This window comes from Mytilus edulis, chromosome 13 (assembly GCF_963676685.1).
Source record: "Mytilus edulis chromosome 13, xbMytEdul2.2, whole genome shotgun sequence".
NCBI classification, from domain to species: domain Eukaryota; kingdom Metazoa; phylum Mollusca; class Bivalvia; order Mytilida; family Mytilidae; genus Mytilus; species Mytilus edulis.
The window spans coordinates 29,482,099-29,554,187 of record NC_092356.1 but is presented as its reverse complement, the minus strand read 5'-3'; the positions used below and the strand labels follow the sequence as shown (position 1 = coordinate 29,554,187).

General features: G+C 32.1%; 1 protein-coding gene and 1 long non-coding RNA gene across 5 annotated transcripts in view; one reads left to right on the top strand and one right to left on the bottom strand.

Moving 5' to 3' along the window:
* Positions 1-35,007: 35,007 nt before the first annotated feature.
* LOC139501102 (uncharacterized) lies at positions 35,008-47,635 on the top strand. The gene is made up of 2 exons (XR_011658460.1): positions 35,008-35,121; positions 47,240-47,635. It is a non-coding gene; the product is annotated as an uncharacterized lncRNA (long non-coding RNA).
* A 12,131-nt stretch (positions 47,636-59,766) lies between these two features.
* LOC139500843 (ankyrin-1-like) overlaps positions 59,767-72,089 on the bottom strand; it is a 12,541-nt gene continuing 218 nt past the window's right edge. For 3 of the 4 annotated variants that reach the window (XM_071289719.1, XM_071289720.1, XM_071289722.1), the window contains exons 2-5: positions 67,762-67,980; positions 65,559-65,776; positions 64,777-64,908; positions 60,130-63,014 (exon numbers count right to left, since the gene is read on the bottom strand). In XM_071289719.1, the coding sequence (XP_071145820.1) occupies positions 60,286-62,715 (2,430 nt within the window). In that variant the 5' untranslated portion in view covers positions 62,716-63,014; positions 64,777-64,908; positions 65,559-65,776; positions 67,762-67,980 and the 3' untranslated portion in view covers positions 60,130-60,285. Of the gene's footprint in view, positions 63,015-64,776; positions 64,909-65,558; positions 65,777-67,761; positions 67,981-72,089 lie in introns of all 4 variants that reach the window. The other variant, XM_071289721.1, reaches the window with a different exon arrangement.

The following is a 72,089-nucleotide window of genomic DNA, read 5'->3' as shown; positions in this document are numbered from 1 at the left end:
TTCGGTTCAACTTTCAATGCTTATACAGATTTACTGGCAATACTCCTTTTAAGGTATTTTAAAACGGAAAAATTCAGAAGAACTGCATACTAAAATTTCGAGAGTCTTTTTGATTCTCCGAGAAATATTTTCCAGAAAACCCTTTTTTTGGAAAGAACGGAGCAATAATTAAACAGGAATCCGAGTAATTTTATTTAACTATTTGACACTCGGTACTACTGAACGATATTCGAGTAATCGTTGACATTTGTAATATGTAGCTCAAAATGACGTACGTTAAAATGATTGTTTATGTTTTAGAATACAACAAAAAGCCATAAATCGGCAATTGTCAGGAGTAAATCCAACATGTTTCTGTTTTATATATACCATTAAATGACACCGGATACGATAAATTTTGTTTTTACGATATACTTCCACGCTCTTATATAAACATACTACATGAAAACAGATGCCAGCATATAATAAGAGAAATATGTATCCAGTGACAATCCTCTTAATATCGTTTTCTCAAAACATTTTACCTGAATGTCATTGATGGTAGATCTAGTTCTTATGATGTACTACAAAGAATCGAAAAGCTAAAGAAATAAAGATGGACCATTGTTTTTTATTTGCTTACCATCCAATAACAAACAAAGGGCTTGAAACTTGGACTAAACTGAAAAAGAGGGTACATTGTTTAGACCCAGAAAGTTTAAATGTATAAAGAATGTAGCATGAGAGATGACATCCTGAATTAAATTGTAAATAAACTCATCATAGACACCAGGACTAAATTTTGTATATACGCCAGAAGCGCGTTTCGTCTACAAAAGACTCGATCAGTGACGCTCGAATCCAAACAAGTTAAAAAAGCCAAATAAAGTACAAAGTTGAGAGCATTGAGATACAAAATTCCTAAAAGTGTTGTCAAATACAGCTAAGGTAATCTATGTCTGAGGTAGAAAAGCCTTTTTTTTTTTTTAAAAAGTTCACAATTTTGTAAACAGTTAATATATAAATATAACAATATCAATGATAAGTGGTTGCGTAATTATACAAAAATAGAAACAACACGTTTTCAATACGCCGGGTTGATCACCTTAGTTGGAAAATTAGGCCCATTTTCTTAGCAAGTTGGAATCTCAGATAATTATGAGTCTTGACAAATATTAAGCAGGACGCAAAAAAAGGTGTAAAACCCCTAATTCAAAGCCCCATTGCTTTCTATGTTAAATTCTGCAATTTCAAGCACTAATGGCTTCTTTGTCTTAAGTTCAAATAAATTGGCAGTTATTTCATGTCAAAACTGTACCTTATCCTGACTTGTGCTGCAAAAATCAACATACCTTTAATTGCATATTAGAGCGTACTGGTTCCCTGAATTTTTATAGTACAAAAAACAGGAACTTCTGATCTGAATAACAGGTCAAATCTGCCCTTCTATCAAAATTTCATATTCTTCTTTATAATTTAAATAAATCTCTCAACAAGGGTTCTACAGTGATCCCAAGTCCCAAAGCTTTCATTTGATACCACAAATAACCAAATATACCACCAATTGGCAAAGATACAGCTATGCGTAAGAACTTTTTTGTTAAACATATGTACTACTTTCTTGTATGATCTTTCCGACCGGGCCTGAATTAGTGTTTCTATACCTATAACAGCACTAAACTTGTTATGTTGACTTCTGCTTGGCTTAATTTTCTTCTATGGTCTATTTCTAACATTGAAAAAACACATAAAGCTGTTATCAAAACACTGTATCACTGAATTCAAGCTCTAATTGGACTGGTAGTAACATATGCGTCAAACAAAGAAAACTACATTTGGATACTAATAGTGACACAATTTTACTAGTTTTGATTTGTTAATAACTTCTCAAATAACAGTGTTCTGACCTAAATGTCTTATTTTTATCAGAGATTCTTACTTGAATATAAATACAGTGATCCAAAAATAAAATATAATTGATAATTTTGTCCCCCCTTTTTCTACATGTTAAAAAAGGAGAGTGATTTGATAAAAACCATATTTTTGTGTATAAACATGGATCAACAAGAGTAATATCTATATCTCCAAGCTAGACAACTTGCTAAAATGGTTATGAAATGCATTTCCAGGGAGATTTTGGAATTCCTATATAAGTATACACCAATTTTCCTTGAAATGAATAATTCACTTAGAAATCCAATCAAACATGAACACTCACTAGATAATTGAACCAAAAGCAATATTTATCTATAAACTAGTCATAATATACAAGTTTCATTGCTTCAAGTGTTAGAAAATGCAAAATTAAAATTTCAGGTAAAATCTTAACTATGTGCATGCTGAATGTCCAAAAAAGGGTAAACTACCTTAGTGTAACAATTTGAAAGCTGTAATTTGACACTAGCATATTTGTTACATAAAATAAATAATGTAACATAATTTCTGACATCCCTCATTATCCCTCTCTCTCTCACTCTATCTCTTTTTAGCTTACTCCCTCGCTCATTCGCTCATTCACTCTCTCTCTCTATTTCTCTCCCTCATTCTCTCTCTCATTTATTCTCTCTCATTCATTTTCTCTCTCATTCAATCTATCTCTCATTCACTCTCTCTCTCTCACTCATTTTCTCTCTCTCTCTCTCTCTCTCACTCATTTAATGTCTCTCTCGCTCATTTACCCTCTCTCTCTCTCTCGCTCTCTCGTTCACTCATTCACTGACTCTCTCCAGCTCATTCACCGACTCTTTCCGGCTGATTCACTCATTCCCTCCAGCTCATTCACTCACTCTCTCGTTCTTACTTACCATTAAATATTACCTTTCCTTAGACATCCTACTAGGCAATTTACAACCCAATAGGACTTAGTCCACTTCTATGATGACTGGCAGAAGCAATGCTTATGTTCTACTCCGCTGTGAAACATCACAGTATATCCAGGAGAACACCATTGTCTACCAGTATCAGGGAAAGGGCGACATCTTCACCTTCAGTTAAACTTCATTAGGCGAGGAGCAAGTTTAATTGTTCTTTGACATGAAACTTTAAATATCAACCAAAATGTTGTATGCTTTGGTATTTTTACAAATGATTTCTGGCAGTTTTATCTTACAGAAGGATGTTTATGATGTATTGCTATCATTTGCATGATGGTTTTTCATCATTCTATGTACTTTTCAAATATAATTGTCGAAACATGTTTTATTTGACAAATTATTGAGAAAATTGCAAACATCGATATTAAAGGACGATAACTGCAATTGATATTTTATTCAGATTGCTACCATGTGTCGGTACGTGTTTTGTAGAAACAGTTTTCAACAAGATCCTTGGTTTGTCTCAGAAAGCTAGCACACACTAAGTTTGTTAGACTAGGAAACATGTTAAAATATCACCAAAATTTCGACAAAAAAGTACCAAAGTTTTGTAATCAACCTCAGTTATCGTTCAAAATCCATGGATCACAATTATAACGACTAGATTTTGACCGACTGCAATAACTGATTCCAAAAACACAAAACTGGGTAGAAATTATCATTAATAGGTGTAAAACCACTAATTCATAGCCCCATTACTTTCTATGTTAAATTTTGTAATTTCAAGCATTAATGGCTTCTTTGTCTTATGTTCAAATAAAGTGGCAGTTATTTCATGTCAAAACTGTACCTTATCCTGACTTGTGCTGCAAAAATCAACATACATTTAATTGCATATTAGAGCGTACTGATTCCTTGAAGTTCGATAGTACAAAAACAGGAACTTCTGATCTGAACAACAGGTCAAATGTGCCCTTCTTTCAAAATGTCATATACTTCTTTATAATTTGAATAAATCTCTCAACAAGGGTTCTACAGTGATCCCAAGTCCCAAAGCTTTCATTTGATACCACAAATAACCAAATATACCACCAATTGGCAAAGATACAGCTATGCGTAAGAACTATTTTGTGAAAAATATGTACTACTTTCTTGTATGTTCTTTCCGACCGGGCCTGAATTAGTGTTTCTATACCTTAAGTTATTTTCTTGGGAGACACTGTTGATGGATTTTACTATATGTGGCATATCTGAGCAGCACTCACAGTGAACGACACCACTGGAACGACACCGTCCAGAAGCAACACTTCAATCTGGCTTAATATGTGGGTGAAAGCATTCATATCGGTTAAGGTGTCTTATATTTTCTCAATTGATTTCCAATGTTCAAGAAGAACAACAAAGCTTTTCTTCATAAATGAGTTGCAAATAAAACATGTTAATTCCTTTATCATTACTTTGTTCCTTGAATTAATTCTTTAGATACTCTCCATTTTTAAAATTAGGGCAACAGTAGTATACCACTGTTCGAAAGTTATAAATCGATTGAGAGAAAACAAATCCGGATTACAAACTAAAAATTAGGTATAGTCGCCGTCAGCTGAAATTCGTAGCGGTTATCGGTAAAAATAATCTAAACTATCAATCGCGTTCACTCGAGATATAGTTTTTCACATTCCATTCATAAATCGCAAAAAGAAAAACCACTACTGACCTACCTTTTAAGTGATCGCACTGTAATAATCCTGACCTTCACTTTTTCCAGAATATTTTCCATTGTAATTCCGCCATCTTCGTTTCTATGAGGATCATTTGTTTACATATGACATTCGTCACTGTACGCAGTTTCCTGAAATGTTCCTTTCATTCATGTGATAAGGTTTCCCGCGCTTTATGCAAATTTTATGAAATTGAACTCCACGGAAACACTTCCGGTAAAAACAATGGCTGATTCCACCATTCAAAATCGTCTATGAAAAAGTGAAGGTCAGGATTATTACAGTGCGATCACTTAAAAGGTAGGTCAGTAGTGGTTTTTCTTTTTGCGATTTATGAATGGAATGTGAAAAACTATATCTCGAGTGAACGCGATTGATAGTTTAGATTATTTTTACCGATAACCGCTACGAATTTTAGCTGACGGCGACTATAGATACATCAACTATAAGAAGAAAACAACGAAAGAACAGAAGCACTAAAGTGTAACAAAAAAAACCAAAACGACAATGCAACACACACAGAAACGAACTATATGATAACAACTGCCATTTTTCTGACTTAGTACATGACATTTTAATTAAAAAAAAATGGTGGGTTGAAGCTAGTTTTGCGGCTAGCCAAACCTCCTGCTTTAATGGCATTGTGAACACTATAATGACAACATTACATGACAGGACTACAGTACAAATAAATGCAAGAACATTACGGACAAAGAAAATCGATTTGTTTGTTGTTTTTTCTATGAAACGGAAAAAATGAGTCATACATAGGAAAGTGATTTAATGTCTCTGAATAACTCACGATTTAAATTTTGTATTTACGCCAGACGCGCGTTTCTTTTACAAAAGACTCATCAGTGACGCTCGAAAATTTTTAAATAAAGTACGAAGTTGAAGAGCATTGCGGACCAAAACATTTTTTAAAGTTTTGCCAAATACAGCTAAAGTAATATATTCCTGAGGTAGAAAAGCCGTTAGTATTTTAAAAATTCTTAAAAAAAGTCTTGTAAACAGTCAGTTTATAATTATGACTATGTCAATGATAATTCATGTCACCACAGAAGTGCTGACTACTAGGCTGATGATACCCTCAGGGAATAAACCTGCTGTGGACCCAATGGTTGTAAATAAATTCATCATAGATACCAGGATTGCTCGAATATAACAAGTTAAAAAGGCCAAATAAAGTTCGAGTTTGAAGAGCATTGAGGACCATAAGACCTCTGGGAATAAAAACTCCACAAGCAGTGCCATCGATCCAGTGGTTGTATAAGTAAATTGAATATTCTTAAACTGCATTGCAAATAACAAACTTTACTAAATTCAAATGCATGCGTCATTATTAACAGATATGCTTTAAAAACATTTAAATATTGTTATGAATGTAAAAACTATGTTAAGGTCATCATTTCTTTTCATTTATTACATACATAAGGACTTACCCCCGCTTTTGCATATGTTGTTGTTAAACACGATTCTCATTCAATAATCATTATAGCTGTTTTCTCTTTTGCAGACAGGAAAGTGGTGTTGATTTTCGTATTTAACGACGGGTAACATAAGTGTAGCAAGATCTGCTAACCCTTCCTGGGCACCTGGGGTTCGTGTGCTTAGTTTTTATTTTTTTTTATGTTTTGTTATATATATTGTTGACTGCTTTTTGGGGTCTTCGTTTTTGCATTGGCGTTGTAATGTTTTTACTAATAAATTTGAAATTTCGTTGCTATCTTAAGCCTCTATTTTAGTCTACAAAACATAACAAGAAACAATAACTGTATTTGTTATGAGAAGGATAATCAAAGCTTTTCCAAAACGGATATACAAATATATGTTATCTCTTTGTAAATTTCTATTACATATATTTCCTGGGTAAAAATACCGAAACTTGTGTAAGTATGACATATGATACCTAAACTCGATTGAATATGTGGTAGCATATAAGAGTTTATCCCCTTGTTTGTCTTCAATCAAATGGTTGTCCCTAAGAATGACATATCCAATCACTCTTGGAAAATAATTGTTCAAAAGTAAAGCAAAATGCTGATTAGAAAAGAGAGAACTATTAAAACTCATGAATAGAAAACAGTTTAACAATACTATGGCAAAAAAAACCGAAAAGCGACCAAAAGAAATACAATAATACATAGAACATAAGATATGTACAGACTGAGCAAACATTCTCTATGTACATGTCTTTAACATATATTTTCTGAGTCAAATCATTGTGAACTGATATTAGTATGATCCAAGGTGGAAACTTGAATTATATATTTGACTGTACAGAAGTCAGTTTTTAAATTGAACGATTTTGTAAAACCTGTATCTTTTTTAGGCGAAATCGACCATTGACGTTGTAACTGTTCTGTTATTGTCCATTATTTTTAATTCTATGCACTGGTTTCTCATACTTTTAACCTTCGGCGTATCCAATAAATCTTATACCACAAATTTGCTTCACACGGGTAACGTTCAGCATCATATTTTTATAACAATAACATCAAAACTATACACTGGATTAATTAGAAAATAACTAAATATCGGCACCATACAATCTAATGAAAAGTATTTATAAATACCTTTTTCTGATAATCAAATTTATAAATATACAGTTTCTTGTTATTTTGTTGCTAGTTTTGTTGTTGTTAGTTTTGCGTTCGATAAAAAATCTCCAATTTTTTTTTTTTACAAAAAAAAGTGAATATGCAAAAATATCTATATTCAAGTATACTGAGTCAATCCCTAAAGATTTCAAATAATAATTAATTTCCCCATAGGCGAAAATTATAGCTTTTTTCGAGATTCAGACTTTAGAAAGTAGATATTTTTACGTTACCTTGCTACAATAAAAGTAAAATTATTTGGACAGTATAGTTTTGTCCTAGAAATAAAGGTTGTCGTATCTTTTCTTTACGTAATTTGTACTTTTCTTTCTTGGCTTTCAATTTTGCACTATAAAACACGTGTCTCATCCTAGCGTAAAAAAGACAAACAAGTTCAGTAAGATCTAAGGACAATATATAATTATGCCTTACGTGTTATACGAAGTGCACAAAGTCTCTAACAATACTGACTAACGAGTGCACATATCAACCAATAAGGATTAGACATACTCTTAATTCCGAATACCATGTTAGCTGCATTTTATGGCTGCGCCAATAGTATTTGATGGTTGATTGGAACTCTAAAGACAATCGTGGAAACTAGAGTTATATATGTAGTACTATACTTAAAGCCCTGGTGACACGACCTCCATACAACAGCATTTATATCTAGAATGAAAGTATCTCCTACTCTGTTTATTGTTTTACACTTGCTGTATTGTTATGTAGACAGAGCCATTAAGATTGATAACAATGACATTAATAAAAATAAAACAGAGCTTATTAATTGCTACATTTCCCCCCAGCATTCGTTTAAATAGGGGAATCTGACAACAAATAATCCATTATGAATTAAGATATTGTATTAGAAAGATTATGTAAATCTTTTATTGAAATCAACTCAAGGCGTATGTGAAGAAAAAAATACTGAACTTCGAGGAAAATTCTAAACGGAAAGTCCCTAATCAATTGACAAAATCAAAAGTTCCAACAAATCAAACGAATAGACCATAACTGTCATATTTCTGACTACTTACAGGCATTTTCTTATGTAGAAAATGGTGGAGTAAACCTGGTTTTATAGCTAGCTAAACCTCTCACTTATATAAGACTCTTTTAATAAAATCAAGGGCAGAACAAATAATGGAAGAGGCACAACTGTAGTATTTCATTAAGAAGAAATTCGCTTATTATGAATCTCCTGCATTCTGGGTAATATTTTCAAAAAAGTAAACAAAACGTTGTGATTTGGTTTAAAACGTTCTAAACAATGGAAATTCAACCAATGACGTAACGCTATTTTCATTTTGGTGTACGAACAATAAGATTACCCATAGTTTTTTAGATTTTGAAAAGGTGAATTATGAAAACAGGTCTTCCAGAACGTAGTATGTCGTTGTTTAGTACATTAGAATTGAAAGAATCGACATGCAGTTGAAGAGTTGTCGACTTCAATGGGATGCGACAGTTAAATCGCACATCGACGACACCAATCTTCAATAACAGTAATGTTATGCAATAACTGAAACTTTAGAGAAGAATATTAGAACATATATATTTTGATTCGAGCGTCACTGATGAGTCTTTTGTAGACGAAACGCGCGTGTGGTGTAAATATAAACTTTTAATCTGGTATCTTTGATGAGTTCATTTATAAGTAGTCTTTTCTATATAACTTCCTATATGTTAATACATTCCATCAAATAGTATGAAGAATTAAAGGTCTTGTATTGATTCTATTGAGGAATCATATGGCTTACGAGCATATCAAAATGAATGCATATTGCAAATTAAACAATATAAAGTAACAAAATCATATTTTTAAAAATTTCCTGTTTACAAAATTATGAATTATTCGAAATACTAAGGATTTTCTATTCCCAAACATAGATCACTTTAGCCATATTTGGCATAACGTTTTGGAATTTTGGATCCTAAATGCTCTTCAACTTTGTACTTGTTTGGCTTTACAACTATTTTGATGTGAGCGTCACTGATTAGTCTTATGAAGACGAAACGCTCGTCTGGTGTATTAAATTATAAGTCTGGTACCTTTGATAACCATTTGACGAATAAAGTCAAAACATTTAGATAGCGCTTTGCATTTGGGGAATACTACATACTATTGTAATGTAATTATATAATACGAACTTATGCAGATTTGTTTTATTATTGAATTCAGTCTGACAGCATTTAGGAATTACTAGTTTAAATCTAAATCAATATTTCAGATGCAAAACCACTTTTGGAAATCCCAGAATTTTGTAGACTGAATATGTAAAATTATTATTCTTGACATAACTAGAAATACGCATTTTATGTTAACATGGTGCAGATAGATTTTCTCTTTGAAATAATGAGAAAAAAAAAAGATGTTTTGATTTTGTTTGAATAAAAGAAATGATTTTTCAGTAATTGATGGAATTGCTGTAAAATAATTCGGGATAATGGAGAGGAGGTTCTCAACATAAAAAATTAAATCGCAAAAATTCTGAAAAATATTAGTATGTTCTTGGAAAGTTGCCGTTTCCAATTATACTTTTTGACAGGTAGAATAATTTTAAGTTTTCATTTTTGTCGTTTAATTGATGATTTTATATTTAAAAGGAGGCATAGTGTGATATCTTAGAAATATATTTGCTGTTTTTGTACCAAAATATGTGATGCCCACCTTTATACAGATGATAATTTATAGTATTTCTTACTTTTCAAATAACGTAATTACTTTGTATACAACGATATATTCGTAGAAAGAGAAAGACTGGTTTTTAAGCAATTTTCTGTGAACAAAAGCTTAAAATACTTAGATTTGTTTTGTTTTGTATTATGTATTGTCCTTTTTATCAAAATTATCATTATGCAAAAATAAATGCTGCGTTTACTGCATAAAAGGCATAGTCTAGCATATGAGCAATCTTAAATAGTACAGTTAAACATGTAATACTATACATCAAAGCTTTGGCGACACGACATTCATAAAACATTGTTTCATATCTAGAGGGAAAGAATCTCTTACTTTGTTTATTGTGTTAACACCGTAGACAAAGACAGTAGCTGTATATAACAGTGACACTAATAAAAGTTAAGCAGGCTCATAAATTCATACATTTTTCTCCACATCATCCGTGTAAAAAAGGGAACCTGTCAACAACTAAAACCATTGTGAATTAAGATGTTGTGTAAGAATGAGTCAACGGCGTATGATTAAAAGATTACAAGACGCCTTCTTGGCAAGTAAATTCAGTACAAAATCTCAAATTGACTTTAATGCAAATCTTTGTCTTGAATTAGATTTATAGCAGATTCACTTTAGAAATCAGAAGCTTTCTTACAGCATTCATTAATTTCAATCTTTTGCAACAATATAAACATAGGGCCATGTGGCATTTTTTAGGCATTCACATAGCCTTGTTAACAAACACTGTAGATTCGCACTTAATTCCTGTTCTGACCATGCTGACCCCATTACTTTTCAACCCTGTAGATAAAAAGTAAGTGCATTCCGTATTTCTTATTTTGTTTACTTTTAATGCATATATCTTATAATATTTGTCACAAACATTGTCTACCAATCAGAGAAGCACATTACTAAAGTGTTAAACAGAACGCACTTCCCCAAATGGGCGGTCCCTGGTCACGTTTATTAATTCACTGAGTTTACTCATGCATTATCACTAGGATCAGAGTAATTGTTGGAAGATGCAAATGCCAGTCTTTTCTTTAGTATGAATTACGGAAAACAAACTATTTCAAAAAGACTTGCGTGAAGAATATCTATGCATGTGTATTTATTAATATAAAAAAGAAGATGTGGTATGAATGCCAATAAGTCAACTCTCCATAACAAACCAAATGACACCGAAATTAAAAACGGTCACCGTACGGCCTTCAATAATGAACAAAGCCAATGAGAATCTGTTTATGTAATCGTTTACTGACCTCGTTTTTGATTACTTATGTGCCCATACGTTTCATGAAATAGTTAGATGAATGTGTAGCTCTTGTTTTGTTTCTAATGAGAAATGGTGTTAATTACGAGTATATCAAAATAAATGAGTTGTGCAAATATAATAGTAGAAAATTAAATTAATTATATTTTGACGAACAAATGTTTAAAATTAAGATAGATCCTCGTATTTGGGGAATACAACATTCTATTGTAATCATATTATATGCTACAGACTATTGCTGCCTTATTTCATTATTGAATTTAGTCTTCCATCATTTAGTAATGACTGGTTTAAATCTATATTCATACAGTTCGTGAGATGCACAACAATATAAATGGAAATCCGAGGAATATCAAAACTGAAAATGTAATATGTATATCCCTGACTGGCAAATCATCGTTAACAGTAATGGTTGTTCAAGTGTGACACAGGAATGAATAGTTGTTTAGATTTTTCCAATAAAAAACAATTAACAATAACATTTTGTGACTTCGTTTTTGTCGAGCCTGCAACTTATGTTGCAGAAAGCTCGACATAGGTATAGTGATCCGGCGGCGGTGTTAGCTAACTTCATAAAAGCATTATATTCTAGAAGGTAGAAGACCTGGATGCTTCATACCTTGTATATAGATGCCTCATTTTACGAAGTTTCTGTCAGTCACATGTCCAATGTCCTTGACCTCATTTACATGGTTCGGTGACTTCTTGAAAAAAAGTTAAGAGTTTTTGTAATATTAAATTCTCTCTCATGGATCAGTGAACAAGATTAAGTTTTGGTGGTCAAGTCCATATCTCAGATACTATAAGCAATATGTCTAGTATATTCGGTGTATAGAAGGACTGTAAGGTGTACGTGTCCAACTGGCGTCTTCTGACCTTGACCTCATTTTCATGGTTTAGTGGTTATAGTTAAGTTTTTGTGTTTTTGTCTGTTTTTCATATACTGTATGCAATAGGTCTACTATATTTGGTGTATGGAATGATTGTAAGGTGTACATGTTTAGCTGGTAGGTGTCATCCATTCTGACCTTTACCTCATTTCATGGTTCAGTGGTCAAAGTTAAGTTTTTGAGTTTTGGTCTTATTATCTAACACTATATGCAATTAGACAACTCTATTTGGTGTACGGAAATATTTTATGATCTATATGTCAGTCGCTCAGATTTAATTTGACCTTGACCTCAGTTTCACGGTTCATTGTTCAGTGTTAAGCTCTTATGTTTTGGTCTGTTTTTCTTAAACTATAAGCAATAGGTCAAATACATTTGTTGTATGGAAAAATTGTTAGCTGTACATTTCTGTCTGCCATGGTTCATCTGACCTTGACCTCATTTTCATGGTTCATTTGTAAATTTTTAGTTTTCTGTGTTAATGGTAAGTTTATGTGACAGTTGTAATAAAGCTTCATATTTAGGACTATTAACATAATATCAATGATTAGTCAAGAAGGCGAGACATTTCAGTGTGTGCACTCTTGTTAATTACTGATACACATTTTGTATTCGAGTAAAAGTGCATTTACCACTGTTCAAAAATGGTCTGTAAAGTGAGTAGAGAACCAGTTTTAGCTAAATATATATTTCCTGATGATAATTGGGTAAGTCATGGTTAAAACCATTAAAAACTGAAATGGATTCTTAAAATTGTAGATACTGAAGCGAAGAATCATTTTTCAATCTTTAATGTGTATTTTAAGTTGGGACATTTATGAAAAACATTTTTTTTCGTAAAGGAGTCTTTTGTGTAAAGAGTTCTTGTTTTTTCAGTTAATGTAGAATGTGGAATTGAAAGAGTGCACAGATTGGCAACACCTCAGTAATATGACAAAATCGTGAATGTGCCTGCTCCAAATGAGTAATGATGATATACAAAATCAATATCATAATGGTTCTTGGAACTTTAGCATTTCCATCTAAACTTTAATACAAAAGAGATCATTTCAATATCCCAATATAAACTTTCCCTTCCTGAGTGGCAGCTATGATGTTGATAGGTAGAATAAGGAGGTTGCTTAGATTTGATATCTCTATTATACGTTTGTTGGTCGTCTCAGTTTGATAAAAAAAAAAGTGCACGGCACAGCTCACACAAAATTGAGAATGTATTATTTTATTTTCCAGATAACGATAAAGACTTGTTTTTTTTTTTACACAAGAATGACTAGCGACATGTGATTCTGACTGTACAAAAGCTAATGAAATAAATTCGTATAAACGAGTTCGTATGTAACCGAAACAACTTTATAAATAGGTCATATTATACATTCACCATTTACGCAACTGTCTTAATAGAGCTTTCTTACAAATTGACGAAAGGTACGAACGAACGTAAAGGGAGCACGTATTTCATTTCTACAATAACAGTTAAAAGAGTCTTTGTTTTATCCAGTTAAACAGCATTCTTTTCTAAATCAAGTTTATTTAAAAAAAAAATAATACCGCAAACAATACACGATTTTAATATAATCAAACAGAGAAAAATAGTGTCAAATACACTAAGTTAACGTTCGATACGTTACTTACGTAAACCACGAGTACACACATTTCCGCGGGATGTTTTTAAGCACGAGTTTCACGATTAACATTTCAATGGCATTATTGAAGTACGTTAGTCTAAATTTAACGACAAGATTCTCATTTATTTTTATTTGTTACAGTACACTTTCAGCAAATTGTCAAAGTGGAATATCGAGATTTGATAAAAAATGATGCTACAATGTTTTTGAAAAAGCAATGTTGAATAAATCTAGAAAAAAAGACTGTAAATCAAGAAAAATAAATCTACAATTTTGCACCATATAGATATTGTGGATTTTATAATGACGATTAAAAGTACACATGTTTGGAAGATAGACGCGAAGTTGTCACTTTTCGTCCAGTGGCTAATCACATGATTTCAGAATGTTCAGGACTATAGGCAAAACGCAGTTATACGCTAAAATAACCATTTTTGTCGTCTGACTACTCTATATTTAGAATATTCTGTAGTGTTATCGCCTCCGACCTGGTGGTATTAATCATCGTATTCTAACCTATCGTACGTCCCGAAATCCTAAATATATCTCAAGAAAAATCCAATTTAATAAGTGTCGTTGCATGCACGATAATTTTCCGAATTTCCACGAATATTATTTAAATATGTCAAAATAAAGGATCCCTAAAACGAGTCTTACGTATGATGCGTCAATCATACGTACCTTTCGTCAATTTGTAGGAAAGCTCTAATGAACCTTATAACAATACCCAAACCTTTTCATCCTCTCAATAAGTCAAAGATGCAAATGCAATTGCTGCAGATACAATATTAAATAAAGTATATCACAAACTAGACATAATAAGAATACGACAATCAAAGTCAATTTTCCTCAGCACACAGTACATAAAATTTTTCGAATAAATTCTAATGTACGTCTTCATCTTGTCCATGTGTTTGTCCAAAAAGTGTTTAAATTGATTTTCTAGCATTTCTCATCAAGGTAATAAATAGTTGGTTTGCTCTTTTATAAGTCGCCCTTAAGGTGTATTGTTTCTTTCTATGTATTGTTTTAAAAACTTAATTGGGCAATTGTTGAGAATCTATAAAGCTTTCGGTATAAATCATTATAAATCCAGGAAAACCTAAATATTCAAATATATTTCATTGCAAAAGAAATATGCTTTTGTTGATGTCAATTTTTAAAAATATGTCCTTGGATCAGTTCCCAAGGTTAAAATCATTAAAGATTATATGCTTTGTGTAAAAGACAATCAAAGTGCATTTGTACGGTTTGAAATACATGTGACATTTGAACAAGTTTTAACTTACGATTTTAGTTTTTCCCAAAATGTTACAAACTCAATCATAGAATTAATTCTTATGACGCTTAATTTGAGTGAGAAAGAATTTAACTCATAATTAGTTTCACGAAGTGACTATTTTAAAATTTAAATTAAAAAAGATATAAAATGATAGCTTCATGTGTGTATTTTAAGATATTTACACAATTTTGCGTTTTTCTGAGTTTTACAAAAATTTAAATGCTTTAAGCTGGGGTCATGCGGGGTTCACACATTGCCGATTATTACTCCCGTTTGAGATCAGACAGCGATACGACACGAAAAGTGAAAAAGTCGGATTAGTATCCTCAATTATCTGGAATGTCCTATTATTGTCTGAACGCAGTCGTTTAAGTTCGTAACAGATTCCTACTGGTCGGGAAGGGTCCGAATAGTTCGGCAAAGCACCCCGACAGTTAGGTGCGTCCCGTAACATTCGGGGAAACTCAGCCGATTTTGTCTAGTCGTATTACAATCGTGCCTATGTCGTGACAGATTCTGCTGTATCGGATCGAATTCCTAACAATGTTCTGTGTATTCGGGACGGTGTCCTGTGGAACGGGAATGATCTGGAGAAATTTGTTCGAACGGATAACTTCCGTCAGCGTCGGTTCACTGTCTTGTCACTATCTGATCTCTGTCGGATTACATTCGGTAGAATCGGGACGCAGTCGTGACAGACTCGGTCGAATTTTACCTGGCGAAAGATAAAAATCGGATTAGAAGCGGATTTAGAACGGGATTATCGGGATAAATTCGCTTGGAAACGGTTGAATATCGGCGCTTCCTGAACAATATCTGATTGTTGTCGTGATCAAAATTTTAAAGTTTGAATTTACATCCACGATTCATAGGATCTTGATCAGACTTTTGATAAATTTTAATCGGGAATGGTCCTGTCAAGGACGGCAGTAAAAATCGTGAATGTGTGACCCCAGCTTCACACATTCACGATTTTTACTGCCGTCCTTGACAGGACCATTACCGATTAAAATTTATCAAAAGTCTGATCAAGATCCTATGAATCGTGGATGTAATTTCAAACTTTAAAAATTTAATCACGACAACAATCAGATATTGTTCAGGAAGCGCCGATATTCAACCGTTTCCAAGCGAATTTATCCCGATAATCCCGTTCTAAATCCGCTTCTAATCCGATTTTTATCTTTCGCCAGGTAAAATTCGACCGAGTCTGTCACGACTGCGTCCCGATTCTACCGAATGTAATCCGACAGAGATCAGATAGTGACAAGACAGTGAACCGACGCTGACGGAAGTTATCCGTTCGAACAAATTTCTCTAGATCATTCCCGTTCCACAGGACACCGTCCCGAATACACAGAACATTGTTAGGAATTCGATCCGATACAGCAGAATCTGTCACGACATAGGCACGATTGTAATACGACTAGACAAAATCGGCTGAGTTTCCCCGAATGTTACGGGACGCACCTAACTGTCGGGGTGCTTTGCCGAACTATTCGGACCCTTACCGACCAGTAGGAATCTGTTACGAACTTAAACGACTGCGTTCAGACAATAATAGGACATTCCAGATAATTGAGGATACTAATCCGACTTTTTAACTTTTCGTGTCGTATCGCTGTCTGATCTCAAACGGGAGTAATAATCGGCAATGTGTGAACCCCGCATTAATATAGTACAAAAATTTAAATGCTTTAAGATAGTACAAAAATGTAAATGCTTTACATTTGTAAGATAGTACAAAAATTAAATATTTGTAGACTTTAAAACATATTTTGTGGATATATAAATATCTAATAAATAAGACCGACACCTTTGACCAAAACCAGATTTTAATTTGGAGGAAAAGTATGGTTTGCCTTTTAGCTACAAATTCATTTATAGTGTTGATTTTATTATGATCTACGAGAAAGCACGTAACAAGATAGGCTAATTATAGCGTAATTTATCTTTTATATTAGATAACAATCAAGTGGAATTTATTTTAATTGCGAAAAATTACAAGCCTGACGTCCGCCGGAGGTGACGTTATTCTTGGTGAATTCAAAGAGGGACGAAAGATACCAGAGGGACAGTCAAACTCAGAAATCTAAAATAAACTGACAACGCCATGGCTAAAAATGAAAATGACCAACAGACAAACAATAGTACGCATGAAACAACATAAAAAACTGAAGATAAACAACACGAATCCCACCAAACACTAGGGGTGATCTCAGGTGCTCCGGAAGGGTAAGCAGATCCTGCTCCACATGTGGCACCCGTCGAGTTGTTTATGTGATAGCAAATCCGGTAAATAGCCTAATTCGGTAGGTCACATTCATGAAAGGGAAGGGGATTGTAGTTACGACGTAAGGAACATATCCGATATCATTTGTGAAACGGTTATTCCATAACGATCAACCAACTCGCGATGGCGTCCGTAAAATTAACGAAGGGATGATTTCAATTTCACCATTTGAAACTCTTGGATTAATAGCTTCCTTGTGAGCAGCAAACGTGATTGAAGAGTTAATTCACTTGAAAAACATGAACCAATTGCCTTCGTTGTACCAACAATGTAAAAGCGTAACAACCTTTTAATTTTATGGATATACGTTACATTGGTGTATTGTCTAGACGCTTTACTATTTACAGTTGATAAGATTTGAACAACTTTCGGCTTTTTGGACCTGAGATAAATAGTTTCATTAAAAATGTGTCATTCTCTATTCATTAGTGAAAATAAATGTTTAGTAAGACAATTTCAATTAAACTTGCAAAGAAAAAATGTTTATATAAAAGGATTATATATATAACAATACTGAGTCAATACGCCATTACAATCTCTGTTAGACATAGTAAAACATGTAATATAAAGTTATATATTTAAAACTATACATCAGAGCTTTGGTGACACGACTTCCATAGAAAAAAACTGCCTTTATATCTAAAGGGAAAGCTTTTCCTACCCGATTTATTGTTTTACACTATTGACAAAGACGGCACATTTTATCATTCGTTTCAACTCGGCCGATTCCGTACCCTCATAGAAGGATAGAGGGAGAGTAGCGGATTCTACCGAGGATTGCCGAATGTACATTTTATAACAATGACACAAAATAGGGGAAAAGTGCTATTGAAGTTTCGTAGAGATTTGGTGTGTGACAAAGTGATGCTACAACCAACTTCTCTTGATATTCTGCTTTCCTTGGGAGAATCATCAGTGATGTTATGAGACTTGCACCAGAAGGCAAAGTTTGTTGCGTCTTTGAATTAGATTGATTGATTAATTGTTGGTTGCTTAACGTCCAGTGGCAAAAATTGCATGCATGTTCAGGACGAGAACAAGTTAACAATAAAAACAATAGATAGGTCTTGTCATAATAGAAGCCATTCGGGATGATGGTCGGGAAAATTTGGACTGACACTGGAAAATGATGGTATATTGGATTGGGACAGAAATTTTGCATTGCAACATGCCACCTCCAGACCTAACTATAGATATTGTGACACCTTATAATTCAAACACAGTGGGGTCAAGGGATATGAAATATAGAGTTTAGCTCTGAACTCAATATAGGGGATGCCATATCTGCTGTAGGAAAATTGAAGTCTATGTTAAGACTTTAAGAATTATACCAAGGTGTGTTTGAAAATATCAAGGATACATTAAAAGAAGAACAATTACTCAAAAAGCTGTGTTTGCTTTTAACAACTTTGTCCTGCGCCGAACTTGTTCTTGTAAAAAAAAGGGAAGGGTGTTGTAATGCTAATACGCGTACTGAATCCGCATATGATGACTAAGAGATTGATTCATGTCCCTATTTAATGAAGACTTGAGCTATTGTGAGTCGCTTTAAAAAGTTATATAAGGGTCATGACTGATTTTGAATTACAACATTAGCAAATTGGCATTACATTGTATAATTTTTCATCCTTCCCTTAAAAATTTGATGAGTAAACTTTTGTTACCAGGATTATCCCACTAAGACAATGTTCATGCACCAAACTGGCTTTGATTTACACTCAACCAAACCCCTAATCAATGCAAGTAGCACTTATGGTATTTTGACGAACAAATGTTTAAAAATTAAGATAGCTATTCGCATTTTGGGAATTATACATACTATCGTAATGATATTATATGTTAACGATTTATGTCGTCTTATTAATTGTTGATTGGAAATTGCCCGCTTTATTTGGTTATTATGGTTTTAATCAATAGTCCGACTAAATTCATCATTTAAGCAACAATGTAATTAAGTCATAAAACAATACTCTCCTTGTTATCCCTCGATAAGATAAATATACAATGACGCAGATACACTTGCTTGTAAAACATATCGGACTTAAACAAATATAATGAGTCACTATTGTTGGCACATTGTACATTGAAATATTCTAACAAATGTAAATCAATGTCTTAGTATTTCAATGTGTATTTTTTTTAAATCACCTTTCTTACATTTCTTGTTTGACGCCCCCCCCCCCCCTTTTCCAAAAAAAAAACCCAACAAAAAACAAACCAAAATTTTTTCAGTTCGTCTTTACGGCTTTATATCTCTTTCTTGATGTTTTATACTTAATTTTGCCAGTGTTGAGAAGGTACTTGATGTACTTCTAGTTAGAGTATGCCTTGATCTGCTACTTAGATGGAAAAACCTATACATTTCAATGACATTGTATTGAGATGCAAATATGCTTTTGCTTTTGCAAAAAACGCATTGTATGGCTTGAAATAACTTTGACGTTTCGATAAGTTTGAACATACAAATGTGACTTTTTTTTATGTTATAATTTTTTTAAACCCCCAAAACATTGCACAATTACACAGTATGAGAGCTTTATCTGTATAATTTGAAGTACTAATTCAGTAACAACATATTGCATATTTCAAAACTGGCACCCAAATTGAAATGCCCAAATATAGCTAAAAACTGCAATATGTTTAACCTTTTAAAAGAAGATTATTAGTAATTATCTAAAAAGTAAATTTAACAAAAGAACCAAACACCAAGGAAAATGGAAAAAAGAAAGTCCCTTATAAAATGGCAAAATAAAAAGCGCAAACACATCAAACGAATGGAGAAAAATTGGCATATTCCTGGCTTATTGCATTTCCGTATGTAGAATTGTATGGATTAAACATTGTTTTATTGCTAGCTAAACCTCTCATTTGTATGAAAGTCTCTAAAGAATGAATAAGACGAATTTGTTTTACCTAAATTCTATTGGGAGTATATATCTATTGTTATGTTTTGTCATTCAGCTTCAAATGAATTCATAATGTTGATTAAGGATGTCCTTCGAAACGGATCTTACAATAAAACCTAAACACATTTCCTTTCTTCAACAACATGGTATAGGAAAGCCTAATGACATTTGTATTTTATGGATTAGTGTAAAATTGATATAAAAAGTGTTTTGTTGTCTAGACGTTTTAGTATTTAACGTTGATTAGATTTTAACCATATTCGGGATATGACCCTCAGATGAATAGATTTATAGGAAAACAGGTCGTTCTCCTTATATATAAGTGATGATAACAGTTCAGTTTGATGAAACATATATTGAAAATATCGTGATTCAGGGTAACGTTTCTTGTGTTAAACTAATTTTGCACAACATTTTATATACGTTTTTTCCTGTTACAAAACTTTGAATTTTTCGAAAAACTAAGGAATCCATGTTCTTATCCCAGGAAAAGATTACCTTAGCCGTATTCGGCACAACTTTTTGGAATTTTGGGTCCTCAATGCTCTTCAACTTTGTACTTGCTTGGCTTTATAACTATTTTGATCTGAGCGTCACTGATGAGTCTTATGAAGACGAAACGCGCGTCTGGTGTACTTAATTATTATCCTGGTACCTTTGATAAATTTTATATCGTTATAGCAGAATTTTAATCAGTACTTAAACATGAAATAATATAATTTCAGGCATTAGTTTTCGATTTTCTGAATATGTTCGAATAGTCATAGTGATAGTAATAGTTTGCATTCAAAACTTTTATATAGACGGATTGTGTCCCATTCCTTATTGTGAGGTTAATACTGAGCGTAGATTAGCATCTAGGGGGATAAGCGCATACATGTAGCAGTAGACTCTTAGTCTGTCAACACATCTGGTGTCGTTTTTTATGCTCCATTTATGGGCATTTTTTTTGCTGGTCTGTGCGTCCGTTCAACCATTCGTTCGTCCGTCTGTCCAGCTTCAGGTTAAAGTTTTTGGTCGAGATAGTTTTTGAGGAAATTGAAGTCCAATCAACTTGAAACTATGTACACATGTTCCCTATGATATAATCTTTCTAATTGTAATGCCAAATTAGAGATTTTACACGGTCCACTGACCATAGAAAATGATAGTATGGATGGGGCATCCGTCACTGTGGACACATTTTTTCTTCTTCTTGGGTTAATACAGTTCCCTCTGATCATGATTTGGTCATAATCTTGATTTTTTTCTGGGATTTGTTCATCATATTAAAGAGGTTCATCTTATTTGAATTCAAAATAATTTTAAACTGATTTAATAGTTGTTTGAGGAGAACATTTGTATAAATTCATTTTCAGACTGGCCGTTAGTTTTCTCGTTTGAATTGAAGTACATTTGATATCACGGAGCCTTTAATAGCTGTATGGAGTTTGCGTATTGTTGAAGGACGTGACCTTTAGTTGGTAACATTTGTCGTCACATGGTGAGCAGAGGATAACAATCATATACATGTTATGGTTGACAATTCGTCTCATTTGTACAACTCTCTAACGGAAAATGACAATAAGGATAAATGAAATATAACATTCACCTGTAATTTTTCCCGTAAAACAATCGGCGCAAAGGAAATAAAAAATCGGCGCAAATGAAATGCAGATCGGCGCAAATGCAAAACGCCGCATTTGGTCTCTGGTTAGGAATTGTCTCATTTGGCAATCAACAACTTCTTATTGTTATTTTTTTGTATCTGTAATGGATAGCTTTATATCTATACCAAGGGAAAAAGTAGACATATTATTTTATGACATTTAGGGCTGATGTGAATCTCAAATAATGTCTTTTATTATCCGGTACAAAAATTGTAAGAAGAATGCGCTTATATAATTTAATTGTCTCATCATATCATCAATGCTTGTTTTTATTTGAATTCCTTCGCACTAAAGGTCACCACAATTTAAGAATCATTGACTGCCGACAGTTGTAAGAATCAATCAAATTTTCTTTGAATTATTGATAATTCGTTTTGACAGAAAATTTGAAAAATATATCACCTTTTACAAATGTTTTATTACAGAATAAACAGGTTCTATCAATGTTATCAATATAATGTAATATATCCTATAGTATAATACATGTAATATGTGTCAAGTTATTCCTAATAGTTAAACTTGAAATAGTGCACTTAATGCAATGCAACAACTTCAACGTGAATTGAACGAGACTTGGGTATGTCACATTAAGAAAGGAATCCAACGACACAAATAATGGACAGGATGAAACAGAAGTAGTAACCTTATTTTAACACTTTTAACACATATTTTCAGTATCTTGATAAAAAAAAAGCCGCTCCCCTTTCCCCCCCTAAAATATTTAGCTCACATGGCTCTTTAACCAGTTGATCTATTTTCATTACTTGACGTTTGTCGGCGATTGAAACTTTACCAGAAACCTTCTTCCCTGAAACTACTAGGCCAATTGAACCAAACTCAATTATTCAAGATCAACAAACCAAAATTGTCCTTCCACTTTTAACAGGAGTTACTGCCCATGGTTGATGATGGTTACCCTTTAAATGTATGTGTCTAAAACTATAGTCGATAGATAGAAAAACAGAAAAAAAGTACAAAAAATAGATCACTTAAAACAGAGATGCTTGTCATGCATTATTTTTTAGTCTTCAATGTTGGAGAGTGTCCATCCATTATCAAAGATGCACATAGATCCAGCGACATAGGATATTTAAACCATCTAGTTATGTCTTATAATCAATTTCAAAAACCAACGTTTATCATGTTTATCAAGTGAGAGGTTTAGATAGCTATAAAACCTGGTTCAATCCACCATTTTCTACAAAAGAAAATGCCGGTACCAGGAATATGACAGTTGTTGTCCATTCGTATGATGTGGTTGTGCTTTTGGTTTTGCCATTTGATTAGGGACTTTCCGTTTTGAATTTTCCTCGGAGTTCATTTTTTTTTTTGTGATTTAACTTTTCCATCCGATGTATAAACAGATAATTGATAAATGTGAAATGTAAAATAAATCGTGTAACATTAAAGAGTAAACATCTAACAAGACTATAACTTATTTTGGAATTTTGTGTCCTCAATGCTCTTCAACTTCATGATTTATTTGACCTTTTAGCATTTTTGATTCGAACGTCACTGGTGAGTCTTTTGCAGACGAAACGCGCTTCTAGCGTACAAAATTCCAATCTTGGTAAATATGATGAGATTATTATTCATGAATTATATTGAATAAAGGTCCTCTTTAAACACTCTTCTAAATAACTACAGTAAAGGTAATATTGAGGCCCCTCATGGGGGGGGGGGGTCCTAGTAATCACATAATCACCATTTTTTTGCCAATATAATCACATAATCATTAAATATTTGCTTATCTTTAGTAATCAAATAATCATAAACTAAAAATATAGTCCTAGGTAATCAAATAATCAAGAAATATTTGGCTTAATAATCAAATAATCATTAAAAAAACGGCCAAGTAATCACATAATCAAAAACCCTATGAGGGCCCTCAATATTAGAAACTGTTGCGTGCATCAATTTGCTATTTTTGACCAAAAGACAATGGCAAGAGTCTTTAAAGGTGTAATATTAATTTCATCACATTTTGCAAAATTACATAAACATTACAAAACGAATGTAATCAGGCTTACATGCAACTAAGATTACTTAAATGGTGAGAAGAAAAGATTTACAATATATGTTTGCGCAACACATATAATTATGAATTACAGAAATCCCCATTTATTTAATAAAGATTGGGGGAAAATACCAGGGGGACATTAAAAAAATAAACTGACAATTGTCATGGCTAAAAAAGAAAAAGCCAGACAAATAAAAGTACACAATACACAACATAGAAAACTAAAGACTGAGCATCACGAATCTCACTAAAATCTAGGCGTGATCTCAGGTGCTCCGGAAGGGTAGGCATATCAATTATAGGGAGACATTTTTTCCCCATACAAGTCATTCGTACCATTGTTTTATTTCTTGTTTCATATTCAATCAACAGGATTTCAAGATTTTACAATTAAACCACAAAAAGATGCGTTATTCGTGTGAAAGGAAGGCAACAGATACAAAAGGGATGTACCATAATCATAAGTCGAAAACAAACTCCGTCTGATAATTCCGTGGCAAAAAACGAAAAATGACCAAAAAACAAACAATTATAGACAGAACACATCATAGAAAACTAAAGACGTAGTGACATTTGATGTGTAGTATACAACCATGAACAAATATTTATAGCAACAAATATTTTATTTAGAATGCAGTAATTCTGTCATTTTACGAATACGTGTTCACGTTCACGTAACTGTATAGACTTGACCATGCAACGTTCGTGAGAAAGTATAGCAAGAGCATCTTGTAATTCTGAATCTTTCATAGGATTAACATACAATTATTATACATTTATAGTAACTATTTAACAAATGGAAAAAACATTTTTTTTTCTTTCAATTTTTAAAAATGTGAACAACCTGAGATAATTTCGAGACACTTAAATATGCATTACACGTCTTGTACTTTTTTTGTTCCATGATTAAAATAAAACTGCGTATGTTGCTTTTGTATAACATATAGGAGCAAAAATCCATAATTCGTTCAATTTCTTGTTACAAATATGTTTTATCTCCAGACAGCTTAATGATGTCCAAAATGTCGGATAGAAAACATGTCAAATTACATTGATTTAAAAACGTCTGGCGAAAAAATATTAATCGGATTTTAAAATATATTTCTATAAGATGAGACATGGAAAAACACATCGAGAACAAAATGTAGGTTATTTGTACGGAAAATAAGTTTTGCTAGTAATTTATAATTAAGAAATATGAAATTGTAAAACCACATCTATTACAAAAATATCATTTTGTAACAGACATTATACAAACACTATTATAAATAAAAAAAATGTCTGGATATTACTCAACGATAATTATTCAATACAAGGGCACTGGGTCGTTGCAAGTAACGATACAAATACACAAAAGATAAATTATATAAAAAGCCTAAAAATGTACAAAAAAACCCACCATATAAACATATACATTAGGAAGATGTGGTGTGAGTGCCAATGAGACAACTCTCCATCCAAATAACAATTTAAAAAAAAAGTAAACCATTATAGGTCAATGTACAGCCTTGGCTCACACCGAACAACAAGCTATAAAGGGCCTCAAAAATTACTAGTGTAAAACCATTCAAACGGGAAAACCAACGGTCTAATCTATATATATAAAAAAAAATACATATTCTTTCTTAACCCAAATTTTCTCATCGCCGATTGAGAATAGATTATCCCGTATCTTTTTTCCTTTTCGTGATTTTCAAGGATTATATTAAAAGGTGAACTTCGAAAATATTATTTCATATATATCAAACTATGAAACTTTTTTGTTTGTTTATTATAACTAAATAAATGATTCTTTTGAAAAGAGTATCAAAACGTAAGAGAGAGAGAGAGAATTAATTTTTTGAGACAGGCAAATGAGTTAAAGCTAATCTTTTTTCTTTTTTGATCTACAACCTTCAATTTTTAAATCTCCATAAGTCTCATAACATACAGTATAAATAGCTGTCAGATAACTGCGAGTACTCTCATATCTGTTCCTAGTGTCTTTTTGCTGTCGGGATGTATAAGTACCCGGCCACGTCAACTTGTATTTTTGTCCATCTGATGAGTTAAGCCTTTTTCAACTGATTTTTATAGTTCATTCTTATGTTGTACTGTTATACCACTGTCACAGGTTAGAGGGAGGGTTGGGATCCCGCTAATATGTTTAACCCCGCCACGTTATTTAAGTATGTGCCTGTCCCAAGTCAGGAGCCTGTATTTTAAAGGTTGTCGTTTGTTTTATGTGTTACATATTTGTTTTTTCATTTTTTTTTTTTTTATATAAATAAAGCCGTTAGTTTTCTTGATTGAATTGTTTTACATTGTCTTATCGGGGCCTTTTATAGCTGGCTGACTATGCGGTATAGGCTTTGCTCATTGTTGGAGGCCGTACGGTGACCTATAGTTGTTAATGTCTGTGTCATGTAATGGTCTCTTGTGGAAAGTTGTCTCATTGGCAATCATATCACATATTCTTTTTTAAAACCCACAATAAATACTCTCTAATATCAGTGACTGAACTTTGATTGGATTACATATAACACAGCAACGTTGATCTAATACAATAATTTGAAAGTGTTAAACAGAATTTGAATGCAAAATACTAGACACAATGATTAAATAACAACAGTATTCGTAGAAATCAGCCAGAGTTCTCCAGAAGCCAGATATTTAATTACAACATAATACAACTCTTGTACGATACAATGCGTAAATCTTAATTGTTTCATTTCTGTCTGGATGATTCCAGAACTAATTGATTGACAATAAATCTAGATATCTTTGACCATAAATTAAGTAGACTCATTAAAATTTAAAGGTTTTCAGTGTCAGCAACCGCTGTTAAATTGATAACTCGTAAGCTCATAGAATATTATTTACATGTCCATTAATAGAACGGAAATTTTCTAATACATTAATCAAGAAAACCAATGCATACTTTGATTAATTATTGGGTTTACTGGTAATGAACTATTTTTCTTGAATTTTGTAATTTATTGTTAAGAAGAATTTAAAAGGCGGAAGATTTTATATGACAAAACAACTCAGAGTCCGTTCACATCAACAATGTAAAACATTAAACTTCAAATTATGAAATATTTCACAAGAATTGTGTATAAACTATAGAAAGAACGTTAAACTTGATATATCTTGAGCAACACGACGGGTGCCACATGTGGAGCAAGATTTGCTTACCCTTCGGGATCAGCCGAGATTACCCCCAAGTTTGTGGTGGGGTTTGTGTTGCTAAGTCTTATAGTTGTTCTATGTTGTGTCTTGTGTACTATTATTTGTCTGTTTGTCTCTTTCGTTTTTAGTCATGGCGTTGTCAGTTTATTTTCGATCAATGAGTTTGAATGTCCCTCTGGTTATCTTACACACCTCTTTGAAAAGGATGGAAATAAAAAATAAAAAATAAATTTGACATAAAAACACAAAGAAAGGAAAGTTTAAAAACAGATTGGATGTAAACAACAACAGGTCACCGCAAACTCTCAACAATGAATCCAACTAGTAAACCATATACCTGATTTATGCTATAACAAAAAACAAACAAATTTGTCTCAATCCCGTTCTTCTCTCTTGTTAATGATTTAATTTTGATAGTTTATGTGTTAACGCCACTTTAAAGCACCACTTTTGAGCTATTTCAAGGCGGCTAGTTTTTATTGGAGGAGGAAGCCGGAGTGCCGGGAGAAAACTACCAACCTTTGATAGGAAAACTGACAATTCTTGTCAATTAAGATTGGAGCCGAGTGCACCCGCACGAGCAGGGTTCGGAATCACAACCTCGGTGTTGACTGGCTAGTGATTACAGTAGTAATTACTTAGACCACTAGGCCATCGAGACCCCCTCTTGTTAATGAAAATCATCGACTATGACTTATAATCGGAGTTTTAACTTGTCAATGAAAAAACAAGAACTATGACTGCTGCTATAGAGGAAAAGGAACTGTGTACCCTTAAGGGGAGCTACGTTCATCCCTTATTTATAAGGGCTTTTTCATTGTTATTTTGGGCTTTGTTAATTTCCTTTTCATTAATACTATCGATTGTGGCGTTGCCTAACAAAACATAATTGGCGTCACCAAGTTTGCCAGCAACTGCTATTTTCTTCAAAACACATTAAGTGTACAGAAGTGACCTCGGTTTTGACAGGGTTCGTGCTGCTAAATCTAAGTGATCTCTATAGTGTTTTGAGGACCGTTCATTTTTCTGTAATTTGCTTGGACAGGGTAATCCGAGGAGACTGTGTTCTCGTACTGAAAATGCATGAACTATTTGCCACTGGAAGAAAACTACAAAACAATCAATTAATCTATGTCTTTGGAGTTGTTTGACCTTTTCCGACTTATGATTTCAAATCTTCCATTAATATTAATATTGCCAAACTTGAAAATTACAAAATATTCTTCATCTTTTAAATTAAAACCATCAATGCCTATGAGACATTTTCCTGACATAATAGCAGTACAGATTTTAAAGATCATTCAAACTTGTTCTGTTAACAAAAAAACTGAAAGGCTTTGAATTTTTTTAAGGTTTCTCATTAATAATTAAATTTAAAATGAGATACAGCTTAACCAGAAAATGAAATGTTTTGTACAGATTCAAATGTGTTTTATGAATTTATTTCAATCTTATTCATCAATTTCTTCGTCTGTTGAAACCTTTAAGATTTTTTCTCAGAACTGTTTTGTTTTGTACTGTAGAATTGAAAGTTTTTACTATTTTGTTTTATAAATTTATGGAGCAAAAAAATTGTTTTTAAATTCTAATTTTCAAGATCTACTTATTTTGAGAGCTAAATTAAAAAAAAGTCATCAAAAGTTTTTTTTATTTTTTTTGCGTGTAAGATTTGACTTTGTTCTGTAAATTAAACATTGCAAAGGCAATATGATTTATGCACTTAGAGAAGAAGAATATATGTGGTGCCATAAACAATCATTGCCATTGGGAATACACAAATAATTCTAGACTTTTTATATTCCTGCGACAAGCGATCATCACTCCATTTAAATGCAACAATAAACAAGTCAGAGTTGATTGAAAAGGACAATAGGGGTTAATATTCAGTTTGGTTTCCCTTATCTGGATTTCCTGACTTGGCAATAACAATAACCATATCTTTATTCTGATAACTATTGCAGATACATAGGCACAGAGAGAGTACAAAATAATTAAAGGAATATGCATCTATTTACAAACATATATATGCATGCAGTACAGTGTTTTCAAAATAAGAACCCACATATTTGTTTAGTACACACTTTATAAACTTGCATAATATTTCTAGTTTTGTAGTAAGTTTTATAAATTTGTAGTTGGTTTTGGACATACTTTGGTTGTATGTGTTATATATGTGTAGTTGGTTTTGAACATATGTTTGGTAGTACATTTTATGTATTTGTAGTTGGTAAAACAATTTGAATATGTAGAAAAGCATATGTCCACATCCACCTTTCAATTCCGACAAAGCTTTAAACGTATTTAATAACTAACTAATCACTAGTACTATCCACGAAACAAGAAAGAGGACTGTTGTTTTTAGTACGATGAAAATATACTGTATAGTGGGTGTAAATTTTCGCTTATTTTCGAGGATAAAAAAATTCGCCAAAGTAAATTCCGCCAATTTAATTGTACACATGTAAAGGTATTGATAAAGGTTTAGAATCCACCAAAATATTAACCGCCAAAATATTTCGTATATCTTTTTCAATCTTCAATGAAAATCGCAAAATGTTACGGCCGCGAAAATAACCCGCTATACGGTATATGGAAACAGTCAGTCTTTAAATCATATGGGAAGTCTGATTATTTCGAAAAGGATGAAACATCAACTTCATTAAATCAACTAAAGGTAGAAGTTCCTTCATCCTTTCACATTTTTCATATATAGATTATCTCTACACTCGACAATAAAGGATTCATAAGGGTTGCGACAAAAGCCACAAGTCGAATAACTACAGACAACAGCAAGGCTAGAAGTTTAAAGAAAGAAAAGACAAGCAACTTCTCTTCAAAAAGCATCAAGTCAGCTAATGTTTACGAAACACGAACCCAATAAAAACTGGGCGAATACTCAAGTGATTCGGAAGGGGGTTCATTCCCTGCTCCACGTAAAACATCCGCCGTTCTACAGCTAAAACAACAGGTTTGTCGGCCGTATCACATGATTATGCATTACAAGACAGGTAAAAAACACAAGAACAATTTGATCTGTTACTTGTCATGATCAGACAGACAGACAGACAGACAGACAGACAGACAGACAGACAGACAGACAGACAGACAGACAGACAGACAGACAGACAGACAGACAGACAGACAGACAGACAGACAGACAGACAGACAGACAGACAGACAGACAGACAGACAGACAGACAGACAGACAGACAGACAGACAGACAGACAGACAGACAGACAGACAGACAGACAGACAGACAGACAGACAGACAGACAAACAGACAGACATGACGGTAGTGGACTAATAAATCGTGACGGTTAATTCAATGTGTCGTGTAAGGAAATTCTCATCGAGCAACGTTAATTCACGGCTTTGTTTCTATCACTATAACACACACCATTTCAAGTGCTACTTTAAATGTTCCGCCGTCCACATTACAGTTCCTATATGTTTACTTGTTCTTGATCTGAATATGCATGTAATATTGGTCACTGGACGCTAGGGAACGATTTTCAGTTTTTACTTGCAAAACAAATATTAATCAGCCATTCACTCCAAAATTGGATAAAAACTTTTTGTAAAAAAACAAACATTTTTAATTTATTCAAATTCAGAGAAAAATATTACAAGGAGCAAATGTTTAGGGGTAAATTCAGTAAATAAATATACGTCATAAGGGACCGCCCATTTAGGGCAGAGCTTTCTGTATAACACTGAAGTCATATGCTCTTCTGATTGGTAGATAATGTTTGTAATAAATATTTTTTGGCAGATGGATCAAAACTAGAGTTGAAAAAAATAAAAACATAAATGCTGAATGTACTAATTTTTTTTACTACAGGGTTGAAAAGTAATGGGGGTCAGTATAGGAATCCAGTGCGAATCTACATTGTTTGTAAACAAGGCCATGTGAATGCCCAAAAATGCCGCATGACCCTATGTTTTTATTGTTGCAAAAGATAGGGCTACATTTGTACTTTCATGAATGTTATATGAAAGTTTCCAATTTCTAAAGGTAAATCAGGTATAAATTTAATTCCATACATAGATTAGCATTAAAGTCAATGGGAGATTTTTTACTGAATTTACCCCTTTATATCGAAGGCAAAGACTTTTGGTTGGCATTTTTTTAACACCCGGATTTTTATGAGTTTGATTCCTTGTTAGAGGCATCAATCTATTTTTGGAAATGTCGCTAACCATATTTAAGTTGGTTTCCTTCAACTAAGCGAATGCTCTTTTCAACATTTTTGCTATATTCAAAAGATTTTTTTGTACTGAAAATTTATAAGTTATTTGTCCCCCAACCTGTTAATTTTAAAGACAGTTTCTTCAATGTGCTTAGCATAAAAGCCGAGGTCGTTTTTGCATACCGGAAGACATGCAGTTTTTGAAGCTTTTGAAATATTCATTACAATGAGAGAATAGAAAAAAAATCATGGTCATCATATTCTTTTACTGAACTCTTTTTGCGGAATTTTTTTTTTCTCTCTTTGTCACATTGTTCTCAGAACGGATTACATCGCTAATGAGAAGTGAAGTAAGTTTTAATGTTGCAAGATGACCTTCAAATAACCCTCTATTAACTGGGAAGTAAAAAATCAATAACTGTGACGGATGGCAACGTGCATTAGCTTTTTAACTGCAGGTGCTACATTGCAAAATGTTGTTAATTTATGTCAATAAAATAAATATGAAAGAAACTATTTTATATTAATTACGATGGGAAAATGTAAAATGAATTAATGCAGCGCAAAATAAATTGTAATTTTAAGACAGAACTATTTAAAATCTGATTCAGAAACATGGTTGGGAAAAAAATTATGTAAAAATTATATTCGAAAATGAATAAAAACTAATAATAGTAGTTTACCCTTTAGCGGGCCTCTTAAATCATCATGACCGCTCATTGAACTCAACTCTACGTAACCAGACGCAATCATAATGATTATCGTTTGGTTGATGGAATATAACCACTTTCATGAAAGGCTAATTATTACCATTCAGTTTTTTCCATGCTTGACATTTTCCGGAAAATGCATGCAATTAGTGCCATTTTTGTTTTGATAAAGAGATCTATAAAATACAACATTACTTTGTCAACGTAGTATTAAAAAAAATTGAAAAAATAGGTTTAATTACAAAATTGCGCCAAATTGGGATTGATACGTCCTGGTCTCCGACAGTGTTTAAATACTGTTTTTGTTTTCAAAAATAACTTAATTGAATAATAAGCTTTTGTAATAAAGTATTTATTTATGAGAATTAAGTACAATGAAACGAGTCGAGAATAAATGATAAACACTTTTACTATGCAGTTAGATTACAAATATTGCTGATGATTACATGTATGACAATATTGAATTTCAAAGTGAAAATAACAAATATCTGTTGTGATATCAATGAAATGATTATCACGTGATCTTAATTTAGTTATATGTAACCTCTTCTAGATCTTCCTATCACATCCAGTGACTGACACAGCAATTTATATGTGTTCATTGGTTTGTTTTTTCAAACATGACATTCACCCGAATTATACCATTGTTGTATTCATTTGCTAACTACGATGGCTAGAATCGGTCACTGGGAGGGGTCGTATACTATTTATGTTAACGTGACCCCGAAAAGCTAGAATTAATAAAAAGATATGTGGGGTTGGGGTAGAAATGAAGCAGCATTCTTAGGACGATGTGCAACCACAAGATAGCAATCGGCTAATTCGGGCCATTAAAAATACCAAAGAATGACAAAGTCATATGCAAAGCACTACATAGTGAAATACTCAATAATGTCCTGTCGTGGTTTAGAACATCAAAAACATTTACATCAATTTAGTTGAGTTGATTTTTCGAAGTGTAAAAGTGATAAAAACTTAAGATAAAATATTGTAAGATCAAATCTCCTCATCATTTCATTTCAAATTAAAGCTCACTAGTTTTCTGACGTCCAGAAGTTAAAGCCAGGTACTTCTGGTTTAAGAAAAAGAAGATAAAAACTTTCCACTTTTGTTTTTCAATTAAAAAAAAAATAAAAGATTTTATATCTTCTTAACGAAGGCACTATTTTTTGTGAAATGTGTACTACTTTCTTTAACTTGGCCCGGTGAACTGGTTCTATAACAAAAAGCAACATCCCATGATACCAATTTACGTTATTTTAAAGACAATGTCGTCTTAATAATTAAAACTAGGGTTAATCCGGATGAAAGCATAACTAAATAATAGTCTGTCGGAAATTCTGTTTTAATTTTATGGTTCCCAAGTGGCATGTTTAATTTAAGATTTGTACTATACATGTAGCCTATACTAGAAAAAGTCATATGTGAAATTTTTAATTAGAATGTCAAATTCTTTACAAGATTATTCAAAGATGCTGTTGTAATCTAGTATGCATTCTCATTATAAACTGATTGACAAAGCATTCGTGCTTTCACAAATTCGTAGGAGATTTAATCTGATTAAAGTTGTGCAAGGCAAAATAATTGCAATTAGAAGGATTAAAAACCGGAAATTCGGAGGTAGCTAGTGCAACTTGCTTTTCATTAAAGACAATCTCTCCAAGGATACATATGTTTTTAAGTATTATTGTAACAAAATGAATAAGGTTATAGAAATTTTAATACCATAATTTTCTGACACGAGATGATCATAGTTCACAACTAAATGTACACAGTAACTGCGAGTACTAAGATCTGTACTTAGTGTCTTTTTGTTGTTGGGATATACAAGTATTCAGTAACGTCCAGTCTGTGTAGTATTTATATTTGTATCTAGCTGATGAGTTAAGCCTTTTTCAACGGATTTTTATTATTTTTATGCCCCATTTATGGGCATTCTGTTTTCTGGTCTGTGCGTCCGTTCGTCCGTCTGTCCCGCTTCAGGTTAAATTTTTTGATCGAGGTAGTGTTTGATGAAGTTGAAGTCCAATCAACTTGAAACTTAGTAAACATGTTCCCTATATATATATGATATGATCTTTCTAATTTTAATGCCAAATTAGAGATTTTATCCCATTTTCACTGTACTTGGGACACATTCTTGTTGATTTTTGATTTATGTTACACCACTGTCCCAGGTAAGGGGGAAGATTGGGATCCCGCTAACATGTATAACCCCGACACATCCTGTATATATATGTGTCTGTCCCAAAGTCAGGAGCCTGTAAATCAGTGGTTGTTGTCGTTTGTTGATGTGTTACATATTTGTTTTCGTTCATTTTTTGTACATAAATTAGGCCGTTAGTTTTCTTGTTTGAACTGTAGCAGTTTTACATTTGTCATTTCCGGGCCTTTTATAACTGACTATGCGGCTTTACTCATTGTGGAAGGCCGTACGGTGACATATAGTTGTTAATTCTGTGTCATTTGGTCTATTTTGGAGAGTTGTCTCATTGGCAATCATAACACTTTTTTTTATTATTTTTTTTATACATTCTACTTTATTCTGTCCTGTCGTATTTGAACGTAAAGTGTCGCATCATTTTGTCAAAAATATTTTCTTAATTTTATAAGCTTTACCAATCACATATTTCATAATTTGCCGATGACCTCCAAGGGTCATACATACTAAAATTCAGTTTTCACTAGGCTTGCTAGAAAATGATGTCTAGAGCTACTTTTTAATCCTATAAAATTTTATCCAGGAATCCTGCTCATTCTCTAGTTTGAATCGGTCATTTTATCTTATGGAGGCTCGATATTTTTCTTTTTTTTTCAAATCCATTTTAATGGGTAACGTGTACATGTAAAATCGACACCAACAGTCTGCGTAAACGGGAATAGCCATCTTGGATAATCAAAGCGCACTTTTCCATTTCGTGACTGCAATTAATTGTGAGCATTTGGATCCGTTGACATTTGCTGCGAAAGATGATTAGATCGACAATTTTGGAGGAAAAAATGTAAAATGCTGAAAGCATGTAAATTAAATGACGTTGTTTAGGATATGAAATCGTCTAATTTAAGGAACTTAATCACCTTCTCTTCTCTCGGTTAAATTTTAAGTAAACAACTTATAGTTACGCAATACAAAAAAGTCCTGACATTTCAATAAATTACCAACTACAGCAAAAATCAATAATTTCTACAAAATTTCTGCTGCGAATGCAAATTAACATTTTTTGTTCAGTTTTAGTCAAACTGAATTAAAGACCTAAAGTTACGTCATCACTGCGGAATTGTACATAACTCAATAGAAGATCAATCAGAAGTGACAAAGCGGAGGTAACGTATTGATAATATTTCATTTCCTTTTTTTTTTTTTTTGGAAAATTTTGCATTATAAAATAATCAGAATGAATACAATATACGTTTATTTGTCTTTGAAAGACAGTACATAACTTTTCTTCCGACAGCGTTGTGTTTTTAAATTTTTTATAATCACTCAATAATAATGACCTCCATCAGAAGTGGTTAGTCTGTCTTTGAAAGACAATGCATACACATATAGCTCTTCTTCCGACAGCTTTGGTTTTATTTTATAATGACCTTTTATGAATTAGAAATGTATATCAACAATAACAACAAAGTATATCATCTTTGAACAAATAAAAACAACAACAACAACACAATCTTATCATCAATTGAATGAACATTTATAACCACAACAACACAATATAATTATGAATTTCCAATGAATTATAAAAACAACAACAACATATTATTATCAATGAACATATAAGAACAATAACAATATAAATTCTTATTAATGAACAAACAAAAACATTAAAAAAAAACTAAATATTATTATCAATGAACATAGAAAAATTCCTATTAATGAGGGCCCTCATGGGGTTTTTGATTATGTGATTACTTGGCCGTTTTTTTAATGATTATTTGATTATTAAGCCAAATATTTCATGATTATTTGATTACCTAGGACTGTATTTTTAGTTTATGATTATTTGATTACTAAAGACAAGCAAATATTTAATGATTATGTGATTATATTGGCCAAAAAATGGTGATTATGTGATTACTAGGACCCCCCATGAGGGGCCTCATTAATGAACAAATAAAAACAGTAAATAAACTAAGACCCATTGGTGGTCTTCGACTGTTGTCTACCTATTCCCTATTTCCATTCTCAATTTCAAATATAATTACCAATGAACATATAAAAACAACATCGAAATACAAATTTTCCTAATATGAATGAAAATATATAAACGAATTTAAATGAAGATGTCGTTTCAGAGTCTCGTGATATTTATATGTACCTAAGATAAAACACACACTTTAATATCAAACAGGGTTGAATTCGATTTTTTTTTATGGAAAAAAAAATTAAAATCTCACAATGCAAATTAACAAGATATCAAAATTAAAGAAATCCGCTGTATTTATATTTCGAATTTTGATTTCTTTTTGGTTTTTCGAAACGGACTACGGAAAAGTAAAAATAAAGAGACGTGTTATAGTTGCCAATGCAACAACGTTCTACCAGAGATCAAATGACCAACATGATCAATGAGAACTATTGGTGAACATTTTTTAATGTCATTTTAATTGTTTGTTTGTGCTCATCTTTCTCACTCTTGATTTGAGATGTCAAATATTCTTCCTCTTCGTGTGTTAATTTTTCGATTCAGAAGTAATTTAATTGCAGTTGTCTTGACAAACTTCTGTTTAGTTAAGAATCTGAGTGCTTGTAAATAATTTCCAACTAACACTAGCAAACGGACTTCTCTTGAACTTAATTTTAATGTGCGTATTGTTATGCGCGTTTACTTTCCTGCATTGGCCAGAGGTATAGGGGGAGGGTTGTGATCTCATGAACATGTTTAACCCCGCCGCATTGTGCGCCTGTCCTAAGTCAGGAGCCTCTTGCCTTTGTAAGGGCATGTACTAAAAGGTGGAGTGGAGTGGAGTATTGGAGTGGAGTGGAGTATTGGAGTGGAGTGGAGTGGTGGAGCGTTGGAGTGGAGTCATGGAGTGAATTTTGGAAGTATTCGAAATAATCAGGAAATAGCTCTTACTACTCGTAACAACGGTCAAACAGGTGGTTAAAGAGATAAATCGGGAAATAGCTCTTACTACTCGTAACAACGGTCAAACAGGTGGTTAAAGTGACAGCGCAAACGTCCCGCGCCGGGCTAGATACATTTTCCTTATATATTTTTAATTGGAAGAAACACACTATTGTCATTAAATTAACATGTAAGATAAAATCAAAGTGAAAATGTTTATTGGCAATTTAATTTTATCATATCAATAGTCAATTGATAACTAAAATATCAATATATATTTTTTTTATCACAAGATGATTGTTTAGCCTCTGTTAGATTCTAACATATTTTGCCAGGTAAAGACATACATTTTTTTAACTAGGGACTAAGCCTACAACATTTGAAAATTAACATAAGCGCTATATATATTTTAATAATTTTTTTGTGAGCTCGTCCAAAATTAATTTTAACTGCATAGGTTACTGGACCTTTGCTTCCCCTTCTTATTAGAAATACACTATAATTTAGGATAGTAAAATAAATTACACAATTGACAACACTATCCCCCCTCCATCTATGCTGTCATAAAATGCTAACCCAAACATTGTCCAACTTTGATAAATTATCAAATATGTCAAATGAAATAATATAAAATCATTGTGTGCTGCAATTTAAATATTGTTTTATAAATGATTTTTAAATTGATATTGACTTTTGTATATGTTAAGTTAATTTCACTCCATGACTCCACTCCAACACTCCACCACTCCACTCCAATACTCCACTCCACTCCACTCCACCTTTTAGTACATGCCCTTTGTAAGTCTTGTATTATTTTTAATTTTAGTTTCTTGTGTACAATTTGGAGTTTAGTATGGCGTCCATTATCAATGAACCAGTATATATATTTGTTTAGGGGCCAGCTGAAGAACGCCTCCAGGTGCAGGAATTTCTCTCTGCATTGAAGACCTGTTGGCGACCTTCTGCTGTTGTCTTCTCTATGGTCGGGTTGTTGTCTCTTTGACACATTCCCCATTTCCGGTCTCAATTTATTGTATTGTAATCTATCAGTCAGTATCACAACTTATAAATGATTTAACAAAATTAAAAAGGAAAACTATCAGAAATAGTAATAGAGTGAATTGAAAATCAAATTCTTAAATAAAAAATCTGACAATGCAAATTTGCAAGATATCAAAATTAAAGGGATCCGCTGTATTTGTATTTTGAATTTTGATTTCTTATTTGGTTGTTCGAAACGGACTACGGAAAAGTAAAAATAAAACCGAGAGCATCAAGCGTTGACGATCATCATCAATGAGATCAAAATAATACGAAAAAAGGAATCGAAATCAATTTGCAGACTTCATCTGGTTAACATGAGACGGCAATACACGGATTCCCCAATCGCAATATCATTTTCTATGTTCAGTTGACCGTAGAATTTGGTCAAAACTCTAATTTGGCATTGACATTAAAAAGATCAAGGCATAGGGGACATGTGTTCTATGTTTCAAGTTGATTGGGCTTCAACTTCATTAACAACTAATTTGACCAAACTTTAACCTGAAGCGGGACAAATTTACGAAAGAACGGACGAACGAACGAACGAACGGACGAACGAACGGACGGACTAGCAAACAGACGGACGAACGGACGGACTAACAAACAGACGGACGAACGAACGGACGGACGAACGAACGGACACATAGACCGAAAACATATAATTCCCCTAAACTATCGTAGGTGAGGCATAAAAACTAAAACAAGGAAATAACTATTTTAATGATATTCTTGATGTCAAAACTATAGTGAGGCGTTCAACACCGGACGACAAATTACTTCGCCATGTAAGTTCAAGACCTAAGCACCTTTTAGAGCAAACATTTGACTTCACCTATGTATTGAAGACTGAAAAAGATCGAATACGGTCATTATTAGAAAATTATCGTTTGTTTTTCTACTAAAACAATCCATAAAGCGCAAAGATCGTTTCATTATTTAAGAAAATTTCCGAAACACGCATTAAGGTTGTTCTAAAAGAACGGATATATGCAATAACAATAATACGTCACTGTTTGTGGTGTACTGTGCGGTCGTTGAAGGAAGATGTCCGTTGTTATTCTGCGGTTTATATGTTAGAATGTACTATTATATTATTAACTTATGCGTTTCTCTGTTCTGAGTGTTCTTGCGTTTACTTGTACTGTATTCCTGTCACGTAGTGTCATTAATTATTTTAGAGCTATACCTTTGGACATTGTCATATAAGCGGGTGGTTTGGTTAGACATAAAACCCGGTTTAACTGACCATTTTTTTTCTCAAAATATCTGGTATCAAGTCAGGAATATGGCAATTGTTCAACAAATAGTGCGTTTCTCTATATGTTGGCACTTCAGTGTTTCTGTTGCTCCGTTGTTTTGCTCTTATAGTTGTTGTGTTCCCTACGGTTTTAGTTTGTTACACAGATTTGTTTTCCCTCAAATCGATTTATGACTTTAGAACAGTGGTATACTTTTGTTGCCTTTATTCATACCTGAATTTAAATCTGATCCCATGCATGTAAACATCCCGTGGCAAATATTTCATGCATATTCTGAACGATAAGTCGAGAAATAGATGATTGATTTAGTGGTTATGGTTGTCCAGTTGCAAATATTTCATGTTTTTTCTCTTTACAAGTCATTTTCATACTCGGTGGTTAGTGAAGAAGCTGCACATACCAATTTTCATGTCTTTGGCGTATCGGCATTCTGCACTCAAGGAGTTCACGCTACCACAAAAGCACCGATGCAAGTGAATCAAGTTAGAAGCAGCATTCAGATAGATCCTATATAAATTGAGAACATAATGTTTTTAAATATTTTACTAAACACAATTCGATTGTTGTTGGTCATTAAATTTTCTTTGATTGCTAAAATATTTTCACATCGGGGTATACTACAGGTTATCTTTTTCATGTTCATGTCTCCATTTCAAAATTTTATAAAGGTTACGGATAAGTAAAATTTCTAACAAATGAGCTTGGGGCTAAAAGGAAATGTAATATAATATTCCTTATTCCTTCTCACTTTTGGTTTCGGTATTCTCCCTCTTATTTCTTTTGATATAAAATCTATATTCCTATAAAAATATAAAAAGTACAATTATATAATTTTGTTTTTACGTATATCTCTCTATTTTAAGATTCAATAAAAACATCTTTAAAATGGCGAAGGTTATCTCTCTAGGAAGTATCTTTGTTGTGTTCTGCGTTTTGTGTTCATTTATTTGAAATCGGACGCCAGGAGCTAAAATCAATCAAATTACAAATAATGTATTCTATAAATATGTCTATGTAATGAATGACTCAGTTAATAGCTGCTGTTTGCTTTTATATCTTGTTTTGAATAACAAAAATTAAGGGTGAAACAGTTATCAGGTTTCAACATTGCATGTTTGAGGAAATTATATACAGTGAACGTCGTCGCACTCAAAAGCAAGGGTGGTAAGCGGATGGTCGTAACGTGAAGGTATGGTAAGTCAAAGATGGGAGACAACTCTCAGAGCTGAGTTGATCTTTTCCGATTTCCAAATAGCCAGAGTGGATGTAATAACTGAAGAAGTGGTCGTTATTATCAAATATTGCAAACAAATTAGTATGGGCAATTTCCTAAATTGTTTTACACAAAGGGGCTATTTTCAAAAAGTCTTTTTAGGTACCAGTCTTGTTTTACGAATCCAGTTTCATGGAGTGAAATAAAATAATCATTTATTCTGTGTGATGCTGAATTAATACATTATTTAAGATTTAAAAAAATGTTGTATCAAACCAGGAAAGTGAAAGGATTTCATGTTTACTGGTAGTGGTGCGGCCTGAAATCACAGCAAAAAGAAAAAGTAGTTTGGAATGATGCATTTCCTCCCATAAATAACATACCAATTACACATTACTACATACATGTTCATGACATATAAACGATTTATTTCATATGTAGCATTTTATTTAAAAAATCAAAGATTAGCTGTTTTGCATTTAAGACTATGGAGCTGTCAATTACGAGACTGCAAGTGCATGTGTACTTTTTGTTTCTTGTTTCGTTATGGCTTATTTCTAATGGCAATTGACATTTTGGTTAAAAAAATTCAGAAATGAATAAAAATGAATATACATGCATCATTAATCAAAAACAAAATAAATCATGGCAATAATGCAATGAATCGTTTTTATATGAATTTGGTTAAATATACTTACCATGAAATTACATTTATATTATATAGAATATGTTTGCTTTCACAACATGTTCTCATCGCAATTAACTAGGTGATTAAAAATTACATCCATGAGATGTACTCACCTACGTCATAGTTCACCTGTGTAACATACACTAGCTTTAGTTTTAATTTTTGCGTTCAAGAGAACGCATGTTTCTCGTCGGCAAGGATTTTTAACAGTTTTCTGTTGAAAATCCTTATGTTTTATAAAAGACATTATTTGTTTTCGGAATATCGATATACGATTAATTTAATGTAAATCAGAATACAGCGCTTCTGCCAAGTTTCTGATATGCACGTTTTCGTCATTTTTACAGCTTACGAGTCTGGAAATACGACGACATAGAAAATGACCTTTGTTTAGCCGCCATTTTCAAACATTAAATCGGGTCCGAGGAAATGCAGAATTTAGCTGTCAAAATCGGACATGTTACGTGAGTGCTACGTTTTTAAAAAGATATATATTTAAACGGATGTTTATTTCTTTTTTCACGCTCAGCTGACCGGATTTTTCACTGCATTAGAGCAATGCTACGAAACGGGTCGAGTGTAAAGTTTGGATAAAGTCGATTGTTTACAATTTGCAGTCTGTACACGAGACTGTGTAAACACATCACTATATTAAAATCAGAATAGGTATTATGACCAGATCTGATTGTTTTTCATGTGGAAAACGTCCGTATGGGAGCGTATACCACTATTGTCACTAGAACCTCAATTGGTTCGATTGTTTACAATTTGCAGTCTGTTACGTGTACACCTGGTACACGAGACTGTGTAAACACATAACTATTAAATCAGAATAGGTATTTTGACCAGATCTGATTATTTTAATGTGGATAACGTCCGTATGGGAGCGTATACCACTATTGTGACTAGAACCTCAATTGGTTCAATAAATTTCAATCAGAAAAGGGAATCTGTCCATTTCTGATTGTTTTATTTGGAAAACGTTCCATACAGGGAGCGTAGACCAACAGTGATACTGTTTTAACAGTTGATAAATACATCACAATCAGAATAGGGATTTTGCCCACAACTGATGATGTTTATTTGGTTAACCTTCCATTCAGGGAACATAAACCATATTTATTGAAAATAAAACGTGCTCAATGGATCACTATAGACTTATAATAGAATAGGGATTTTGCCCAAGTCTATTTGATTAATGTTGACATGTTTCATACAGGAAACATAGGAACTAGATCAACATGCATGATTTAGAATCTGTAAGTTGCATTCATTCTAATAAAATACAGATTTGATATCTTACATAAAATTAAATCATAACTATTTATTTATTGCACATTGATATTTATGGAGCATAGAATTGCACGTGGATGATTGTTGCAAATAAAATAAATTAGAATCAGACTAGTGAATTTAAGTCCAGGTCTATCTGACTTTTCTAGACATCCTTCCATCCAGGGAACATTATGTCTACTTTTATTATATTTTAAAACAACACAAGCATAGCTAATATTTGGTTGCACATTGTTTTTTGTGATGAACCAACAGTTTAGTCAATTAACATATTTGCTCATATTGATAATATATTGAACAAGTGTCTGGAAATAGTCAAGACAGATATTAAAGACACTGAAAATGATACATTGTTATCTAGTACAATACAAATGTGATTGTAGTTTAAGCATACCAATACATACTTCTTTTAAATATGTCCAGTTTAAATCAGGACAGTAATTCTTAGAAGCCTGAAATATTTTTCCAGAACAGCAAATTGCTGTAAATATTTAATTATTTTTTTACTGATAAATAATTCTCCAATGCTCTAACAGACATGGAGACAGTAAGAATGGAGCACTTTTCTAAATACAGTTGATAGCTTGTGACAACTCTTTTTACTTATATTAAATTTCATGGTCAGTTTACTTATGACAAGAAGAACATGAATATTATAAGTATGAACTGCTATAACCAATTGTTTGTTTTTGTCGGCAGTAAGGAAACAAAGGCTTTTATATGTTTTTATGTAAACATTAGATTGTCTATTGAATAAAGAATTTAGGGGATGCCATGATGCATTTCACAAAGACTCATTCAAGGTAATGGCTTATATATTGATTACATAATTCAGAGTGTACATTGCCAATGCATTTATTAAATATAATATGTACTAATTCTGTTTTGTTTTGAGTACAAAAAAAAAAAAAAAAAAAAAAAAAAAAGAGGTGATAACGTAAGACTTAAGAGACTATCTTACCCCCACTATATGGGAATCACTGTCAAATTATACATATATCTTCCAATCATGAAAGCAAAAGGAGTTTGGATGCTCTTTTAAAGATAGAAAATTATGCCTTAATTTACATCTTAAGTTTTCTAAGCAGTGCCAACAGATGGGCAAGTTTCTGCTATAAGGATTCATTCATTGGGTCCGTATTATTCTTATTGTGAGATTGGTAGAACCCAACAGTTTATGCAATGGCTACACATTGTTTTTCCTAGAGTTTAATATTGATTCAGAATTCTGAAGTATAGAGGACTCAAATATGCTGATTTATAGAAACAAGATTATCATTAATTTAGATCTTGTAAAAAAATTAGTAAAATATTGGTAAATAAATAAATAAGATTTAAAGCATTGTGGATGCAGGATTTATTTAAAATGCTAGACCTGGTCTAGGAAATTGAAGTAGTTCTCAAGATTTGAAACTATCTATTATACAGCTCTTTATATAAACCTTTTATTTAGTCAGTCTTTACAAGATGCAGAAAAAAAAAAGAAGAGGTTTTTTTTGGAGTAACACATGATGTACCAATATAAACATATAATATATATACATTTCAATTGGTTCTCAAATTTTAGCACCAGTGTAGAAGCAGTTAATCTTACAGCAAAATGTAGGAAAAGCAATTTATTTAAAAGACTGATTAATAGTTAGCAAATAGCTTTCAATAGTCTAAGAATAGTACATGGAAGTAAAATATAGTATGATAATTCCATGATTATATCAAATCAAATGTGAGACATTTTCTTAATATTATACCTAAATATTAAAATGTCACTGTTTATTTTTATTTTTACTCATTATAAGCATAAAGTTACAAAAATCTAGTCTGGTCAAAGTCAAGTTGTATATTATCTATATGCAGGAAGGTTTTCCGAATGCATGTGTTTTTAACCTCCGAATTGATGGTCATTATTCACTTTTCAATTTCCATATTACCAGCCAGAATAATATAAATATATAGCATACAGTTAGTATCTTATGCAAGAATATGCTACACAAAATTGAAATGTGTTTATTTTGAACAATTACTTTAAATTTTGATTCAATATTGTTTTGAAAGATGTGATTATTTAAATCACATTAATTTTGTTTTTGCCAAATCTGGGGACAAATGCAAAATTCTTCTGAGTGACTAAGTTAACCAAATGACTGGGTTGAAGTCACAAAATACTACCAAAAGCTGTTTGGTTGATATATATTGAATCATATCAGAATGTATAGGATTCAGATGAGGTGAACCAAGACAGAAATAAAATGAGCATTTTTGATAGTGAAACCATTTCTGAAATAACTAAGAACACTTAAGGATACTGCAAGTTGGTACAAGTGTTTTCCATATTGCCAAACAAGTGTTTTTCTTTAAATACAACTATAGAACTATATTTGACAAGTTGCATTTTAGTATTTCTGATAGCGAAATAATTTCTGAAATTAATATAAACAATTGTCAAGAGCAACATACAAGAGTTGTTCATTATGTCAAATTTTTGTTTCTTTAAATTTGGAACTGTACAAGGCAAGATATTCTAGAAAGTTAACCGTTGTGAATGTTAATTAGAAATATCAAAACATTTTATTTTAGACAGATTTTTCATAGCTGGAGAAAATCATCTGTTAGCATTCTTTTTGGACTTATAAGGACAACAATCATGGCTTTAATTCAGCTCAACATCCAAATGTTCTGTGGAAGCAGTATATCAATGGAAACATGTACATGTATACTGAAACTTTTCCACTGATTTGTCCATTTCTGTATTTTTTTTTTTACACTTGAGTAGTCCAATACAAAACAAAAATATTGTTCATGGTTGAAATGGTAGACATTGTATTCAAAGGTTCTACCACTCATAGAAATTTTATCAGATTTTTTTAATTTTAGTCAGTTTAGAGAATTGTCATTATACAATAGTACAAGACTTCTCTTGATGAAAATATTTTATTCTAAATCTATAAAATATTAAAAGTAGTATATCTAGCAGAGAAGCAAATTCTCAGGGACTATAACTTTAAAAAAGTTTAAAGATTAATCCAGATTTAGCATAATCATGAAACAACTTTGGTTTGAGTCTTTAATAAACTTTGATTGTATTAAGGACACCTGTTTACAAAGTATATTTTAATTGATTATAATTCTTTAATTAAGTAGAAAAGAATTTATTTCGAAAGATGTGATATTGATCAGGTTATCAAAAGACGACAGCAATCATATATTATCTGTTATTATATTAATATAGAGAAAACAATGGAAAGTTAAAGAAAGGTAATAATGTTTCCAAATAAACTTAAGTTTCAAAGTGGAAAGTAATGAAATTAAGGTTGGATTAGTTCTTGTCGATTTGTACAAGCAACAAGAACAACCTATTCAGAAATAAATGCTTATTTACTGTTGCATAAATATTACAACACATTTAGCTCATAATGAAGGAGCTTTAATATAATTATTTCTATACTGACCTGCAGATTATTTATTCATCAGATATAGAAAGATGGGGTATATATATACATGTGAGTGCCATTGAGACAACTCTACATCAAGTCTATTAATTTTGCATACTTGTATTTATACAATCTGCAAAGTTTGCCATTGATACATATAGTTATGCAGCATAGCTTCATTGTATAATAAATTCAGTAATTTCGGTTTTTACTAATATCCGTATTTACAAAATTTAATGGAGTTACTTTTTAAAAAATTTCACATAATTTTTTATATGTTGAAATTGTATGTGTGTGAGAGAATTTATCCTCCACCAAATGAAATACTGCTTGTTAATCAGTAAATATTCTATATAATATAAATGTAATTTCATGGTAAGTATATTTAACCAAATTCATATAAAATGGTAATTTTTGAAATCTCAAGAAGAGATTTTATATGAATTTATAGGGTTAAATATACTTACCACAATCCACCACCACCCCTGGAATAAATTCAGTTTTTTGTTCACTTAATTGAAATTATTCAATTAAACGACAAATTAAAACTAAAGCTAGTGTATGTTACACAGGTGAACTATGACGTAGGTGAGTACATCTCATGGATGTAATTTTTAATCACCTAGTTAATTGCGATGAGAACATGTTGTGAAAGCAAACATATTCTATATAATATAAATGTAATTTCATGGTAAGTATATTTAACCCTATAAATTCATATAAAATCTCTTCTTGAGATTTCAAAAATTACCATTTTCGGGTACTTACTTAAATTTCAATGTCTTTCGATGTAAAGTTTGCAATTGTTTTTAAATTGCATTCAAAAGCAACACGTATTAAAGAATGAGTTTATAATTTCAAATAAATAATATCAATTTAAAATTTAAAATATTATTTTTAAGTGTATAACTTTAATTTTACTTTAAAGAGTCGAACCTTCGAGTGAAACGAGTCAGACATATTTACACACCCTCATGTGTGTTAGAGTCTAAACAATGTTTCTAGAAACAGTGAACTCTTTTCTCTAAATTGAATACTTATGGTCATAGCACGAAATAAACATAGACAGATTTTACCGGATATTCAAATTCTAGAATTTTGTCATAGAATAACTGCTGTGGAAAAGAGAAATCTCCTAGAAACAGTGAAATCTTTTCTCTAAATTGAGTACACTGGTCTTTGCACGATAAAATAATAACAGATTTTACCATAAAAATCTAGAATTTTGTCATAAAAAAACTACTGCGGAAAAGAGTAATCTATCATGGAATTAAATTAAGGAAGATCATTTATCATTTATTGTACATACAGAGATCCTTGACAGAAACGGGATATACCGATTACAGTGGACAGACTGTCTATCGGTTTTCTTACTCAGATAACTGATTGGCCAAGGTTGACCGCGGTCACTTCATTCATAAACCTATTAATGGAAATGTATTTTACAGACAAACAAGATTAAAAACTGTCTGGACGAAGCAATAAAAATGGCGATCGATGTCTGAGAAGATTGGAAGGAAATTGCCTTAGCTGTCGTCTGCACTGGTTAGTTGTTTATCACGACAAAGAGTACAATGTTAATGATGTAAAATATATTGCAAGATCGGACAATTTCGTTCATAGAAAATGGTGCCACTATGACGGCGGCCATTGTATTTTGCAAAGTTTGATGTATCGTAGGCGGTATAAGCTGTCACAGCTTAATATTCCTTTATGGATATCTGTCTTTTTTTATTGTGATGTGCTATTCATTTTAGCGTGAAGAATAACTCTCATAAGGAAATATTACAGAACTGTACATTTCTTTATATCGTCTAATACTATTTAGAATTATTTGTAATTTTTGTACGTTTCATCATTCCACCTTCCAAATACCGCTATAACATAAGAATTTATAACATGTGAAATAACATTTATAACATGTGAAATAACATTTATAACATGTGAAATAACATTTTTTTTAATACAACACTGTAACAAATTAGCTTAAACGAATGAAACACAAAAATCAGTTCCTAAAAAGGTCTTCAGCAACGTACTGAAATGCATATTAGAAATTAAATAACACTGTATGTATAAACACCAAATTCAAAATAACATAGGGGCATCGGTTGCGAGTGTTTTAAGTAGTTCAACCACTTGTTACTAGCCTGTAAACACCGATGTTGCTAGTTTGAATCCCGCAGGTCTCACATGCTCTCAAATCCAATTTTAATGAACAAGGATTATAAGTTTTCCTGTCGAAGTCGTTGGTTCTCTACGGGGATTCCGAATTCCTTCATGAATTTAAACTAACCGCTAAGAAATAGACGAAAAGGGACATTATATAACAAGCAATCAATCAAATAACAGAACGCCATTGCTGACGTATCATGCTTCCGATATTATTATGAAATGGGAATACAGTCCGAAACTTGAAATAACGATGATTTTAGTTGTTTAATGATCGAATGTATGAAAAATTTCACTTCATGTAGAATTCTGGTCTCTTCAAGTTGTGTATTAGAGAATATTTTTTAATATATATTTTTTAATCACCTTTAAGTATCACACCATAGTTCGATAGGAAAGTAAGAATATACATTTATTTTAAATGTATGTTTTTGATTGGAAAAAAAGCTGTTCCACATTGTATTTTGAATTGTCCAGTATTTCTGGTTCAAATTCTGCAATTCCATTTAGCTGTTGTTTAGTTTCAACCCGTTATTGCGGTTACATGAAAGTAATCTGATGTATACGAAAAGAAATGTCCATGTACTGAATTATTAATACATGATATAACATACTGATAAAATATTGACTGTGTTTGAGTAACATCCAATGACACATCTTTCATGGATATTTTATACGGTAATATCAGCCGAGGTTACTTCAGTACTTCTGTTCTAATTATAAAAGTACAAACAAGTATTAAAAAACGACTACATCATTTTTCGTCAAATTGATAAACTCAAAAATATCAGCCGATGTTTCGTCAGTGCTTCTGTTTTAATTTCAAAGTACAAACAAGTATTTAAAAAGGACAAAAACACTTTTCGTCAATGTATCTGTAAACATGCAAATCAACACTCCTTTATCTCTGATTCGTTGAACATGTTGAAGATGTCATGCTTAAATAAAATGCTTCTATCTTCTCTTGTCGTAAATGTCACGCCAAATGCATCAAACTAGATCAACTGCTAACTATACTTTATAAAGCATTAATTTACTAAGTCTCAATGACAGTTTGTTGAATATTGCATGCGCCAATGATTGACACATATGTCAGTATTACCATCAATTGACCGTTTTTTTTTCTTGGAGTCTTTGCATTAAGGGCTTAACCATTCTGATATCATTCACAAGATGAACGTCAAATGCATTATTCGTCAAAATTAGTTGTAGCTATTTAAGGAGATTGATTGTGATCTAGATGAATGTGTAATATTCTATACAGTCAAACGTTTGGAAAAAGTACATCACTTTCTAAGAAGGAATTAGAAACGGTTTAAAAATATGTTTCATAAATTGCCTTTGTTTTTGCAGATAAATTTGAGATAAAGATAAAAGTTGTTATTTAACATCAATAACTTTGTCTAACCATCATATACCTATATGAGAAACTCATAAAAGCTTTTTTGTGATTTAGAGATAGTATATGAACCAGAAAACGTTTTTCCTCTTTCAGTACTTTAATTTTTTAAAGGACTTTCCGTTTTGAATTTTTGTGGAGTTCGGTACATTTGTTTCTTTACTTTTCGTCTATTATTGCTTACATCCACTTCGTATTAGCTCTAGTGAACAGATATCTCCGTTGCCAATGATATCACATTAGTTTTTGATTAAGCAATTTGATTACGGACTTTCCTTTTTTGAAATTTCCGCTGAGTTTGGTATTTTGTTATTTTCCTTTTTTCACGATCAAGACATCATTGATATTTATCTGAAAACAGACCTATATACATATATTTTGTCTTTCAGAAGGTTCACTCCCATTGCAGTGAGCTCATTAAAAAATACTTTTACAAAACATCAACTCGAACTCATACCCCCCTCAGTAGACATAGGATGAAGGTAATTCATTAACCTTTAAAGAAGCTTATTTGTTTTACAGCAAGCGCAGACGAAAATATCACGTAATGAAAGAAGTAAATCCAATTATGGAACAATTGTCTGGCCGTTGAACTACTTTAAAGTGAAATAACAAATATACATGTCTGCTACCAGACAATCAGTGATTAATTGTGTTGTCTAAAATAGGCTGAAGCTAAAAACATGTTTATTGTGAAAATGTAAAAAAACAACTATGTCTGTTTTATGGAATATTCTGTCTGCAAAGCTGATCTGTATTACTTATAAGTCATTTATATATGTCTATATACTGAATGAACGTCTGTTCAATCTTATTTGTATATTATGTCGTACAATCTAGGAGGCTGCATCCAAACAATTGTGTCATTAGCAACCAACTCATCATAAGAGTACAAGATCAAAGTTTTTCATTTCGTCTTTAAAAAAGCATATTCGTGACGCTGGAATGAAAACGGTACAAAGGCCAAATAAAGAAGGATTTAGAAATTCATATATGCACTTGGGAAACCTATAACATAGGTACATATACAATTTGTCCGATGCCTAATCACTTGATATTATTTGTAAGAATACCACAACGGGTGTAACAGGTAGAGCAGGATCTGCTGATCCATTTGCTGTATCTGAGTTCACCCCCGGTCTTTTGGTACTTGTTCCTCCGTCTTTAGTTTTCCAAGTTTTGTTTTGTGAGCTGTTATTTATTTTCAATTTTGGCCAAGGCATTTAATTCGCTCAGTTTGATTGTCCCTTTCGATATCTTTCGGCTCTCTTGTGTACAGAACACAGAGAGGACGGGTCGTTTTTTTTTTTTTTATGTAAACTATAGGCTATCAACCATTAGTCACAACTCAGATAACACTTAACAAACATTTAAAATGTTAACATAACAAAGTTTAACTACAGAGTAAACAGAAGAATTTGGATATGAGAATATTTAAGTAAAACTTATAAAGTTTAATTTTCATGTACTTGGAAAATATAACAATTCAAAGACCATGTGAAAAGAGTTTGATCTTATATCGATATGAAAATACTCAATGCGTTTTGTGTGATAAGTGAGCCCTTGGAAGAATAACGGCTTTTGCCTTTGCCCGAGCCAAGGTTTATAATGAGAAGGACTAGTCACAGACTATCAAGTATGATTATTTGAATATCGATTTAGTGAATCAAACATTTTCATTTTAGACTGACATCCCAATCATTGAGATTTCAAACAACACACATGTTTACTTAATCAATCATTTTAGTGCTTGTATCTTTTTAAAAAACAGACGTGTGCACTTAAGATGAGTAAAAATCTGATAAGTAATAACAAATATTAGTGTGCAAGATCTGTAACCGCCATCATCATTTGTTTGGCGTTTTGCTGTCTCAGTGATTTCCCTAACTCTCGATCACATTGCTCAGTTCTCGAGATAGTATTTCAGTGATTAAACAAACTCTCCATTTACCTAATGGTAACGGTGTTTCAGATATTTTACTTTCTCACGGGATACCAAATTATTACAGTGTCTCGTTTATTTAACTTGCTCACGGAATACAAAACTGTTACAGAGTCTCAGTGATTCTAATTTGTCGTGAGTTCTTTAATCGTTATGAAGTCCAAGCGATTATTAGGGTGTCTCAGTAATTGAAAATGAGATAGTAAATGATTCAGCGACTCTTAGTCTGCGATCGCTTTGTAGTCTTACGAACTTATTTTTTATTATTCAGTGAAGAGACTGTTTTACAATTAAATGTTTTTGTGAATTCTCTTGATATTTTATTAAAAAGACATGTTAATCTTTTAGATGTACAAAATTTTCAAATGTTTAAAATTGATGCTTGTACTTTCAGGCTTTTTATCTCACTTGAACTCTTATTAAAATTCATTTTTTCCTAACTCGCATCTGTATAATTATGTGTTCATACGCATAAATAGATTCTTAAAAGTGAATCTATAATACAATTTCCGTAAATATAATATAATAAAGAAATTTAATCTTCATAGTTTGAAATAGTATTACGTTGCGACACAAAAAGTCAGTCAATATGTGTTATCATGTCAGGCATTGAACCATATATACTTGACTTAAAAAAAATTAAAAAAATTGTTGTTTGTTTAAAACGTCAAAAATATTCTGTGATATTAAAAACATAAAGGATGTCTATTGATATGACTTAAAATATATCAGTTCCAAGAATAAACATTCGTAAGGTAATATATCAAAATTACTCCAAGGAGATTTCAAAATGGAAAGTCGCTCATCATACGACAAAATCAAAAGCTCAAACACATCACACGTATGGATAACAACTGTCATTTTCCTAACTGGGTAAGGCATTTCTTCATGTAGAAATCGATGGATTAAACATTGTTTTATAGCTAGCTAATCCTCTCATTTGTATGGCAGTCGCATACAATTTCATTATAATGACAACAATATGTGAACAACACAGACCGACATTATAGTTTACCCACATTGTGTTATAATCTAAATCACTTTGAAAAAAAAACCAAACATGTCATCAAAGAAAAACAAAAAAGGCATACAGACAAAGGGAATAAAGAATCATAAGAGTTGCACATACTGTAACTTCATTGATACGACAGAGAAAGTTTAGTCAAGACTTTAATTAAAACCCCCATACCTTTGTTTTTAGCTTATTCCATTAATTTCGGAGGTTCAAATAGACGTCTTTATCTAGCGTATCCCGTTAAGAATTCATGAGTTGTGAAGAGATTAATAGGTCACATCGATTCATAACATTAACGCTACCAATTATACTGCACTAGATGCACATTTCAATAATAATGAAGTTTGAAATGATCTCGAGACCAAAACCTAATACGAACGGCCAAGAGTTGATAAAACCAAAAAAAAAAAGAACAAAAAATTTAACCAGTAACAGACGGGAAAGCCAGGAACATGACAAAATCAGGCAAATGCGAACGTGATCCAAGATTGTAGGATTAAACAGTTTTCCAAATGAAAAATGGTCCATGTACATTAGTCTTCCTATATTGAGCCTGTTGAATAGATTTTACAATGGTAAGCAGTCAATGATATTATTCAACACTAAAACAATTTCCCATTCAATGTCATCAAATTATTTGCATATTTTAACAGAGCTTACACTATTTCTAAAATAAATCCATCAGATAAGTTTAGCAAATACATTTTTTTCGTGTCAATGATTCCTGCATTATTTATTTTCTGACAGTAAATTAACTACTAGTATTACCAAGCAGTCCAAGCATGCTCAGTATTTATATTACTATGTTGGGCTTTGTGTACTATTGTTGCTCTATTATTCTTTTGTTACTTTTTAGCCATGGGGTTGGCAGTTTGTTTTCGACTTGTGAGTCTGAATGTACCTCTGGTATCTTTTGCCTCTTTTGTCTATCATTTTGAGGTTATGACTAAGGAAACAATTTGAATAAATTTGAAGATCATAATTCTAGAACCACTCTATGTATACATTTAGCATAATGAACTATGGTTATCGTGATGTTTACAAACTCACCAATGATTCCTTATTTTAATTAAAAAAAAATAAACTCAGATAAAAGGTTAACTAAATCTATAAACAGTAATCTTTACGTCGGACGTCATATGATTATTATGTGATTACTTTAAATATTTACTATTGAACGGACACGGGTCGGAAGAAGCTGCATTTTATCAATTCTTATGTTAATTTATTTCTCTCGTTTTTTTCATGACGATGCTACCCTTTTGGGTATTGATTATGTTTTATTTAGGGGATATTTTTCTTACTATGATCTGCCTTTTCCATCAGTTAGTATGCGTTTTGTATCAGCAGTTCCTCTAAAGCCACATATTTGATTTCATTTATTTCCAAATGTTAAATGAATAGGTCTACAAGATTCCCACTTTTAATCAAAAATATGAACTAAAACTGTGAACAAAGCTCATTAAGGTAGCACAATACAAAAATGTTGTCACTCCCAATCAGACAACTTTAAACTGATGTAATTCATTTCATCCTTCTTTATATTTTATAAATGAGGTACCAAAAGAATGAAGAAAGATTAATCTTTCAAATTGTGATAATTTCATTATGACATAATTATTACATAATTAATTATTATGTAATTAGTCGCTATATTGTGATGTCCACACTTGAATGAATTTAGCGTCTTTGTTTTTCATAGCATCCCAAAATATTTTATAGATTCTTGTACAACACAGCTTGACCTCCAAAACTGTGTCTCAGATTTCCAAAAACATCAATAGAACAAATTTTATACCCAATTGAACTTAGTGGTCTCTAATGAATTGATGTTGCAAACTTCATTGAAGATTTATGAGAGAATGAAATACAATAGGAAAAATCTGAGACACAGTTTTGGAGGTCAAACTGTGTTGTGCAAGAATCTATAAAAATGTTTAGGATGCTATGAAGAATAAAGAAGCTAAATTCATTCAAGTATGGACATCACAGAATGGCAACTAATTACATAACAATTAATCATGTAATAATTATGTCATAATGAAATTACCACAATTTGAAAGATTAATCCTTCTTCTTTCTTTTGGTACCTCATTTATAAAATTTGAAGAAAGATGAGTGGAATTACAGCAGTTTAAAGATGTCTGATTGGGGATGAAAAATCTTTGTATTGTGCTACTTTAATTCATAAATTCCAATAAACAGTGGGTGAGACAATTAAAAAGATGAATTACCTTTTAAAATTTAGAGGTATTAATGTATAAGATGAATACCTTAACATTTTGATTTTGGAATTAAAATAAAACCCATTTAATGAAATGTTCGAAAATACGCATGTCTTTGTATTATATCTAGAGGGTTAAAATATATGCTCAATAGGGAAACGGGAAAAATAAGTAAAATTATTTAATTAATTGAAAGTTTCACTTCGGTATCTTTCTTTTACCTTATTTATTCTTAATTTGAAGAAAGCATACATTCAACAATCAATACATTTAAATTTTTGTGGGTTTCAATTGATAAAACATCTTATTTTGCTGAGTTTATTTATGACAATCAGAAAAGAAAACAATTTCATTTATCTCATCAGTCTTGGCTCAATTTTGATGTCCTTTCCTTTCTTTAATTTATCTTTAAATTTCTGCCATGTTTAGCAAATTTCAAGAAGTTTCCATAGCAACGAAATGTCGTCGTGTTTTAGTATTTTTAAAAATAATGTGTTTTTCCAAGTTAGGATTATTACGCAATATTCTTCAGTTAAAATAAATCAAGGACATTCGAAGTGATATAAAAGAAAATAATTGCTCCCGATGACATCAATACTTCAACGAAACCAAAAATAAAATTCGAACACTAAATTGTAATAATAAAGAGAAAGGTCAAATACATATCTAAAGAATATGTTTACAATCGCATCAAATAAAACGTCAATCTTTATAAAAAAAAATAATGTTAAACGGATTTCGGTAAATCTTATTCTTTAAAAAGTTTGTTTTTCATCCAAAGTTATATAACTCCATTTTGTCTGAAATTGTTTTATCTTTAAACAAATTTGTTTTTATTATTGATTTTTCAAATATAAATTAAGACATAATTCATTGGTGCTTAAATTTGTCGTAATTTTACCAAGGGTTGGTCCTTATTGCCAAATATTTTACCTTGAGCGTTAGCGAGTGGTAAAATATCGGCATTAATGGACAACCCGTGGTTAAATCACGATATGTTCAAGCCCCAATGAATTATTTCGATTCTAATAGGACAAATACGGCAATTCTTTTAGATCGAAGAGCTCTATGTTGAGGTAGATATTTGCCGGTCTCATAAATAAACGCACTATTAAATTGGCGTAACAGTACGGAGCAAACTGAATTAGTGACATGCTTAATCTTTTTATAATAACGTTTTTATATAGTTTTGGATGAATTTAAATGAAAATTTATTTATATCTCTTATATGTATGAAATACAATGGATTGTATCCCATTTCAGCATCGTTTGTTTAAGTTTCCTTGTTGTGATGATTTTCGGTTTTACAATTCACAAGCGTATATTTTTCCGAAAAATGCTTATAATCTTACGTATTCGTTCTGTGACGTCGGGTACCTCATTCATAAAGAAGCATATTTATGACGTGAGATATTTTACCAGGGTTTGAACTCAAAGCGTTTAATGACGTCATGTTAGAAAATGATGTAGAGTGTAACTTTGTTCAAATACAAACACCTTGACATTTTCCCAGCTCTATTATAATACCGTGAAGACATATGATAATAATTTCACCAACTTCGAAAATTCAAATATAGAAGATGTTTTTTTTAAAGAAATTCTTAAGTTAAAGCGACATTGAGAGAAAAAAATTATTTGCATTGCTGATATAAAATGAACATAACACTTTATAAAATTCGTCCCTTTTCTGGAATTGCCTTCTTCAGAAACAATAAAACCAAAAAAATTGAAAGCCAGATATACATGTATATAAATACATAGACCGAACGTTACATAAAATAAATAGCCTGATACGCTGATAGTATGAGGTCAGTGTCAATTCACCTCGATAGACATTGTTTGTACAAAGTAAGGTATTTCTAGTATTTTTGTTTTTTAAAGTCATAATCATGTTATTTGTAGCACTTACACAATTAAATGTATGTTTCGAAACATTTATTTATAGTGAAGGACAATAAGTAATAATATATATGAGTGCATACACAATTTATAACACGAGGAAAACACAGTATTTTCCAGTGATTTTTGCAATGATTATTAATTTTCAGACGAACTAGGTATTTGGACAAAGAAAGATAACTGATTTTCCCCCCTATTATTTCAACAAGATATTATTCAACATACATGACATACGTCGATCATCACAATAACGTAACCCTTGCGTGCGTTTAGATTTGCCATGATAACTAAGTTTTGGTGTATACATATTAACTTTTTTAAAGCAGTTGTTATCAAACAGTTCATTTGGATTTCGTTCCATTGTTTTCCTCTTATATTTGATGTGTTTTTCTCGGTTTTAGTTTGTAGCCCAGAATTGTGTTCTATTGGTCAATTTGTGTCTTTTGAACAGGGGTATAGGGGGCACGGTAGTATTTCCTGGCCCATAAGGGATAATGTTACTAGCCATTTTAGAATTGGCTTAAATGATTAATTTTTACCATCTGGTTTGAGTTTTGCCTTTTATTATAGAATAAAAATAGTAGATAACTAAAACCTTTTAATCCAAAAGATAATCAGCAAACTTTAAGTGAGATCTTCTAACCAGTGAAATTTTGCCTATATAGATAGTAGACTATAACTTTTTATAGGTGTGATTGTCCTTATTTTCTACCTTCTTTGAGCAAAAACTAAGGACGATAAAGAGAAACTAAACAGTCTGAATGATCAGTAAGACAAGATCAACAAAAAAGAGATATTCATTATGAATTTTATTCTCGTTTACAATATTGGAGAGTGTCCTTCGTTAAATATGAATATAAACTAATGTGAGATACACGGACTCTTTGTCGCCTCTTAATTGAATTAAGTTACCATTCCACTCTGTGGTCGCCGTATCAACAATTTGGCACACATGCAAGATTTACGCAAACATTTATGTTGATTTGAACTAATATATATATAAATAAACTGGTGAATACATCTTAAACCTTCAGAGAGTATAAGTCGGGTAATATATTACTTTAAAACACCCTTCTTACGTACAAGCATATAAACCGTACATGGATTGAATCGGCTAAATCATGAAGGTTGCAGTTTAGTTATTGACTTCTCCTTAGACTTACATGCAAAACAGCTTATCTTTGAAAATAAAACTTATGTGAAATTGTGATTTAATCGAGAAAAATAGTGGGTCATGCAATAAAGAATAAGAAGGTACGTAACCCTGAAGTCAAAACTATTTTTTTCTATTTTCTGTTTGGTGTTTTACTAGGGCGCACCACTTCCAGTAAAAATGAAATCCTTTCACTTTCCTGGATTGATATCCCAAATAAGATGTCAGATTTTTGTTTAATCTATATATATATACACGTATTTTTTAATTCAGCGTAAACTTTGAATCAAATAGAAAGAGAAGAAACTCAAGAAAAAAATTCAGAAAAAAATGGACTAATATTTTATTTCCCTCCATGTTTTGACTTGCACCGGAACTAGAGTTATAAAACAAGACTGGTACCTGAAAGGACATACTCGAACAATCATGTTACAGACTCTGTTACATTACAAAATGAACGGACGTGTTTTGATGAGTCTTATGTAGACGAAACGCGCGTCTTGCGTATCAAATTATAAGCCTGGTACCTTTGATAAGATTTTTTTTTAACAATTTTTAAATATTATTTAGTTGACCCTTTGCTTGCATCAAAACAATGATACCACTGGAAAACGTAACGGTTGTCGACTAATGGTCTTTTATTTGCATGTATGTCAAAGGAAAAGGTTTGGATGCTCTTCATCTTTGTACTTGTTTGGCTTTATAAATATTTTGAAATGAGCGTCACTGATGAGTCTTATGTAGACAAAACTCGCGTCTGGCGTACTAAATTATAATCCTGGTACCTTTGATAACTATTGGAAACATTGTTTTGCACAAGGTCATGTTTTTCGCTGACTCTTTATGAAGTCTTGAAACTAAATCGAGTGGATGTTTGATATTTACTGGTTAATATCTAAATCGAGGATACTTAATTTTTGTTATTAGTTGTTTTTGGCTCTGAACTATCTTACATTAATTACGAATACTCTGCTCTATACTTTGTGTCTTTCTTTTTGTGAAGACGGGTATTCCTGTAGTTTATTACATCCATGTTTTTGATCTTTTGTGGATTAATGTCTCATGGGTAATCTTAACCAACTTGTTTCTGTGTAAGATACCATATATAAGTTAATAGTTATCATTAAGGGAAAACATCAAAAGTTCAAGGTAGGATAGAATAAACTTAAATCACATAGTTTTTTTTCACTCTAAATCTCAATTTGGGAAAAAATGACTGACCAATATAGATATATGTAAAATCGATTTTAGATGAACAAAATTTGCAGCAATTTATACCCCCCCCCCCCCAAACTATTTGATTTAAGCGTTCTATCCTACATTGATCTTTTGATGTCATCCCTATACAGAATGAGGTTCTCAACTTATGCACAGTCGTTTATTCAAAATAAATCATCTTATACAAATACCATAGAAAAAAATCATTTTTTTCATATACAACATGTTATTACATTCTTACAAAAAATATTTGTTTGATAAATACAACAAGTCAAACTTGTCACACTAATCAGGGCATGACAAGGCTTGTAATTAAATTTTTAAAAATTGTTTTATGCGAATACTTGCATTTTTTTTCAAGGAAAACGAAATAATAAGATGCATTGTATAAGTTGTACGGACTAATCTGCTTTACTTTTTATATGTGATTGTAGAAACAATGAGAAATATTTTAGAAATTGAAAAAAATAGGCCCGAAACAACAATTTTCAAAAATGCTAACATCTTAACGAAAGACAACAGTAATCACTTGCATGAAGGCATACAAATTTCGATTAATCTTTACAAGTAAGATGGGGAACATAAAAAAAGCATAAACATTAATGCGTAGCTGAAATATAAACTACGTCACACGAGGACCATTTAAAACAAGTGTACATATTTTTTTAAGGCTGACATTTCTCACCTTCTTAACTTCCCAAGATCGAACTTATGTTGATGATTTCTAAAGAATTTACTACAATTATCGTATAGACTGAGTTATATTCTTGGTCAATAGCAATCGGGTCAAGGTTAGGTCATGTCAGGTCAGAAGCTAGACAGAAATGTACACGTCACGACCATACCATGCACTCAATCGAAGACAATTCTCTTATTACTTCTTATATTTATCGCCGGATTACAATTCCTATGACTTGCTTTCTACAATTTAAACGGAAGTCAGACAAAAACTATGTTACACATGCAATATAACAAAAACAGCTTTATTTACATAAATAAAAACCATAAAAGATAACTACGAAACACATATCTAGAATTGACTGTCTTGATCGTCTCCTGGTAGCGTGATCGCTTACATTGTGAGAAGTCTCCACCCAGGGCTACAAAAATTTAATAAATCGATATGTTCTGTTCGTAACGCCACACGCATCATTAAGGACTAATGAGCTGTTAAGCCGGAGTAAGAATAATGTGTACTGACATGGTAACTTATCTTCCTGCGGACTTAGACTTTGTGAAAAAGCAACTTCTTATAAATATTAGTACATACGTATTCTACTATAGTGTATGTCAGAAATAAAAACAAAAACCCATCTTCTTTTATAACACTTGCAAATTCATGCGAACAAAATATCTTTCACTTCATAGCAATTTTCCGTAAATAAAATTCCACCACCTTATCTATAGAAAGACATTTTGATTTATTGTTCGTGTCACTAGTAAAAATACAGGCCAACTTCTGAAAAATACTTTAAACAACGCTTAATGGATCAGCTTTATACTTTAATAATAACTTAACTGTTTCTCTAAATTTTTGGTGAACCGACTGTGATACGTAGTCTATGAATGGTTGGATGTATAGTTTTTCCAAACTCATGACTATATTGTTTCTCCGAACACTAGATTTAATAAACACCGAGTGACGTAAAGCATGTGACGCTATATGCAATGGAGTATTCAAACTATAATCAACAACGTTTGGATCAGCGTGATTTTCGAGTAGTAATCTAACAATTTCAACTGCACCCATTTGGGAAGCCAGGTGCAAACAGGTCTCGCCTTTTCCATTGTAGATATTTGGATTAGCATTAAATTTCAACAGCAGTTCAACTATATCATAAAACCATCTGTGTGTAGCAAGGATCATTAGGGGGCCATTGTCATTGTCATCATGGTTAGGATTTGCTCCATTATGTAATAGCAAGGAAACAATTTTCGAAAATCCATTTACAGTTGCTGTCTGCAGCGGTGATACATTACTATTGTTACATAAATTTGGATCAGCATTAAATTCGAAAAGCATATTTACAATTTCTATGTATCCTTTTTCAGCTGCAAAATATAATGGAGTTTCGTTAAAACCGTTTCCCAAATTTGGATTGGCGTTGTGCTCTAACAACAATTTAACTAAATCAACGTCTCCATTTGATGATGCTACAAAAAGTGGAGTCATATTAAATGATGAAAGTGGTTTGGTCACGAGACCTTCCAAGTTAATATAATAAAAATCATTCATAGCCACTGCAAGTCTTGCACACGAATTTTCATAGAACTCTGCATCCTCTAAAAGTAATGCACACATATGCTCGTATGTGTCATTTTTTATCGAATGGATTATTATTTCAATATGCTTTATACTAGGATGCGGATTATAATTCCCTTCCACATTTGTATACACATTAGGGTTGCATCCTGCTTCTAATAATAAGCCTGCTGATAAAATACTGTTATGAAGACATGCAACAAAAAGGGGGGATTCATTATACACAGACAATACAGTTGGATCGCATCCATAATCTATAAGTAATTTTACAATCTCCTCATTATCAAAGTGACAGGCAGCATGCAAAGCGTTGTTGTTGTTTTTGCTGCAAATATTAGCATCACTTTTATTTTCTAACAAAAATGCGACAATTTCTGTATGACCCAACACTGATGCAAAGTAGAGTGGTGTATGCCAATAGTAGCTACGAATGTCTTTGCTACACTTGTAGTTGATCAATAGTTTTACCATTCCAATGCTTCCATTTAGACATGCTAAATGGAGTGGAGATATCTTTTTGTCGTTACATAAATCAGGATTAGCGGATTTATTCAACAATAATTCAACACTTTCAGTATAGTCAAAATAGGCAGCGAGAAACAGAGGGGATCGGCCATTTTTGTCGAGAACATTTACATTAAATCCTAAATCAATCAGCGAGCCTACAAGATAACTGAGTCCTTGATTTGCAACAGTAAGTAATGGTGAAGATTCTTTCTCTGATAAGGATAAAACAATTTTAAGCAAATCCTCGTTATTTTCCAGGTGTGTCATAAGTTTTTGTTGATAAGAAATATAAGTTATCTGAATGTTGGAAAACACATTTTCTGTTTGACCATTACGAATATCATTTGAAATTCTGTCAAAATATGCGTGTTCCTTATCTGCTGCAACAGTAATCATACCTTCGGACACCTCTGCATTTAGGGACAACAACTGAAATCGGTCTCGTATTATATCGGTGTGTGCTTCTTCGAGACAGAGATCGAAATATTTGTTACCGAAAAACAAAACCAGGATGTCAAAAATCTTGTCGTGTACTATACTATAAGAATTGTCGCATTTTTTTACCAAACTGTTGGTGAGTTTATTCAATTGTAATTTGACAACATGGGTTGACCAACGTGACGAAAATTCAAAATGGTCTGATAAATCCGGTAAAATATTTCTTACTACTACTCTCCGAGTAAAAATGTTATCGTCTATGCAGTTATTATAGATAACAAATAAAAATAGTGTTGCAAAAGTTGTTTGATCAGTTTCGTTCATTAGAGATTCTAGCTCTACATTAATTGCCTCAATAGGATCCGAAAAGTATTTTTCTACATCAATGGACTTATTTGATGAATACAACTGACATAAAAGTGGAAAAAAATCATATGTCATAAGTATGTTTGATCTCTGTAAAATGTTTACTTCATTTGCCGATAGATAAACCTCTGCAATGAGAGATCTTTCTTTTCCAGATAACGAATATTTTTCTGATGTTATGTCAACATAAGTTTCAGAAAAAAGTTTTACTTTGGAAAAGCATCTATTTTTGAAAATATAATTTCTGCATGAGCTTAATATTTTCACTTTTTTGCTGCTTAAAATGATCTGGATTGCATTAAATTGTACACACCAATTGTCCAGCATTTGACGGTTTATAGCATATTTACCACATATATCATCATAAACAAATACTTGTTTGCACTCTGGATTATAGTATTGTATGATTTCACCTGGAAAATTAGCTGGAACGATAACATAATCCTCTTTCTCACGCAGCTGTAGAGCAGCATGGTGTATAGCTGTCGATTTGCCACATCCTGGCGGACCAATAACTGTCAACACGTGTTCTTCTTCCAAAAGTTCTAATATTCTTTTGATAGCTCTAGTTTGAACAACCTTTTCATCAACAGTGGACCATTCTTCTAACAGACTGTTATGAACAACTGAAGAGAGTTGAAAATTATCAAATATTGAATTACATCAATCTATCGTAAATTTGAGAATAGATATGTTTCGAAAAACGAAGTTATTTCTCTTTGTTGCAATTTTGGAGTGATAAATTGTTCTTTTTTTTTATTGGACTTACCATATTGAAACAGGCGATTGACACAAGTCTGACGTGAGAATCATACTAGATCGTAGTGATCAATTTATAAAGGCTTAATAAAACACACTTTAATAGACTATTTTGATATTACCGACTTTTGACTCCGGATTATATCGTTTTTCAACGGGTAAGCGTTTCTGTGGTTGAACATACTTGTACTCAGTTAAGTAAGAGCAACCAAAATAAGTAAAATAAAACGTATAATCGGTGTGATTTGAGGGGAAAGTATTTATTTGCCTATAATTTTGTCGAGTAAAGAAAATGTTCAGCAGTTAAGTTTCCCCCAAAATAGTACCATTGAAAACTTGGTTTCACTTTTTTAGCTGGCTCTTATCTGACTTGTACTGTGATGTTCAACCTCAGAAAAGGTAACCAGTGAAAAAATTATGTAGTCCGGAGTCAAAAGTTTGTAATACAAAAATGGAATATTCAAACGGTAAGCGGTTAGCATAACATGTTAAATTTGCCTGATTTATGAAGGAATTTGCGCACTTAGACCTACAACATGACAATAAAAAGGAAATAACTCTTGCTAAATTGTGTCAATCTAAACCTATCTTTAGTTTTCGAAACTAAGTGTTATTATAGTTAATCAACATAAAAAGAGCTTCCATTTCTTTACGTTTTTTTATTTCATAATTATATATAATATAAAATTGAGAATGGAAATTTTGAATGTGCCAAAGAGACAACAACCCGACCATAGAAAAAAACAACAGCAGAAGGTCACCAACAGGTCTTCAATGAAGCGAGAAATCCCCGCACCCGGAGACGTCCTTCAGCTGGCCCCTAAACAAATATATACTAGTTCAGTGATAATGAACGCCATACTAATTTACAAATTGTACACAAGAAACTAAAATTAAAATAATACAAGACTAACAAAGGCCTATCACGGCATTTTCTTGATCAGCTCTAAATGGATATTTAAGTTGTTATTGTGTTGAAATTGACTTCTCATTTAAAGTACATTTAATCTGTCCATTGTTTAACAGATGTCATTAAAATACGCTCTTACTTACTAATACACTTTATGATAATATATAGTTCTGTGAACAATCATACTTTTTTTTACCATAACATTTTCTAGGTGTTTGTTTGTTATTATGATTTGTATCTTCATTTATCGGTTCAACCATCTTTTAAGGATGTACTTAGGTGAGGTTAGGTAAAAAAATAATAAACTAAGAGATTAAAATTCATACTATAAGCTGGTAGAGCATCAATTAAGGATAAAGATAAGCTAAAAATATTGATAGGTCATGGACCTCCTTTTCGAGATATTTGAGAATTAAAATATGGCGGGAAAAGGCTGACTCGGACTTTTACCTTATATTTGCATTGGTATTATTTGGGTCTCAAAACAAAAGATAGAAAATCAAGAATCTTCTAAAATTTTGGTGAATGACCTTTCATGAGCCATAAAGTCTTATATGAAAAAATAAATGGGTGTTATGGGGCAAAATATTTTACATTGTGTTGTATGGAAAAACACCAAAGAGTCCGAACATTTGACACAAATTCCAAAGCCTCACCCAAGTACATCCTTAACTAGTGTTACATTAATGTTTAGATCTTGTAATGAAGAAAAAAAATACCTATTGCTCCTTTCGGGATAGTTTCGATTCTGATATTTCTAAGTTCTATCAATACTTCCTTGTCATGACCATCAAGATTACAGACTTTCAGGTCAACACACAGTAATTTTGTCCTCCAAGGAGAATAATAGCCTTTAAAATATAAGTATTGTGTAAATGGACATTTCTAAGTAACATTATACAGATAATTCCATTAACTGAACATTACAAACATATCCTTTTATTTCCTTTTTCTCGTTAAATATAGATTCTACCATAGCATCAAGTGTGATACAATAGTTACCCGCTAGAGACAGTTAAGTTTCGAAATTTAAACGCGAGCCTCGGCACGCGTTTTAAATATTTTATTTTTATCTGTCGAGAGTTGATAAATATATATTGCACGAAATGTAGTGTTGGAATCTGTTTCTCAGAAGATTTATAAATGATATACACGCAATTTTTATCCTTCTTATTGAATGGTGAGCTAAATGATGTGTTTTTCTTTGTGACGGCATCAGACAGTATCGCCTTTTTTTATGACGTCACAATACGAAATTCAGAGGAAAGTAACATATAATCAAAAATAATCAACGGGACAGGAAAATGTTAAGCAGGGTGAGAATGAGATAAATTGTAAACACAAATAAACTGCAGAAAAAATGTTTAAAACGTTTAATGGAGCGAGAGCCTCTGATGAAACAAACAAATATCTAACATATTAAGTTTTGCCAGATAGTTTCATTTTGATGAAATGACGAGACTATCCTGTTTTGTAATCAACTGCTAGGAAATCGAATTACCTTACTAATTTCTTCCCAGTACTGGTGAAATTGTTTTTCTCTCAAAGTTCCACTATCGTTATGAGCAATCTCATTTCGGTAAAATTTGATTCTTGACAAAGCTGCCTCCTCAGTTGTATCAGTAGATACTGGGAGGTTATCTTGGATATTTATTTTAGCCAGATTCCTGAGTAAGCATATCATAAGAGTTACATCAAAAGTAGACGAGTCAGCTGTACCTGAAAGTAAATTATTCTTTATGCATGTCCTTTGTCAGCTGGTAGCTAGATAAGGAAGTTCGCTTGTCATGTTTTGGGGGTTTTTTTGTCAGCTTTTCGTAATTCTCTGATTTATCCATTTGAGTGCCTTAAAAAAAATGCCTTTTGAACCCCATTTTTCTTTCAATATATCTTTTACATGCATAATGATAAGCCATCTGTGAAAGTCTTTTTAATTATTTTTAATAGTTTTTGAGAACTTTAACTTGTCAATGATAAAGCTATAAGTCAAGAGATAATTTTTCTCCCGTCAAAATTTCAATGGCTAATATCTCGAAAACAAGCACATTGACCCATATATTTGTTTTGCTCTTTTGATTCCTTTATCAATCCCCTATCACTATAAACTGGTGTTTTGAAACTGAGAAGCGGCTCCCTTCAACAATGGTCCCGTTTATGACATTTTTTAGTTAATACTTGAAGTATATTAGATATGTTTGTCAATGAATGTCTGTCCCTTATTTTTTTTAATACATGTAATCTACAAGACCATGATTAAATATATCTAGTTTATAATCAAACATTCAAAACAGTAAATAAGATGGTAAATATTGTTCTTTTTCCTTTGTTTAAAATTATCAATTTTCAAGCAGATTTTTTTTTTATATCGAACTAAACTAGTATACAATTCGTTTAAGAGGCCAGCTGAGGACCTACTCCGAGTGCGATTTTTTGCGCTGTGTTGAAGACCAATTGGTGACCCCCGGCTGTTATCTGCCCTTCGGTTGGGTTGTTGCATTCAGAATTGATGGTAATGAGTGAAACATAAAAAGCCGGTTTATTCAGTACACTAAATCGGTACGTATCAATCAGATTCATCAGCCGCACTCGAATCAAACAGTTTGAAGGTCAAATCAATAATGAAGTAAAGGAAAAATCATGGAAAAAACATTCGTCACAAACAAAATTCATTTTAAAAGTCTGGTTTTATAGAAAATGAACAGTAAAAGATTTACTTTCAAAAGTTAGCAAAATACATAGTATCGAATTTCATTATTAAACAAATGCTTATGTCAGATGAATTTAAGTACTGAATACTAGTATATCAATAGAACAAGTATTAACAAAATTGAGATCCTCAAATGTTTATCAAGTGGTACTTTAGTAAAACCTGACCAGATTAGATTTCAGACTTTTTTTACCAACGAAATAAGTTGAAAAAATTGACTTGAACTTGAAACAAGTATTTTATAAAGAAAATAGTTGGTCATGTTGGTTAAACCTGGCATAAAGCTAGCCAAACATCCCTTTTGTATGAAAGTTGTTTGCAGTTTCCTTATATTGGAAAAAATGTGTGAGCAAACCAAACACACATAATTGGATAATTGGACACAACGAAAATCCAGCAGTCGAAACTGTATTAAAAGACACATATAGCTTCTCAACGTGCATATAACAAGGACAATATGGACAACATACATACCAGGAAAACCATTGACCAACCAACCCCCAATTGAATATTTTATTTGAGCTCCATTCAAGACCAGAAGTCATGATTAGTGTTGTTATAGATAGGGAAAATCTAATCTAATCTATATATGTATGTATTGTTGAAAGCTTTTTTCACAATCTAAACTGTTTTGAAATAATTTTGTAAAATCTTTTTTAGCGTTCGTATGTTTGTGGGCCTCTGTGGCCGAGTGGTATAAGTAGTTACTACTGTAATCACTAGTAAGTCAACACTGAGGTTTTGAGTTCGAACCCCGCTCGTGCGGGTGCACTGGACTCCAAGATTATTTGACAAGGATTGTCAGTTTTCCGTTCACAGGTCGGTGGTTTTCTACGGGCACTCCGGCTTCCTCCACCAATAAAAACTGAGTGCCACGAAATAGACTAAATGTGGTGCTTAAAAGTGGCTTTAAAACACCAAAAATCAAATCAAATGTACAGTCAACCATCATTAAAACAAACTCAAAGTGTCAACGGTTTAATCAAATAAAATATACCCGAGCTTGGAAAAAGTAAGTTCCATTGTTTTTGGTTGATTATCCTCTTCTGTAGAAGTCCCTGGATTTTTACTCTATTTTGATTAAGAACCGTCTGCAATCCTGACGGATAAAACTCCTTATCAAACTTCACTCTGACAGCTGTAGGTGCTACTTTGAGCAACAAATTTGCAATACGTAGATAATAGGTCTCTTCTGCACTTATTGAAGTTGCCATTTCTGAAAAAGAACATCCTTGTGTTGTTTACGATTTATTATCCAAATATCTGATCTGAATATATAAATGATCACCCATATGTGACTTTTTTTAAAACTGAAATCAAGGTTCACAACTTGCTTATTTTCAAATATTTCGAATAGTTTATGTACTGTCATAAAATCCAGTTTATTAAATATGTTTGAATACTATCTGTTCTGTTATGTTTACATGTTCAAATGGATTGTCCTTACCTCTAAAATACCATCCAATCTAATGTTAGTTTAATGTATACAGGTTAAACTCTTTCTACTTATATCAATCATAAATATAATTCTTGAGCAAACGTTTGTGCAAATAAAGCAAACAACTTACCACTGTCTTAATCTACAACCATTAAGAAATTAGCTCTAAGGATTTAAAAATTGTACTTATTTTCAGAAATTTCTGATGCCATATAATGACTCTTATTATACCTCTTATTTACAAACAAACATTGATTTAACAAACCTTACATTAAGATATCCCTGTATCTTCCTTTGTAATTGATTTTCTAGGGATCCCGAATTTTAGTATTTACATTATCGTTATAAGTGCATTTTGTTTTGTCATCGAATGGAAATTGGATGTGGATCTTTGCTTTTGTATTATTTCGTTGTACTTTTCTAATCAGGTTTGAAGCTGAAAATGTCCTTTTTGTTTGTTTTGCATTTATTTCCAGAAACAAAATTCTATGTTTGTAATCATTTGTGAAAATTAATAAATAAAGAAGTTAAAATTGATACTTTAAGCTGGTAGAGCATCAATTAAGGATAAAAATAAGCTAAAAATATTGATAGGTCATGGACCTCCTTTTCGAGAAATTTGAGATTTAAAATATGGCGGGAAAAGGCTGACTCGGACTTTTACCTCATATTTGCATTGGTATTATTAGGTCTCAAAACATAAGAAAGAAAATTAAGAATCTTCTAAAATTTTGGTAAATTACCTTTCATGAGCTATTAAGTCTTATCTGAAAAAATAAATGGGTGTTATGGGGCAAAATATTTTACATTGTATTGTATGGAAAAACACCAAGGAGTCCGAACATTTGACACAAATTCCAAAACCTCACCTGAGTACATCCTTAACATGTTTCTAGGAGTATTTGAGTTGTCTGTTTAGTTTCGATTTATGTGTTTGAATGACACTTTGGTATCATTATTCTCCCTTTTGTGACTGAACCTTTTTTAAGATGTTATTACAATATTAAATCACACAAACAATCAACCAAAACATATTTTAAAAAAATAGACGAATAGGCCTCCATTAACAATTGTCTACTTTAAAAACTTTATTACTTTTTTTTTTATATCAATTTTAGTAAAGCTTTCAATGGACCTTTCAATCAAATTTAAATTCATACCTTTGAGATGATCACCAATTTAAATGTATTAAATTCACGCTTGACTCGTCTCTATCAATTTTTAACGGTAAACATTGATCTAACATGTCTAAATAATAGATATTTTGCAGTTATTGTTAATACTTGTTATTAAATGCAAATGTTATGATGACATTTAATTTTATCTTAACTATCGCTTAACAATCAATAAAAATAAATATCATACGTCACTTGTAGTTCCCATGTGAACAAATAGTAGTGTCTGTGTTTGATATCAAGATATGTTATACTTATTACAAAGACAACTTAAACAACAGTTTGGAATAGTTTTTTCATGTTTTATATCTCATTGACCCAGTTTACTCAATATACAAAATATAAATCATAAACTACCCAGGGATTTCCCGTATGAAAGTCTCTGCTTATACAGGTCGGGACCACTACCTTATATGGAAATGCATAAATTAGCATACTTATGTTCTCTCACATGTAATTGTTTATTTACATGTGACGCAATTTATTTTTACCTAGGTTTTTGACCAATCCACTAAATGAGTAACAATGCATGATTGACTACTACGTGTTTACAATCAACCGAGAACACGTGTTATTTACTAAAATACAACACATTTTTTCGTGCAATTCGGGATTCACAATTTCGCTTAGTTTTTCATTTTGTGTATCCTCATTTATAGTTCGTGATACAAAGTATTCCTTCCATGCTCAGATTAACGAAGAGTTGTTTCTATGCGAAGAAAAAAGGGTTTGAATTACCCGATATATAGCCATTAATATATTTGATGATGGCACGGAGATTTCATGTATTTGTCCACCCGACAGCAACGAAACAAAAGCGAAAAACAATTACCCATAAGACAAACTTACAAGTGTAAAGTAAGCCGTCGATAACAGTCGGTGCTAATATTCACGAGTACAGCAATTTTCGTATAGATAATTCAAGGCAAATGTGTGATCCTTGGATTTTGTGTTCGTAAAAAGGCGAAGAAATATTTACATACATGGCAGTGTTAACAAAATCTACAAGTATTTATTTTTGTCACATTTCAGTATACGAAACTTCCAAACTGTTCCCTTTGTTTTGAAGGTAGTGAAGTCACCAACTGTAGTTTCATTTTTTAAAGGACGACATCAAAAGATCGACGTAGGATAAACAACTTAAATCAAATAGTTTTTTGGTGTTTTTTTTTGGGGTGGTTGGGGGGTGGGGTGAAAGTGCTGCAAGTTTTATCGATCCAAAATCAATTTTATATAAATACATTTTGGTCAATCAATTTTTCCTAAATTAAGTTTAGAGAGGGGGTGTGGGGTCAGTGAAAAAACTATGCGAATTACGTTTCTTATCCTTCATTGAACTTTTGATGTCGTCCCTTTAACGGGCTCGGACATTTACCAAAATAAATAAAATCATTACAGCTGATTTCCTAATGCTTGCAAAGTAAAACTTTGGTTGGCTTGCTTGCTTTGTGTGTATAGTTGTTTATACAAGCTTTGAAAATAAGATTGACATCTTTAAACAATATATACAGGCATAGTTTAACTTGTATATTTTATATTTGAATTTAATTCTTCTCCTTTTATTTATTATATTGGGCCGGTTATATTTTTTTTTTTGGATTGTTTTACACAAGTAATTTTGGGGTTATTTATAGCGTACTTTTCGGCACTGAACCTATGACTGCTTACTTTACTAGATTGTGTCTTTTTTGGAAAGATGTCTCATTTGGTACTCATACCGCATCTTCTCATTTCTATATACAAAGCACGTTTTAGAATAAAAATAATAGGTAATGTGGCACCCACTGTGATCCATGAGCTTTAAATATTGGAGATATTTCACAAACGTCAACATGACAGCAGCCGAACGATAAAAAAACCTCTGAGGTATATTTTGTGATAAAACTAGCAACAAACGGACTTTATCAATGGATGAAGCTATACAAAATGTATTAAGCTATATACCGTACCCGCTCAGTGGCGGATCCAAAAAGGGATCAATGAACGATCAATGCATTTGCCAGAATGGGGACATGTAGTTGGAACCCCCACCCCCTTTTATCCTGGGTTAGGACCCTCCTTTTTAAAATGGCTGGATCCGCTTTCATAACACTTATTTTTAGCATACTGAATATTATGATGTTTTTACTTTCAGTTCAGGACCTGATAAAAATGTTACACATCCAGTACAGAAAGAAATGTTTCAATGAAAGTTTTCGTGTTTTTCTAGGCAGAAATGATTTTGGAATGATATTATACAGGTTTAAAAGAGCTCAAAAAATTTCATAGTGGACAGTGGTCATTTCATCTGAAATTTCACTGTTTCAGGTCGTAAAATAATTGCACAGGTACAATGCATACCAATGGAGAAAAACCTGTTCAACAACTTTTAACAAGGCGAAAAAGAAAGTCGAATAACGAAGCCCGTAAACAATACTTTTTAAATCTGAGCATGCAAATTGAAGATTATGTTATATATTTTACAAAAATCACATTCGCAGAACAAAAACATATATTTTGAGAATCCCAGACACTATATTAGCTGACAGTTCTTCCATCAATTCCACGTGTATTCCGGTTGTAGTAAACTCGTAGTAGCCCACAATGCATTGTAGCTGATTGAGTCGATTGGTCTGTTTTTCAAGGCCGTATTGGCCTTGTGTTTGGGAAATTACTATGCAAATATATTCTGACGTAAAGAAATTTAGAGTTCTCGACCTGTTATACCTGTTC